This window comes from Eleutherodactylus coqui, chromosome 8 (genome assembly GCF_035609145.1).
Source record: "Eleutherodactylus coqui strain aEleCoq1 chromosome 8, aEleCoq1.hap1, whole genome shotgun sequence".
NCBI classification, from domain to species: domain Eukaryota; kingdom Metazoa; phylum Chordata; class Amphibia; order Anura; family Eleutherodactylidae; genus Eleutherodactylus; species Eleutherodactylus coqui.
In genome coordinates, this window is record NC_089844.1 from 204,933,288 (window position 1) to 204,995,111 (window position 61,824).

A 61,824-nucleotide genomic window follows, 5' to 3' on the forward strand; every position below is an offset into this window, starting at 1 on the left:
TCATAATGTAAAATTCCATTATGATGTCATAATGTAACATTCCATTATGATGTCATAATGCAAAATTCCATTACGATGTCATAATGCAACATTCCATTATGATGTCATAATGCAACATTCCATTATGATGTCATAATGCAAAATTCCATTATGATGTCATAATGTAAAATTCCATTATGATGTCATAATGCAAAATTCCATTATGATGTCATAATGCAAAATTCCATTATGATGTCATAATGTAAAATTCCACTATGATGTCATAATGCCGACTGGTAGAGCAATGGTGGCTTCCAACTTCTTGGTACTGCTTAGTCCAAAGATAAGCATACAGCTGAGGTCGGAATACAGGTGACTATAGAACACAGCATCCCTGCAGGGCAAGGGACAGAGTAGCAGCAGGCACCGATCCTTGGTGGAAGCAGGCCAGCTGAGAACCACATACTCCCTGAATGATTTTGGACTGACTGATGTTGAGGCCTTTACCTGTGATCATCTTTGGTAATTCCTAAGAAAGATGCGTGGTAGTAGCCGTAAACTTGGATTGATTTTTGCTAACACTTTACTGTTACTACTGAAATGTAACTGATACTGGGCTCTGCCTATACTGCAGCTACTGAAATGTTACTGGGGTCCATTTAGACTGTTACTACAGAAGTGTTAATAGGGTCTCCCTGGACTTCTGCAACATAACTGTTAGTGGGGTCAGCTTATACCTTTGCTTCAGGAGTATTACAGGGGTCTGTGCATACTATCGGTGCACTAAGTGTTCCCATTGTGGTGTTCAACGTACATGGCCCCCCAAAAAATTACCCAGACCCAGACTGACTAGGGCATGCAGTGTGGGCCGAAGCCTACCTGCATTTTATCTCACGTTACCTTAGCTATTCGGGGTACTGCTATGTTATTAATAATTCACAGAAAAAGCCAAAAATCCAATACCCCTTACTCTTCCAAGCGGACACAGTCGCCATAGGCAGTATCGCCACAAGGCAGGCACAATCGCCATCGGCAAAATCGCAGTAGGACAGGCGCAATCGCCATAAGCACTACAAATATGCCGGCAGCCAGACAATGCTGTGGAGGACAAACCTGTCCATGGCAGGTGAATATGCTGTCACTCACTCAACCCACCCCGTCGGTGGGTTCCCTGGAGCCACCCATACTGTGGGTGCACACAGACTTCCCATAGCGGAGTTCTACGTACCTGTGACAATGTAAATTACACATACTGACTGGAGCATGCAGTGTGGGCCGAAGCCAACCCGCATTTCTTTTTGCGTTACCTCAGCTTTAAGGGAGGCACTGCAATGGGATTAATTTATGTACCGCCGGTAGGTTCCAGGGAACCACCCATGCTGCGGGTGTACACGGAATTCCCATTGCGGAGCTGTACCTGCCTGTGTCTATTATTAAAAAAAAACAAAAAAAAAACAGTCTGACTGGGGCATGCAGTGTGGGCTGAAGCCCACCTGTATTTTACCTGACGTTAGCCCAGCCGTGCAGGGCACTGCAATGGGATTTATTTATGTACCGTTGGTGGGTTCCAGGGAGCCACTCATGCTGTGGGTCCACTCCACACAGACTTCCCATAGGGGAGTTGTACCTGCCTGTGACTATTAATAAAAAAAAAAACAGACTGACTAGGGCATGCAGTGTGGGCCGAAGCCCACCTGTATTTTATCTGACGTTAGCTCAGCTATCCAGGGCACTGCAATGAATTCATGAATGGGTGAGTGACAGCTGCCTCTCATCTGATGGGTCCCACTGAGCCAATGAGAGGCAGCAGTCACTCACCCATTCATAAATTCATAAATGGGTGTGTCAGTGAGATCTGCATCTGATTGGTCAGGCTGTGACCAATAAGAGGCAGCTCATTCAGCAGGCGGGGATTTTAAATCCCCAGCTGCTGGATACTACTCACAGCTGTTCAGAGCAGTTCAGGAGGACTGCTGCTGGACGCGCTGAACTCTGTCTGCCGGGACCAGGTGAGTGTGTATATATATATATATATATATATATATATATATATATATATATATATATATATATATATATATATATATATATATATATATATATATATATATATATATATATATATATATATATATATATATATATATATATATATATATATATATATATATATATATATATATATATATATATATATATATATATATATATATATATATATATATATATATATATATATATATATATATATATATATATATATATATATATATATATATATATATATATATATATATATATATATATATATACATTTCTGGATGAATTGCAGGGAAGGGCTTATATATTTAAGCCCTTCCCGACAATTTATCCCGCGATCGCCGGCAGCCCATTGCTTTCAATGGAGTCGGCTGTATTGCCAGTTCCATTGAATTCAATGGGCTAACATCGTTCTTCTCTGCCACAGCTGTTACAGCTGTGACAGAGGAGAAGGATCTTTATGCTGACAGTGTGTGTGGGGGGGGGGGGGGTGTCTCACTCTTGCCACTATTGTGCTTAATAGTGGGACCTGGGAACTTGAGATGCAGCCCAACAGTTAGCCCCTTGCCTGCCCTATCCGTTTCTGTGTCGTTCCCATCACTTTCTTGAATTTCCCAGGTTTTCGCAAATGAAAACCTTAGCGAGCATCGGCGATATACAAAAATGCTCGAGTCGCCCATTGACTTCAATGGGGTTCGTTACTCGAAACGAACTCTCGAGCATCACTGAAAGTTCGACTCGAGTAACGAGCACCCGAGCATTTTGGTGCTCGCTCATCTCTATTGCCAACTCTTATACAGGAAGAAGAGGGCGTATCCAAATGTTGCTTGATACAAAGATTAGTGTTACGTAGCTTACTGTTACAAAGGTGAAAATACTTATTGATCTTAAGACTTATTAACATCTACCAAATATTCTCAAAGCTCTTAAGGCCCGTCTCAGACATAGAAATTACCTAAGTCAGGATATTGCTGTTGCATTAGACAACATTTCTGCAATAGTTGTGTGTCTTCTCTGTTAACATAGCTTAGCCTTATTTAATTTGTCTGTTGACCTATCTTAAAATCCTAGTTCCCGGCACTACAAAGCATAGGTTTCAGTCTTCTCATCACGGGCTTCCGTATCTACCAATTTGGCACCTGGCAACGAGGTCATCAGATCGGTAGCGGTGTGGTCTGATAACACAGAGGATGGGTGCTGCTCTGGTGAAGTCCTGAAGGCGAGCATGTGAGGTTCGTATTAGAGGGGTGTTTAGTCTGAGTGTGTTAACGGATGGGAGTGAGAGGGCTGTGTGGTGTACGGAAAGGAGGGAGGTGATGCATGGTGGTGCGGCACCATGCAGAGCTTTGTGGGTGCGGTTGAGGAGTTTAAATTTAGTTCTGCAGCGGATGGGCAGCCAATGCAGCGACTGGCATAGTGCAGAGGTGCCTGAAAAATGGCTGGATAGAAAAATGAGCCTAGCTGCCATGGTTAGTATGGATTGGAGCGAGTCTGGTGCGGGGGAAGCTGATGAGAAGCAAGTTGCAGCAGTCGAGTCAGGAGTGGTTGAGTGCAACCACCAGTGTTTTTAGGGTGTCCGTGGTGAGGAACGGACATAATTTGGCAATATGTCTGAGGTGTAGGTTGAATATTTGGGCAAGAGATTGGATGTGCGGGTGTCTATCAGACCAAAACCAAACCACTCAGGGTATTTAAAGCAAACTCGGATGCTAGTACTTCTGTGAAAGTCTCATGAAATCAGTTACAGATCCTTTCATCGCTCCAAAGACAGCATGAAACATGAAGAAATTTTAATGGGCAAAGCAGGACAATTCATTCTGTGTATGTGTCAGATAGCTGAACACCGCGCTGGGAAACCGTTGTGTACCAAGAGTATAGACAAACCCCTGAAGCATTTCTGTACCAAGAGTACAAGCGAACACCTGAAAAATCGGTGTACCAAGAGTACAGGTGTACCCCTGGAAAAAAATTGGTTTACCCAGAGTGCAGGTGAAACCCAGAAACGTTTTTTTTTTTTTTTTTTCTCTTTAAGATAGAGCTCGTAGTTGCTTAATTTGTAACAGAGCCTGGATGCAGCCCTCCACAAAATTTAGTTTTAACAGAGCCTTTTGGCCCTCTGAAAACTTGGCTGTTCAGCGTGATGAGGAGGAAGGAGGAGGGGGAGGAAGATCAGAGAGGCATAGGCCAAGCTACTTTCCCCCTTTTTGGGGGTGATAGAGGGTGCATGGTTCTCTAGTTCAGTGCAAGTTTGTGCCACGTCTCCAGCTTTGACACCAAATAGTTGTGTAGAGCTGCTACTTGGCCCACTGAAGAACGTCCTCTACCACTAGCGTTGTCAGATGGGAAGTTTAGCATCAGCTTTTCCACCAGGTCCTTGTGGTATTGCATCACTCTCGTACTCCTTTCCTCTTCGGGAATGAGAGTGGAAAGCTTCTCATTATACCGTGGGTTGAGAAGGGTGAACGGCCAGTGATCCTGGTTGGCAATAATGCATCTTATGTGAGGGTCACGGGAAAGGCAGCTTAACATGGAGTCAGCCATGTATGCCAGAGTCCCAGTATGCAACACATCGCTGTCCTCACTAAGAGTATGACTTTCATGATCCTCATCCTCCTCCTTCGCTTCAGCCCATACACGCTGAGCAGATGTGAGGAAAGTAGCATGGGTACCCTATGAAGTGTGGGCGGCAGTGTCATCCCTCCCCTCCTCCTCCAATATGCATTGAGAAACAGGCATGAGGGTGGTCTGGCTATCAAGCAACATACTGCAATCCCCCATCTCTTGTCATAACCGCCAAGCGTCGGCCTTTATGCTTAGCAGCAAACTTCTCAGCAGGCAATGCAGCGGGATGGTTATACTAATAATGGCCACATCACCGTTCACCGTTTGTGTAGACTCCTCAAAGTTTTCTAGAACCTGACAGATGTCTGCCATCCAAGCCCACTCCTCTGTGAAGAACTGCGAAGGCTGATTACCACTCCGCCGGCCATGTTGCAGCTGGTATTTTACAATGGTTCTATGCTGCTCGTACAGCCTGGCCAACATGTGCAACATAGAATTCCAGCGTGTGGGCATGTCGCACAGCAGTCGGTGCTCTGGCAGCTGGAACTGATGTTTCAGCGTCTTGACGGTGGCGGCATCTGTGGTGGACTTCCTTAAATGGGTGCACACGCGACACACCTTGCTGAACAGGTCAGACAAATGGGGGTAGTTTTTCAGAAAGCGCTGGACCACCAGATTTAGCACGTGGGCCCGGCATGGCTCGTGTGTTAGTCTGCCAAGCTACTGAGCCGCCACCAGGTTACGCCCATTATCACACACGACCATGCCTGGTTGGAGGTTTAGCGCAAAAGCCACTGATCTGTCTGCTCTGTCAAACCCTGCAACAGCTCTTGGGCAGTGTGCCTCTTCTATCCCAAGCCAGAGAAACCTTCACGGACGTAGGACCAGGAATTCTCGGTGTGAGTAGCACGTGAGTAGACCCAAGGTCAGACTCGGTCTCTGCCTCCATGAAGTTCACCCAATGTGCAGTGAGGGGGATGTAGTGTCCCTGCCCACCAACACTTGTCCATGTGTCGGTGGTTAACTTGACCTTTCCAGTAACCACGTTTGTGAGGGCACGGTTTATGTTGAGTGAGACGTGCTGGTGTAGGGCGGGCATGCACACAGGGGAAAATAGTGGCGACTAGGGACCGAGTACCGAGGGACCGCCACCGCCATCATGTTGCGGAAAGCCTCAATTTCTACTAGCCTGCATGGCAGCATTCCCAAGCTAAGTAGCTGTGTGATAGGCACATTTAAAGATTGTGCATGTGGGTGGGTGGCCACGTATTTCCGCTTTCATTCCAACGATTGGGTTAGCGACAGCTGAACGCTGTGCTGGTGCGCTGGGACACATTGGTGGAGGACCGTGGAGGTGAGGGTGTGGGTCCAGGCCGGGAAACACTTGTGCCTGCGTCCTGGGAGGGGGGTTGCATCTCAGTGCCAGGATGTAACACTGGGGAAGAGGCAGTGGTGTGACCCGCAGGCGGTGAATGGCTTGCGTTCCACCTTGTGGGGGTGCTTAGCCATCATATGCCTGTGCATGCTGGTCGTGGTCAGGATGGTAGCGGTGGCTCCCCGGCTGATCTTGGTGCAACACAGGTTCGCACCACTGTTCGTCGGCCGTCTGTGCTCTCAATAAAAACACCTCCAGACCTTCGAACACCTATCCCTCTGCTTGGAGGCTTGCCGTGAGGGGGTGCTGTGGGGAACAGTTGGTGGATTATTTGCTGTGGAGCTGGTTCTCCCCCTGGCCACCACACTGCCTCTTCCTACCTGCTCTGCTGCTTGTTCTTGCCCCCCCCTCCCTCTGAAGCCCTGTCTTCAGTAGGGTTTGCAAGCCTGGTTGGGTCAGTCACCTCATCGTCCATCAGCCATCAGCTCTTCCTCTTACTCCTCAGTCTGCTCCTCCCTCAGACCTATTGCCCTAACAACCACTTTGCTGACAGACAACTGCCTCATCCTCATCATCCACAAATAGCTCTTGAGACAGTTATTCAAAGTCTCCACCCTCATCACCCTGAGTCTGTGAAAGTTCCACATTTTCGGCATCGGTCACGACAAACTCCTCACAATGCTGTGGAACCAGTTTTTTTTAGACTCAGGGCAGGGACGCAGGAAGAATTCTTGAGTGTATGCCTGTTCAACACAAACTCCCCTTTTCCTGGAGTGACCAGGCTGGGAGGAAGGAAGAGCAGCCTGAGGATTTAGAGGTGCAGTCCATTGGGTGGCGTGAGTGGACTGTGTGGAAGACTGCGTATTGGATAAAGTACTGGAGGTGTTATTCGCTATCCATGTCAGCACCTGATCGCACTGCTGTGCTTTAAATAATGGTCTACCATGCGGACCTGCAAAATATGACATGAAGCTGGGGAGTGGAGACAAGCGGCGCTCTACCAATCCCTCAGCAGCAGGCACTGTTTCACCCTGCCAAGGACCTCGGCCTGTGCCCACACCCTCATTCTAACGCCCGCGTCCACGTCCTCGACCCTTACCCCTAATCCTCGTCCTGTAGGGTAAAGGACAGAGCAGGGCCAGAAAAAAAAAAAAAAATCAATGTATACCGCTGATACCTAGGGCTAATTCACTACCTACAGAGACAAAGACTGGTAAATATGAGAGGCTCAATGCAGTGCTAGAAAAAATTTAAGAAGTGTAAAGCACTGAAAACTATTCCTAATACACCGCACACAGAGACTTGTAGATTTGAGAGGCTTTGGGCAGGGCCAGAAAAAAAAAACAAAAAAAAAAAACTAGTGTATAGCGCTGAGAAGCAGGGCTTATTCACCACCCACAGAGACTTGTAGACTTGAGAGGCTTTGAGCAGGGCCAAAAAAAATTGAACCAGTGTAAAGCAAAGATACCTAGTAGTAATTTACCGTACACAGAGACTTGGAGATTTGAGAGACTCTGTTCAGGGCCAGAAAATCAGTTACGGTTAGTTCCATCACTCCAAAGACTGAATGAACCACAAATAAATTCCACAGACCAAGCTTGGCACAGTTGCCATCACCCAGGACCTTGGCCTCTCCACCCACCCTCAACAAACGCGGGCATAAAGTGGACTCAAATGCTAGTACTTCTGTGAAAGTCTCATTAAATCAGTTACGGTTCCTTTCATCGCTCCAAAGACAACATGAAACATGAAGAAATTTTAATGGGCAAAGCAGGACAATTCAATCTGTGTATGTGTCAGATTGCTGAACACCGTGCTGGGAAACCGTTGTGTAACAAGAGTTTAGACGAACCACTGGAAAACTGGTGGACCAAGACTACAGGCGATCACCTGGAAACATTTGTTTAGCAAAGGTATAGGCGAAGCCCGAAAAAAGAAAATAGTTTGCTAAGAGTAAAGGTGTAGGCCTGAAAAAAATAGTGTACCAAGAGTACAGGTGTACCCTCCGAAAAAAACAAAAAACAAAACAAAAAAAAAAAAAAACAATAGTTTTTACAGAGCCGTTTGGCCTGCAGAAAAATTGGCTGCTCAGTGTGATGGCATGCTAGCTTAGGAGAAGGTGGAAGAGGAGGAAGATCAGAGAAGGATAGACCAAGCTACTTCCCTCCATTTTTGGGGGTGATATAGGATGCATGGTTCTTTAGTTCCAGCTCAAATAATCGTTATGCTCGGCTGCTCCCCATCAGTGGATAAGAGAAGTCAGGGGAAATCCAGCCTTTGTTCATCTTAATGAGTGTAAGCCTGTTGGCGCTCTCAGTCGACAGGCGGGTACGCTTATCCGTGATAATCCCTCCAACAGCACTAAACACCCTCTCTGATAATATGCTAGCGGCAGGGTAGGCCAGCACCTCCAGGGCGTACAGCGCCAGTTTGTGCCACGTGTCTATTGAACCAGTGTAAAGCACTGCCATCTAGGCCTAATTCACCGCCCACAGAGAGTGGTAGATATGAGAGGCTCAATGCAGTGCTAGAAAAAAAAATTAAAGCAGTGTAAAGCACTGAAATCTATTCCTAATACACCGCCCACAGAGACTCGTAAATTTGAGAGGCCTTGAGCTGGGCCAGAAAAAAAATAACCCACTGTATAGCGCTGAGAACTAGGGCTAATTCAAAGCACGCATAGACTGGTAGATACAGTATGCTCCAATACAGCAACAGCACTTGGAGCCTCCCAAAAACTAAATATAAAACCCTAGTAGTACACAGCATAAAACCTCTAACAGTGGTCAGAATACAGCTGGGATGCCTGGGGAAAAAAATGGTGCACTACTGGTCCCAGCCAGCCAAAATGCTAAAGCACACAATAAGAGTAGTCCTAGAAAGGACTGTTGAGTTCATGTAGTCAGGATCCCTGCTTAACTGCTACCTAATCCCTACAGTAACACTTTCCCTATCTGCTGTAGATGTGCACGGGGTTGGAACGTCTCAGCAGGAAGTCGTAATGCCTCCCCTGCGTGTTTAGTGGCTAAAATAAAAATGGCACTAAACATGCAGGAGGGGACATTAACGTTTTTCGAGGAAAGGAAGGGAAGGGAAATCTTTGTGTGGTGGAAAGTGGTCCAGGTTCCACAATTAAGCCACAATGGGGACAAGAGCCTGGACCCCCCCCCCCTCCCCTCCCCCCCCCACGCACGACCCAGTGTCCACAGCGCACACCGAAGTTTCCTTGTGCAGCCTTCAGCTCCCCTCATGCCACACGCTGGCCTCATAACCACACCACCCTCATGTCTATTTATAAGTGCGTCTGCCATGAGGAGGAACCGCAGGCACACGCTGCAGAGGGTTGGCACGGCCAGGCAGCGACCCTCTTTACAAGGGGCGGGGCGATAGCCCACAATGCTGTACAGAAGCAATGAGAAATCCAATCCTGTGCCACCTCCATCAGGAGCTGCACACGTGGGCATAGCAATGGGGAACCTATGTGCCACACACTATTCATTCTGTCAAGGTGTCTGCATGCCCAAGTCAGACCGGGGTTTTTTATAAATAGTCACAGGCAGGCACAACTCCGCAATGGGAATTCCGTGTGCACCCACAGCATGGGTGGCTCCCTGGAACCCACCCGCTGTACATAAATGTATCCCATTGCAGTGCCCTGGACAGCAGAGCTAACGTCAGATTAAATGCAGGTGGGCTTCGGCCCACACTGCATGCCCCAGTCAGACTGGGTTTTTTTATAAGTAGACACAGACAGGTACAACTCCCTATTGTGAAGTACGTGTGGACCGACAGCATGGGTGGCTCCCTGGAACCCAGCGGCGGTACAGAAATATATCCCATTGCAGTGCCCAACACAGCTGAGGTAACGTCAGGTTTAATGCAGGTGGGCTTCGGCCCACACTGCATGCCCCAGTCTGACCAGGGTTTTTAATACATAGACACTGGCAGGTACAAATCACTAATGTGAAGTCCCTGTGGACCCACAGCATGGGTGGCTCCCTGGAACCCATCGGCGGTACATAAATGTATCCCATTGCAGTGCCCTGCTCAGCAGAGCTAACGTCACATACAATACAGGTGTGCTTCGGCCCACAGTGCATGCCCCAGTCAGAGTGGTAATATGTACCTTAACAGTAACCACGTTGGTGGGAATGTGGTGGCGACTGCGGGCCTAGTAGCGCAGTTTTATTTAGTTGGTTTTTTGAATGTGGCTAGGATCAAGTGGGCCGTGGCGGGGGGGAGGGGGGGGGGGGCGGGAGCCTCTGTTTCCACACCCCAGTGGCATAGCATTTCACTATAAGCACCCCTGTAAAGTAAGTAATACGTATTACTATACAAACCATAATCTCTAACACAAACCTCTGCATCTTCTGATTGTCATCTTCCGATACACCGGAGCGCTGGTTTATTTTTTTATCTTCTATTGATTAGCATTAGCAGCGGTATAGGCAGAGCCCAGAATTTGTAACATTTCAGCAGTAGCATTAGGGACAGGCCCCAGTAACATATCACTAGCAGCATTATAGGGGGAGCACAGTATTAGTTCCATTTCAGTAGTAGTAGCAGTCCAGACAGGCCCCAGTAATAATTCCAAAGCAGCAGTATAGGGGGAGCACAGTCTTAGTTCCATTTCAGTAGTAGTAGCAGTCTAGACAGGCCCCAGTAACATATTACTAGCAGCAGTATAGGGGGAGCACAGTCTTAGTTCCATTTCAGTAGTAGTAGCACTCAAGACAGGCCCCAGGAACAATTCTGAAGCAGCAGTATAGGGGGAGCACAGTATTAGTTCCATTTCAGTAGTAGTAGTAGCAGTCAAGTTAGGCCACAGTAACATTCCCGTTGCAGCTGTTTAGGGAGATAACAGTATCTTTCACATTTCAGTAGTTGCAGTATAGACAAGGCTCCAGTTACATTTATGTAGCAAAAGTGTAGGCCAACCCCACACACCTTGCTGTACCATGAGTGCAGGCGAAGCCCATAAAAATTACTAGGATTACACTGTAGGCGAGGGCCCAAAAATATTGGTGTACCAACAGTACTAATGTACCTCAGAAAAATTGCCCATGCCCAACCAAAAGGGCAGGTGAAACCCATTAATCGCTTTGGTTAATGTGGCTTAATTTGTAACTAGGCCTGGAGGCAGCCCAGTTAAAATAAAAATTGGTTGAGGTGCAAATTTCAACACCTTAATGAGCATTGAAACGTATAAACATTGTTTACAAAAGTTATATGACTGAGCCTTGTGGGCCTAAGAAAAATTGCCCGTTCGGCGTGATTACGTGAGGTTTCAGGAAGAGGAGCAGAAGGAGGAGGAGGAATATTATACACAGATTGATGAAGCTAAAAGGTCCCCGTTTTTGATGGTGATAGAGAACGATGCTTCCATCCGCGGGTGCAGCCTACGTATTGTTTAGGTACCGCTGCTTTCCGCTGGTGGAGAAGAGAAGTCTGGGGAAATCCAGGATTTGTTCATCTTGATGAGTGTAAGCCTGTCGGCACTGTCGGTTGACAGGCGGGTACGCTTATCTGTGATGATTCCCCCAGCCTCACTAAACACCCTCTCTGACAAGACGCTAGCCGCAGGACAAGCAAGCACCTCTAGGGCATACAGTGTGAGTTCAGGCCACGTGTCCAGCTTCGACACCCAGTAGTTGTAAGGGGCAGAGGCTTCACGGAGGACGGTCGTGCGAACGGCTACATACTCCCTCACCATCCTTTTACAGTGCTCCCGCCGACGCAGCCTTGACTGGGGAGCGGTGACACAGTCTTGCTGGGGAGCCATAAAGCTGGCAAAGGCCTTGGAGAGTGTTCCCCTGCCTGCGCTGTACATGCTGCCTGATCTCCGCGCCTCCCCTGCTACCTGGCCCTCGGAACTGCGCCTTCTTCCACTAGCGCTGTCGGATGAGAATTTTACCATCAGTTTGTCCGCCAGGGTCCTGTGGTATAGCAACACTCTCGACCCCCTTTCCTTTTCGGGTATGAGAGTGGAAAGGTTCTCCTTATACCGTGGGTCGAGCAGTGTGTACACCCAGTAATCCGTAGTAGCCAGAATGCGTGTAACGCGAGGGTCATGAGAAAGGCATCCTAACATGAAGTCAGCCATGTGTGCCAGGGTACCTGTACGCAACACTCGGCTGTCCTCACTAGGAAGATCACTTTCAGGATCCTCCTCCTCCTCAGGCCATACACGCTGAAAGGATGACAGGCAAGCAGCATGGGTACCCTCAGCAGTGGGCCGAGCTGTCTCTTCCCCCTCCTCCTCATGCCCCCCTCCTCCTCCTCCTCAACGCGCTGAGATATAGACATGAGGGTGCTCTGACTATCCAGCGACATACTGTCTTCCCCCGGCTCCGTTTCCGAGCGCAAAGCGTCTGCCTTTATGCCTTGCAGGGAACTTCTCAAGAGGCATAGCAGAGGAATGGCGACACTAATGATTACAACATCGCCGCTCACCATCTGGGTAGACTCCTCAAAGTTTCCAAGGACCTGGCAGATGTCTGCCAACCAGGCCCACTCTTCTCTAAAGAATTGAGGAGGCTGACTCCCACCATGTTGGAGTTTGTATTCCACTATAGCTCTACGCTGCCCATAGAGCCTGGCCAACATGTGGAGCGTAGAGTTCCACCGTGTGGGCACGTCACACAGCAGTCGGTGCACTGGCAGATTAAACCGATGTTGCAGGGTGCGCAGGGTGGCAGCGTCCGTCTTGGACTTGCGGAAATGTGCGCTGAGCCGGCACACCTTGCCGAGCAGGTCAGGCAAGTGAGGGTAGTTTTTAAGAAACCGCTGAACCACCAGATTGAAGACGTGGGCCAGGCATGGCACGTGTGTGAGGCTGCCGAGCTGCAGAGCCTCCACCAGGTTACGGCCGTTGTCATACACGACCATGCCCGGTTGGAGGCTCAGCGGCAAAAGCCAGAGGTCGGTCTGCTCTGTCAGACCCTGTAACAGTTCGTGGGCCGTGTGCCTCTTGTCACCTAGGCTGAGTAGTTTCAGCACGGCCTGCTGACGCTTTCCCACCACTGTACTGCCGCGCCACACCGACTGCTGGTGACGTGCTGCTCACACTTCTTAAATGAGAGGTAGAGGTTGCGTAGGAGGAGGAGGGGGAGGGTTTAGAGTAGGTGGCATAGTGCGATGCAGATACCAGCACCGAGGTAGGACCCGCTGTAGCACACCACTGTTCACCGGTCGTCCACGCTCTCACTGAAAAACATCCACACTAGAGATGAGCGAACGTACTCGTCCGAGCTTGATATTCGTGCGAATATTAGGGTGTTCGGGATGCTCATTACTCGTAACGAGTACCACGCGATGTTCCGGTTACTTTTAGTTTCCTCTCTGTGACGTTAGCGCGCTTTTCTGGCCAATTGAAAGACAGGGAAGGCATTACAACTTCCCCCTGTGACGTTCAAGCCCTATACCACCCCCTGCTGTGAGTGGCTGGGGCGATCAGATGTCACCCGAGTAAAAAAGTCAACCCCTCCCGCGGCTCGCCTCACATGCCTTGTGAGTTAGCTGAGGGAAAGTGCTGTTCTATTGGAGTTGCTGTAGGGAGAGTGTTTGTAGTGAGTGTAGGCTTCAAGTACCCCAACGGTCCTGCTTAGGGCCACATCTACGTGTGTGCAGGCTGCTGTTAGCAGTGGAGAATTTTTTTTTTTTTTCTCAAAATCGGCAGTGCAGAGCATTGCACCCGGTATTAGGGACAGAAGTGGTGCTTAGGCAGGGAGAGTGTTAGGAGTGAGTGTAGCCTTCAAGAACCTCAACGGTCCTTTCTAGGGCCACATTTAACTGTGTGGAGTACTGTGCAGGCTGCTGTTAGCTGTGTTGCTTTTTGTTTTTTTTTTCTCAAAATCGGCGGTGCAGAGCATTGCACCCTGCATTGATACTACAGGCACAGAATTGTGTAGGCAGGGCCACAACACAGTTATATTAGTCATTGAATAGACGCAGTGGGCCTTTTCTTTTTTAACAAAAGGGAAAAAAGTATATTTGCCCTGCCTCTGTCAGTCCTAAGGGCTCTGGGTACGTGTGTGCTGCGTGGAGAACCTAAAAAAATCAGACGCAACCAGCTAGGTTGAGTGCAGCCTTGCGCCAATTTCTTTCCTGCCTGGGAAATACCTGCTCTGCCACAGTTAATAACTCTGCAACAGTAAAGTTCTGTGACACTTTTGCAGGGCCGCAACACAGTTCTTAAACTTATTATTCATTCACTAGAGGCAGTGGGCCTTTCTTTTTTAAAAAAAGTTAAAAAATTATATTTGGCCTGCAGGCTTGCGCCAATTTCTTTCCTGCCTGTGAAATCAAATCACTGGTAATACAGCATGCTGAGGGGTAGGGGTAGGCCTAGAGGACGTGGACGCGGCCGAGGACGCGGAGGGCCAAGTGAGGGTGTGGGCACAGGCCGAGCTCCTGATCCAGGTGTGTCGCAGCCGACTGCTGCGCGATTAGGAGAGAGGCACGTTTCTGGCGTCCCCACATTCATCGCCCAATTAATGGGTCCACGCGGGAGACCTTTATTAGAAAATGAGCAGTGTGAGCAGGTCCTGTCCTGGATGGCAGAAAGTGCTTCGAGCAACCTATCGTCCAGCCACAGTTCTGCGCCGTCCACTGCTGCAAATCCGAATCCTCTGTCTGCTGCTCCTCCTTCCTCCCAGCCTCCTCACTCTACTACAATGACACATGCTCAGGAGCGGGAAGACTCCCAGGAACTGTTCTCGGGCCCCTGCTCAGATTGGGCAGCAGTGGTTCCTCTCCCACCAGAGGAGTTTATCGTCACTGATGCACAACCATTGGAAAGTTCCCGGGGTCCGGGGGATGAGGCTGGGGACTTCCGCCAACTGTCTCAAGAACTTTCTGTGGGTGAGGAGGACGATGACGATGAGACACAGTTGTCTTGCAGTGAGGTAGTAGTAAGGGCAGTAAGTCCGAGGGAGGAGTGCACAGAGGATTCGGAGGAAGAGCAGCAGGACGATGAGGTGACTGACCCCACCTGGTGTGCAACGCCTACACAGGACAGGTCTTCAGAGGGGGAGGCACGGGCAGCAGCAGGGCAGGTTGCAAGAGGCAGTGCGGTGGCCAGGGGTAGAGGCAGGGCCAGACCGAATAATCCACCAACTGTTTCCCAAAGCGCACCCTCGCGCCATGCCACCCTGCAGAGGCCGAGGTGCTCTATGGTCTGGCAGTTTTTCACCGAGACGCCTGACGACCGACGAACAGTGGTGTGCAACCTTTGTCGCGCCAAGATCAGCCGGGGAGCCACCACCAACAGCCTCACCACCACCAGCATGCGCAGACATATGATGGCCAAGCACCCCACAAGGTGGGACGAAGGCCGTTCACCGCCTCCGGTTTGCACCGTTGCCTCTCCCCCTGTGCCCCAACCTGCCACTGAGATCCAACCCCCCTCTCAGGACACAGGCACTACCGTCTCCTGGCCTGCACCCACACCCTCACCTCCGCTGTCCTCGGCCCCATCCACCAATGTCTCGCACCGCACAGTCCAGCCGTCGCTAGCGCAAGTGTTGGAGCGCAAGCGCAAGTACGCCGCCACGCACCCGCACGCTCAATCGTTAACCGTCCACATAGCCAAATTTATCAGCCTTGAGATGCTGCCGTATAGGGTTGTGGAAACGGAGGCTTTCAAAGCTATGATGGCGGCGGCGGCCCCGCGCTACTCAGTTCCCAGTCGCCACTACTTTTCCCGATGTGCCGTCCCAGCCCTGCACGACCACGTCTCCCGCAACATTGTACGCGCCCTCACCAATGCGGTTAGTGGCAAGGTCCACTTAACTACGGACACGTGGACAAGCACAGGCGGGCAGGGCCACTACATCTCCCTGACGGCACATTGGGTGAATTTAGTGGAGGCTGGGACAGAGTCAGAGCCTGGGACCGCTCACGTCCTACCCATCCCCAGAATTGCGGGCCCCAGCTCGGTGGTGGTATGTTCGGCGGTGTATGCTTCTTCCACTAAAGCAACCCTCCTCCTCCTCCTCAACCTCTGTCTCGCAATCTAGATGTGTCGGCAGCAGCAGGACGTCGCCAGCAGTCGGTGTCGCGCGGCGTGGCAGCACAGCGGTGGGCAAGCGTCAGCAGGCCGTGCTGAAACTACTCAGCTTAGGAGATAGGAGGCCCACGGCCCACGAACTGCTGCAGGGTCTGACAGAGCAGACCGACCGTTGGCTTGCACCGCTGAGCCTCCAACCGGGCATGGTCGTGTGTGACAACGGCCGTAACCTGGTGGCGGCTCTGCAGCTCGGCAGCCTCACGCACGTGCCATGCCTGGCCCACGTCTTTAATTTGGTGGTTCAGCGCTTTCTGAAAAGCTACCCACGCTTGTCAGACCTGCTCGTAAAGGTGCGCCGGCTCTGCGCACATTTCCGCAAGTCCCACACGGACGCTGCCACCCTGCGCACCCTGCAACATCGGTTTAATCTGCCAGTGCACCGACTGCTGTGCGACGTGCCCACACGGTGGAACTCTACGCTCCACATGTTGGCTAGGCTGTATGAGCAGCGTAGAGCTATAGTGGAATACCAACTCCAACATGGGCGGCGCAGTGGGAGTCAGCCTCCTCAATTCTTTTCAGAAGAGTGGGCCTGGTTGGCAGACATCTGCCAGGTCCTTCGAAACTTTGAGAAGTCTACCCAGGTGGTGAGCGGCGATGCTGCAATCATTAGCGTCACCATTCCTCTGCTATGCATCTTGAGAAGTTCCCTGCAAACCATAAAGGCAGCCGCTTTGCGCTCGGAAACAGAGCCGGGGGAAGACAGTATGTCGCTGGATAGTCAGAGCACCCTCCTGTCCATATCTCAGCGCGTTCAGGAGGAGGAGGAGGAGCATGAGGGGATGAGGAGGAGGGGGAAGAGACAGCTTGGCCCACTGCTGACGGTACCCATGCTGCTTGCCTGTCATCATTTCAGCGTGTATGGCCTGAGGAGGAGGAGGAGGAGGAGGATCCTGAAAGTGATCTTCCTAGTGCGGACAGCAATGTGTTGCGTACAGGTACCCTGGCACACATGGCTGACTTCATGTTAGGATGCCTTTCTCGTGACCCTCACGTTACACGCATTCTGGCTACTACGGATTACTGGGTGTACACACTGCTCGACCCACGCTATAAGGAGAACCTCCCCACTCTCATTCCCGAAAAGGAAAGGGGTTCGAGAGTGTTGCTATACCACAGGACCCTGGCGGACAAGCTGATGGTAAAATTCCCATCCGACAGCGCTAGTGGCAGAAGGCGCAGTTCCGAGGGCCAGGTAGCAGGGGAGGTGCGGAGATCGAGCAGCATGTACAGCCCAGGCAGTGCAAGAGTCTTTAAGGGCCTGGACAGCTTTATGGCTCCCCACCAAGACTGTGTCACCGCTCCCCAGTCAAGGCTGAGTCGGCGGGAGCACTGTACAAGGATGGTGAGGGAGTACATAGCCGATCGCACGACCGTCCTCCGTGACGCCTCTGCCCCCTACAACTACTGGGTGTCGAAGCTGGACACATGGCCTGAACTCGCGCTGTATGCCCTGGAGGTGCTTGCTTGTCCTGCGGCTAGCGTCTTGTCAGAGAGGGTGTTTAGTGCGGCTGGGGGAATCATCACAGATAAGCGTACCCGCCTGTCAACCGACAGTGCCGACAGGCTAACACTCATCAAGATCAACAAAGCCTGGATTTCCCCAGACTTCTCTTCTCCACCAGCGGACAGCAGCGATACCTAAGCAATACGTAGGCTGCACCCGCGGATGGAAGCTACGTTCTCTCTCACCATCCAAAACGGGGACATTTCTGCTTCATCAATCTGTGTATAATATTCCTCCTCCTCCTCCTCCTGCTCCTCCTCCTGAAACCTCACGTAATCACGCTGAACGGGCAATTTTTCTTAGGGCCACAAGGCTCACTCATCTAATTTTTCTAAACAATTTTTATATGTTTCAATGCTCTTAAAAGCGTTGAAACTTTAACTTGAACGAATTTTTTGTTAAACTGGGCTGCCTCCAGGCCTAGTTACCACTTAAGCCACATTAACCAAAGCGATTAATGGGTTTCACCTGCCATCTTGGTTGGGCATGGCCAATTTTTACTGAGGTACATTAGTACTGTTGGTACACCAATGTTTTGGGGCCCTCGCCTACAGTGTAATCAAATGAATTTTTAGCCCACCTGCATTACAGCTGACGTTACATCCGCTGTGTTGGCCAATGCAATGGGATATTTTTATGTACCGCCAGTGGCTTCCTGGCACCCACCCATGCTGTGGGTCCACAGGGAATTAAAAATGCATCTGTTTCCACTTGTAAAGAACCCCAGTCTGACTGGGGCATGCAGTGTGGGCCGAAGCCCACCTGCATTAAGCACGACATTACTACCTCAGCTGTGTTGGGCAATGCAATGGGATATTTTTATGTACCGCCGGTGGGTTCCAGGGAGCCACCCATGCAGTCGGTCAACAGGGACTTCACAATAGGGAGTTGTACCTGCCTGTGTCTATGAATTAAAAAGCCCGGTCTGACTGGGGCATGCAGAGACACCTTGACAGAATGAATAGTGTGTGGCACATAGGTTCCCCATTGCTATGCCCACGTGTGCAGCTCCTGATGGCGGTGGCACAGGATTCTATTTCTCATTGCTTCTGTACAGCATTGTGGGCTATCGCCCCGCCCCTTTTAAAGAGGGTCGCTGCCTAGCCGTGCCAACCCTCTGCAGTGTGTGCCTGCGGTTCCTCCTCATGGCAGACGCACTTCTAAATAGACATGAGGGTTGTGTGGCATTAGGGCAGCTGAAGGCTGCGCAGGGACACTTTGGTGTGCACTGTGGGGGGGGGAGGGGGGCGGTTGGGCAGCATGTAAGCCAGGAGAAGTGGCAGTGGAGTGTCATGCAGGCAGTGATTGTGCTTTGTTGGAGGTAGTGTGGTGCTTAGCTAAGGTATGCCATGCTAATGAGGGCTTTTCAGAAGTAAAAGTTTTTGGGAGGGGGGGGGCACTCTTGCCGCTATTGTGGCTTAATAGTGTTAGGGAATTCAATGTTCCGTCAGTATGCTGTGAGGCTTCTAATCAGAGGTGGTTATGGCGGCCGCCGTGAGAAAGCAATGAAACACAGAGATCAGGCCTGTGTCTAGAAGCAATCTGTGTTTATTCTGTACATTGTCATTTCTTATACAAAAAATAGAAGGAGTATCAGTAGGCGTATCAGTAGGCGTATCAGTGCAAAGGCTAGTGTTCCAAAGTTCAATCTGTTATACTGAGGTCAAAGTACTAAGGTGGTGAATAATTGTGTTTTCTCAATAAACATGGCTTCTTTTGTTGGAATGTAGACTGACTGTCTAGTACCTTGATTCTTTATCACAATCTACATTTTAATCACATGCCCTAGACAGCAGTTAATGATCGAAGCATTCCATTATCATTTGATCATTGTAACGAGATTAACCCCTTAACGAGATTAACCCCCGCACGGCCCCCCCCCCGCGGTGAGATCGGGAGAGCCGTGCATGTGTCATGGCAGCCGGGGGCCTAATGAAAGGCCCCAGGGCTGCCTTAGCAGACTGCCTATCAAGCCGTCCCCGTGGGGTGGCTTCATAGGCTGCCTGTCAAAAACCAATATGACGTAATGCTATAGCATTACGTCAGACTGCAGGAGCGATCAAAGCATCGCATCTTAAAGTCCCCCAGGGGGACTTCAAAGTAAAGTAAAAAAAAAAAATCAATAAAGTTTTTTTTTAATTGAAAAAAAAAAAAGTTGTAAAAGTTTAAATCACCCCCCTTTTGCCATATCTATTATTAAAAAATCTAAATAATAAATTAAAAATATGTATTTGGTATCACCGCGTCCGAACTATCAAAGTACCACATAATTTTTCCCGCACGGTGAACGTCGTTCGAAAAAAGAAATGAAGAATGCCAAAAACGCATTTTTTTAGTTACCCTGTCTCCCAGAAAAAACACAATAAAAAGCGATCAAAAAATCGTATGTATTCCAAAACGGTACTATCAGAAACTACAGGACATCCCGCAAAAAATGAAACCTTGCTCAACTACGTGGACGGAAAAATAAAAAAGTTATTGCGTGCACAAAATGACCGCAGAAAATAATTGAAAAAATTTGTATGTCTTTAAAAAAAAAAGAAGAGGAGTATAGTAAAAAAAACCTTTACAAGTTTGGCATCGTAGTAATCGTACCGACCCATAGAATAAAGTTATCATGTCGTTTTTGTTGCCATTTGTGCGCCGTAGAAGCAAGACGCATAAAAGATGGCAAAATGTCGTTTTTTTTTCATTTTACTCCACTTAGAATTTTTTAAAAGTTTTTCAGTACATTATATGGTACTTTAAATAGCGCCATTGAAAAATACAACTCGTCCCGCAAAAAACAAGCCCTCATACAGCGACGTGGATGGATAAATAAAGGAGTTATGATTTTTTTAAAGGGGGGAGGAAAAAACGAAAATGGAAAAAGAAAAATGCCCGCGTCATTAAGGGGTTAACAAGATCTTGGAGACATGATGGACATTTAAGATTACACCTCTACTTAATGTAATTAAGTACTAACCTAAATGTACAAGCATTTATCAGAGCTTTTCATAGGACACAGAATAGAGTGTACAATTTAGGCCTAAAGCCTCCGGAAACGTATATCAAAGATACATACATATATAAATTAATATGTTCATAACCCTCACAATCCCCCATTTGAAACAGTCCATCTTGAAAAGAGCCTTTGTTGTGGTACTATCAAGGGTGCTAAGCCACCCCTGCCGGTCTTTCTATCCTCTTCGCCGGATCCCCACTGTTGTTGCTCTTTTACTCTTTTGACTGTTTTAACGATATCATAGAGGGAGCGATTCCAGATAATTTGCTTGTCTCCGTATCCCACAGAATGTCCATAAGTTGCAAACACTCAAAAGAATGAACAAAAGAAACAGTATTAGTAATGGGTGAAACATAAAATCCATCATCTTTCCTGCTGTAGGTGACCATCCAGTAAAAATATCATACCAGTTATATTCTGTGTCTATCTGGATCTTATTACCTATGCTGGCCAACTTATCTCCTACCCATATAGTTTGTTTTTCTAATTCCATAAGGGAGAGGTTAGTAACATCCAAATGCTTTTGAAGGTGTTCAGTGTCTTTCATTAGTCTTACAATTCTACCCAAGGATATAGTCAGATTTGACATAGGGATAGCATCTGGGTGCCAGTAATACTTTATTGCAGCTTCAGCATCTGGCAGAAAGGTGTAAGTTTCTGTAAACCAATGTATCACCGATATGTTCTGTAAACATCCAGAAAATGGAGTGGTGAGATTATACATACTGGTGGTTTTAGTTTGGTTGGTAACAAAGCATATATATTGGGGGCCAACTTCTATCAGCATATGGAAAGACGCAGGTAGCACCGTCCAATCACATATGCTGACTGAAGGCTGCAGGAAACATGGCTCATATGCGGCTGTACTCCGTCCGCATACTAGGCCATCCAGTGTTTCTTCACAGTTCACCATGCCATGGGTTTTATTTTCACTATCAATCATAGTACCTGTGAACTTGGGCAACCAATATGGGAAATACCCAGGGCAGACATAATGTGTTGCATTATTTCACCTGTGAAATGTGTACCCCTGTCTGACTCGATTACCTCTGGTACCCCATACCTGCAGACTACCTCATTCATGAGCTTCTTTGCTGTTGCCTGAGCAGTTGCCTTGGTGATGGTGTAGGCCTCAACCCAACCTGAGAAGATATCAACAACAACAAGCACATATTCATATTTCCCCACACGTGGGAGCTGAATATAGTCAATTTGCAATCTCTGAAATGGGTAGAGTGGCCTAGGCAAGTGTTTTTGCGGGACCTTTACTTTCTGTCCGGGGTTGCTCACGGCACAGATCATACAAGATTGGACAAATGATGCAGCAGTTACAGAGAACCCAGGGGCCACCCATTCTCTCTCAAGCGTCAGTAGCATAGCTGCCTTCGATAGGTGAGTCTTTCCATGGATCAGCTGGGCCATCATGGGGTACAGGGATCGTGGTAGGCAAGTTCTACTGACTGTTTGCCATACGCCACCCTGTTCTACTGCTCCCATATTAGTCCATTTATCTTTTTCTTCTTTGCTGGCTTGTGACTGTAATGTCTTTAGTACATCAATGTCCATATTTTTATCAAAGTCCAAATCATAGTCTCTGACTTGTGCGGTCAGTATCTTCTTTTCTTCTTTCTTCCATGGTTTGACGGCCGCTGCCTTTGCTGTGAAGTCTGCGAGGGCGTTGCCTTTTGCTTCTGCAGTGTCGGCTTTAGTATGAGCTTTCACCTTTAGGATTGCTACTTTATCTGGTAGGAGTAGGGCTTTCATAAGGTTCTGTACTGCTGCACCATTCTTAATGGGTTGTCCTACAGAAGTTAAAAATTGTCTGGCCTTCCATATTGGGCCGTAATCATGAGCTATGCCAAATGCATACCTGGAATCAGTGTAAACGTTTGCTGTTTTACCTTCTGCCACTCTACACGCCTCAGTGAGGGCCTTCAATTCCGCTTCTTGTGCTGAGACATGCGGAGGCAGAGCTTCTGCTTTTAGGACATCATGTTGTGTGACTACTGCATACCCGGTATGGAATCGTCCATCCTCACCTTGGTACCGTGAACCATCTACAAAAAGCTCAAAATGTGCATTGTCAATAGGCGTTTCAGTAACTGATTCAAAACCTGCAGTTTCTTGCTGCATCAATTCTAGACAATCATGCTGGTGTTTTGAATCAAATAAATCAGAATCATGCTGTACAGAATTTAAAAATAACTGATCTGCAGTACCCAAATCCCCCACCCCCCCATTTGAATCGGGATACTCGATTGGAAGAAGAGTAGCCGGGTTCAAGGTAGTGCACCGTTGGAAGGAGATGTTAGGAGGCATGAGCAAGGCACATTGTAACCTTATTTGACGAGCTAGAGACAGGTGTTTAGGTTGTACTTGAGTGAGTATACTCTGGATGTCATGAGGGGTGAGAACCACTAGGGGGTAGTCCAGGACCAACTCAGAAGATTTGTCAACCATTGCTTGTACTGCTGCTACCGCACGGACACAGGAGGGGGCTCCTCGGGCCACCGGATCCAATCTCATGGAGTAATACCCAAGTGGCCGTGGACGTCCTCCATGTTTTTGTGTCAACACTGCCGTCGCATGACCAGAAAGTTCAGTGCAGAAGAGAGTGAAAGGTAGAGTGTAATTAGGAAACCCCAGTGCTGGAGAAATGAGAATAGAGAGTTTTAGTGTATGGAAATTGTCAGTTGCTTCAGGAGTGAGAGAGAAAGGAACACTTGGAAGACAATCATAGAGTGGTTGCATCAGGGATGAGGCAGAACGGATCCAAGGACGGCAGTATGAGACAAGCCCCAAAAAGGTGCAGAGTTTGGCAGCAGAAGAAGGTACAGAAATAGCTTGAATTGCAGCTTTTCGTTCTTCTGTGAGATGTTTGGTTCCTTGAGCTAGGCAATGGCCTAGAAACACAACCTTTTGTTTACAAAGCTGTAATTTTTCCTTTGAAGCCTTGCAGCCATTTTCTGCTAAAAATTTTAGAAGAGAAATGGATGCAGATTGACATGTTTTCAGATCCTCAGCACAAAGCAGAAGGTCATCAACATATTGCAACAGCACAGTTCCATCAGGCGGAGTCCAGGCCTGCAAAACAGACTGGAGTGCCTGGGTGTACATGTTTGGAGAATTCTGCGCACCTTGTGGCAGGACGGTCCAAGCGTATTGTTTACCCTTGAAGGTAAAAGCAAAAAGGTACTGGCAATCCGGATGGATCGGTACACTGAAAAACGCATTTGCAAGATCTATCACTGTAAAAAAAATGTCGCAGTGGGCGGGACTTGTGCTAAAAGCGTATGTGGATTTGGCACTACTGGGGTGTCGAGTACAGTTACTTTATTAATTTCCCGAAGATCATGTACCATGCGATAAACATCTGGTTGTCCCTTTTGTGTTTTCTTTTTAACTGGGAAGAGGGGAGTATTGGCTGGTGATGTTATTTCCCGTAGTGCCCCCATTTGAATTAAGTCTGTAATTTGTGGGCCTATAGAATCCTCTTGGGCCCTATCCAATGGATATTGTTTTACTTGGGGGGCTACGCATCCTGGTTTTAGTGTGACTACCATGGGTGTCACATTCATATGACCAATATCTGTTTTGGACTTGGCCCAGAGTTCCTGTGGAACTTCCTGTAATATTATTTCCTCTTCTGTAGTTAAGAGGAAAATTGGCTGTGGATCATCTAGAGAAGCCACCATCTGGCAAAATTGTTCTGCGTTTGTTTTTGCAAAATCAATCTGCACTGTTCCTTCTTCAGTAAACTGAATGGAAGCTGACAGGGCAGAGAGTATGTCTGTGCCCATAACTGACAGTGGGATATCATCACTCACCAATAGTTTTGTTAAAACTGTCTGGTCTCTGAATTTTATGGGGAGAGGGTCTGTTTCCTGAAGTTTCTTAGGAACTCCTTCAAGACCTACAACAGTTTGAGCTGTATTTTGCCGGTATGCTGGAGGAATTAGGTGGCTTTGGATGACTGAGGTTGCTGCCCCTGTATCAACAAGGAAAGGAATTTCCTTATTGAGTACTTCCCCTTTAAGAAAAATGGCCACACCCTCTTTTACATTGCTCATGGGGAAGAAGGGCAGAGGGTCGCCGACTATTCAATCTTGGTTTTCTATTTCTCCCTTGGCGACTCGTGCTTTTGTGGGTTGTTCACTACCCCTCTGCTGGAGGAATTTTCTACACTCCCGTTTAAAGTGCCCAGGCTTACCACAGAAATGGCACTTAAGGTTATGTTTGGGATGGGTGCCCCGTTTTATTTTGTTCTCTCCTGTGCTGTATTGTGCTATCATAACAGAGCTATGTCCTTTTTTGATTTTTAAATTTAGTTCAATGCCCTTGGCTGCTTGCACCAGGCCTGCTGCTTCATATTGTCTCCACTCAGGCTTGTTATCCATGAGTTTAGACCTCAAGGGTTCTCGCAACCCCTCTACAAAGGCCATGCTAAGTACATGGTCACCCAATTCTTGTATGCCCCTATACCCCAGATCTGACCAACGTTGTTGAAGGCGGGCATAAAATTGCTCTACACTTTCATCCTTCTCTTGTGTGACATTAGAAAGAGACAGGGAGGATTCTTTTATTTTTTCTTTTGCCCAACGTTCTAGACCAATTAAAAAATATCTTACGACTTTTTAATTCTCTATGTTTAATTTTATCCCAATCTGTGCCACAATAGTCTTTCACATAATTTAAAATTATAGTTCCCACTGCCTCCCCTGTTTTTAACATAATCAAAGGACCCAGATCAGCTGATGTTGCAGAGTATGTGTCTTGTATTTGTGCTATCTGTCTAAAGAAAGGCATAGGTCTGGTCATGGGGTCTGGTAATTGCTGTATAAGTGACATATGCTCTTGAGGTGTCCATGGTCTATATTTAACTTTTTGTGAGGACATATCATATTGGCTCCTTCTACCTTCCCCCTGTGTTACATCAGCTCCTATACCACTCTCCGCTCCCTGCATCTCCTCCTTGTCCTCTTCTCCATGCTTCCACTCACTAGCCTTGGATCTAGTGAGCATAGGCATAACCGGTTTGTGCCGAGGAGCTCCGCAAGCAGGGCAGCTCTCTCTCCAATCCGGGTTTTGTTGTCCACAATGCCAGCAGGTCCATCCCTCCTGTCGAGTGTTTGACCTTGGAGTGGATGGCTTGGCATAGGGTGGGGGAGACTGTTGGAATTGAGATGAAAGAGGGGGTGGAGGTGGAAGAGGGAACTGACCTGGCAATGGGGGAGCATAATATATCTGTCCTTTGAATTCTTTTCTCTGATATCCTGCATCTTCTATATCTCTACTTGCCTTTTTCCAACTATTCAACATTTCCTGTAATCCATTATCTTTTGCCCACCCAGCATGACTGTCTGAAAACCTTTTCCACTGCTGGAGATCTAATACTCCTGTCCCTTTATATCCTATGTGCTTAAACAATTTATCACATCCTCTACCAACTGCAGCTCTGCCTTCTCTTTCTTGTACAATTTCTTTAGCTGTCTTCCATACCTTATCCTCTTTACCAGCAGTATTGCCCATGGCTGGCGGTTTATGTACACCAAGAGGCTTATTATTTTATCCTTTCACACACATAAAACAATCCCCTGACCGTTGAAATATACAAACGGAACTGCAGGGGGCCCTGTCCAGAATCGTGGCCTTGTTAGGGACTCCTTTCAGCGTCACTGATCAGGTTCCTGTTAACACGGGACACAGAGATTTATATTTGCACCCCGGAGGTCAGGTTCCGTCGATCAGGTCAACTCATCAATCACTCACTCGTGCATAAACAGGCACACATAAAGACAAAAACATTTGAATGTCAGTTACTACTTTTTTTTTAAGTGTCAGTACTTCCTCACTTGTCTGTAAGTGTCGGTACCTCCCAACCCTGCTTATTTTTCCCCCGTCTCAACTACTTCTCTTATACCTATAAGAGGCTCCCATCAGGGATTTTATCCCCTGAAAATTTTAGGCTTCCCTGGTACAATTTATACCATGCCTTCCAGAGATCGGCAAGAGGGTTTCATATTCTGTACACTGACCATGCAAAGTAACAAATAAAGACAATAACAGTTAAAGAACACCTGCACAGCATATTCAGCCCACCATATGAATTCTTAAAAAGCTTGAAGATTTATAAGAGGCATGCACTTCTTACCCCTCGGACAGGAAAGGAGCAGCCAAGAAGCACAGATAGATTGTGTCAAGATAAAGCCTTACCTTACTGTGCAGTTTTTGTAAATCCGTGGTTCCGAGTGGCTCCTTATCCCATCTGGGTCCGGGGGGGGGGGGTATGAGGTGCAGGTGGTCCTCTTGTTCCTTCAAGCCCCACGTTCTGGGCACCAATTACTGTTAGGGAATTCAATGTTCCGTCAATATGCTGTGAGGCTCCAAATCAGAGGTGGTTATGGCGGCCGCCGTGAGAAAGCAATGAAACACAGAGATCAGGCCTGTGTCTCGAAGCAATCTGTGTTTATTCTGTACATTGTCATTTCTTATACAAAAAATAGAAGGAGTATCAGTAGGCGTATCAGTAGACGTATCAGTGCAAAGGCTAGTGTTACAAAGTTCAATCTGTTATACTGAGGTCAAAGTACTAAGGTGGTGAATAATTGTGTTTTCTCAATAAACATGGCTTCTTTTGTTGGAATGTAGACTGACTGCCTAGTACCTTGATTCTTTATCACAATCTACATTTTAATCACATGCCCTAGACAGCAGTTAATGATCGAAGCATTCCATTATCCTTTGATCATTGTAACGAGATTAACAAGATCTTGGAGACATGATGGACATTTAAGATTACACCTCTACTTAATGTAATTAAGTACTAACCTAAATGTACAAGCATTTATCAGAGCTTTTCATAGGACACAGAATAGAGTGTACAATTTAGGCCTAAAGCCTCCGGAAACATATATCAAAGATACATACATATATAAATTAATATGTTCATAACCCTCACAATAGTGGGACCTGTGAACTTGAGATGCAGCCCAACATGTAGCCCCTCGCCTGCCCTATCCGTTGCTGTGTCGTTCCCATCACTTTCTTGAATTGCCCAGATTTTCACACAAGGAAACCTTAGCGAGCATCGGCGAAATACAAAAATGCTCGGGTCGCCCATTGACTTCAATGGGGTTCGTTACTCGAAACGAACCCTCGAGCATCGCGAAAAGTTCGTCCCGAGTAACGAGCACCCGAGCATTTTGGTGCTCGCTCATCTCTAATCCACACCTTTGAACACCTAGCCCTCTGCTTGGAGGCTTGGCACGAGGGGTGCTTTGGTAAACGGTTGGGGGATTCTTGGCTCTGGCCCTGCCTCTACCCCTGGCCACTCCACTGCCTCGTCCAAGCTGTCCTGCTGGTACACTGCCTCCCCCTCTGAATCCCTGTCCTCAGTAGGCTTAGCAAACCAGGTAGTGTCAGTCACCTCATCGTCCAGCTGCTCTTCCTCTTAATCCTCTGTGCGCTCCTCCCTCGGACTTACTGCCCTTACTACTACCTCACTGATAGACAACTCTGTCTCATCATCATCATCCTCCTCACTCACTGAAAACTCTTGAGACAGTTGCCGGAAGTGCCCAGCCTCATCATCCAGACCCCGGGGACTTTCCAAAGGTTGGGCATCGGTCACAACAAACTCCTCAGGTGAGGGAGGAACCATTTTTTTTCCCACTCATGGCAGGGGCCCGAGAACAGTTCCTGGGAGTCTGTCTGCTCAGAATATGTCATTTTCATGGAGTGAGGAGGCTGGGAGGAAGGAGGAGTTGCAGCCAGAGGATTCAGAGTTGCAGCAGTGGACGGCGCGGAACTCTGGGTGGTCGATAGATTGCTGGATGCACTTTCTGCCATTTACAACAGGACCTGCTCACACTGCTCTGTTTGTAATAAAGGTCTACCACGTGGGCCCATAAATTGTGATATGAAGCTGGGGACCCCAGAAACTTGCCTCTCTCCTAATCCCGCAGCAGCCGGCTGTGATTCACCTGGACCAGGAACTCGGCCTGTGCCCACACCCTCACTTGGACGTCCGCGTCCACCTCCTCGACCCTTACACCTACTCCTCATCATGGCGGATTACAAATAAAGCAGGGTCTAAATAAATTACCCCACTGTACAGCACTGACGACTTGGCCTTAATTCACCGCACACAGAGACTTGTAGGTAGCGGAGACACTATGCTGTGGCTTGAAAAAAGTAACCTGCTGTCTTGGCAAAGACTTGTAGATAAGAGAGGCTGTGTGGAGTGGGAGAAGACTGTAAAGCCAGTGGATAGGTGCCGGTAACTGCGGCGATCTCAACCCCACCAAGGAAAGGGTATTGTGAGACGCTCTGCACAGCGGCTGAGCTGAAGTACTTCGCAATAGCCCGGTGATATTACACTACTGTTTATCGTGAGAGTGGTATTTTACTGCACACTCCAGCCAGAAAAAAATAACACGGCAGGCTGCAAACAGGCCTAGCTGCGTAATACTAAAATGGAAGCACTACAACTCCCATCAGCCACCCAGTAAAATGCACACGGTCAGATGTAGCCCAACAAGGAGCTTTTGGTTTTTTTGCGCAGAAGATACAGGCCGTATATTGTATATCACTTTCCCTCTAGAAGTGGCTGTGGCCCTACGCTGTGCGTCTAATTTACTGCAGACACAGACCGGTATAAATAAGCAAGGAATTATTTGCGTACACTTTCACGATGAGAGCGGTATTTTTACGCACACTCCAGCCAGAAAAAAAAAAAAAAAAACATTACGGAGGGCTGCAAACAGGCCTAGCTGCATAATACTAAAATGGAAGCACTACAACTCCCAGTAGCCACCCGGTAAAATCCACACGGTCAGATGTAGCCCTAAGAAGGACCGTTGGGGTTATTGAAGACAGGATCCTACACGAACACTCTCCCTATAGTAGCAGCAGCACTTTCCCTATACACTCCCAGTGTGTGTCTGAGGCGAGCCGCGAGCGGGCCCGCTTTAAATATTCTAACTAATAGAGATGAGCGAGCGTACTCGTCCGAGCTTGATACTCGTTCGAGCATTAGGGTACTTGAGATGCTCGTTACTCGAGACGAGCACCACGCGGTACTCGAGTCAATTCAATGTCCTTCCCTGAAATGTTAGCACAATTTTCTGGCCAATAGACACGCAGGGAAGGCATTACAACTTCCTCCTGTGACGTTCCAGCCCTATCCCACCCCCCTGCAGTGAGTGGCGGGCAAGATCAAGTGACCCCAGAGTATTTAAAGTGGGTCCGCTTGCGGCTCGCCACAGTCACACACTGAGAGAGATCAGGGACAGTGCTGGTGCTGCTATAGGGAAAGTGTTAGTGTAGGAACCTGTGTACAAGAACCCCAACGGTCCTTCTTAGGGCCACATATGACCGTCTGCATTACTGTTGTGGCTGCTGGTAGCAGTTTTGCATTTATTTTTTTTTTGTATATCGGGCGTGCAGCCCCCTTACAGCTATAGCGTTCTCAGGCTGCAGTCTGTACTGCATAGTATAGGGACAGCGTTGCTGAGATAGGGAGAGTGGTAGTATAGAATCCTGTATACAAGAACCCCAACAGTCCTTCTTAGGGCTACCTGTGACCGTGTGCATTTTACAGGTTGTCGGATGGGAGTTGTAGTCCATCACTATTGCACAGCTAGGCCTGTTTGCAGCCTTCCGTATATACAGTATATATATATATATATATTTTTTTTTTTCTGGCTGCAGTTGGTGTTAGAATACCGCTGTCAGCCTCCAACTGTACGCCAATAATTCCAATTTGCTTACACCACTCTGTGTCTGTGGTCAACTTCACGCAACGTACGGCGACAGCCCCCCTGATAGAGGGGAAGTCATATACACGCTATATAACTGGTATTTTTTTTTTTAAATAAATAAATAAATAAAAGCTCCTTCTTAGGGCTACCTGTGACCGTGTGCATTTTACAGGTTGTCTGATGGGAGTTGTAGTCCCACACTATTGCACTTAGGCCTGTTTGCGGCCTTCCTGACTATTTTTTTCTGCCTGTAGTTTGCCTTACTAGACCGCTCTCAGTGACAAAGTCTACACACATAATCCCAAGATCATTTACACCGGGCTGTGTCTGCAGTGAATTAGAGACGCACAACATACGGCCACAGCGACTGATAGAGGGAAAGTGATATACACACTATATAGCCTGTATTCTTTGACCAAAAAAAAAAACCCCAACAAGCTCCTACTTAGGGCTACCGCTGAGCGTCTGCATTTTACTGGGTGCCTGGTGGGAGTTCTGGTGCATCACTATTGCATTGCTTCCATTTTTTTCTGCCTGGAGTTAGCGTTACGATTCCGCTCCCTGCCTGAAAGTGTACACATATGATTCCATAATTATTTACAGCGGTCGGTGTCTGCTCTATTTGTAATCCACCATGCTGAGGGGTAGGGGTCGAGGATGTGGACGTGGGCGATTATGCGGAGTTCCAAGTGAGGGTGTGGGCACAGGCCAAGTTCCTGGTCCAGGTGTATCCCAGCCGGCTGCTGCGGTATTAGGAGAGAGGCAAGTTTCTGGGGTCCCCAGCTTCATATCACAATTTGTGGGTCCACGTGGTAGACCTTTATTGCAAACAGAGCAGTGTGAGCAGGTCCTGTCGTGGATGGCAGAAAATGCATCCAGCAATGTATCAGGCACCCAGTCTTCTACGCCATCCACTGCTGAAACTCTGAATCCTCTGGCTGCTGCTCCTCCTTCCTCACAGCCTATACTGCTGCTACAAAAATGGTACTGGGGTCTGCGTATATTGCTGCTAGAGAAATGTTATAGGGGTCTGCCTATACTTCCACTACAGAAATGGTACTGGGGTCTGCGTATATTGCTGCTAGAGAAATGTTACTGGGGTCTGCCTATACTTCCACTACATAAATGGTACTGGGGTCTGCCTATACTGCTGCTACAAAAATGGTACTGGGGTCGGTCTATACTTCTGCTACACAAATGTTACAGGGGTTTGCCTATACTGCTGCTACAGAAATGTTCCTAGGGTGTGTATATACCTTTGCTACAGGAATGTTACAGCGGTCTGTCTATACTATGGGTGCACTAAGTCTTCCCATCGCGGTGTTTTACCTATGTGGCACAATTAGTACAGTGGCTGACTAGGCCTGAATTGCTGCCCGAGGCCAAGTTGCTTGGCGGGGCAAAACTCTCCCATGGTTGGGCACTCCGATTTCTTCCTGTGTAATACCATCTTCGTGCACTTACAGCATAGGCTAGGCCAAGGAACGCAAAGACTGCCCCTTCCAGTGTTGAGCTATCTATGTTGCGACACATGGATTTCTTGTTGCTATGTAACTCAGGGCACCTTGGGTCACAAAGGTGGAGGCTTGGAACCGAGCCTGACCCTGGCCCCGCTAACGTGCTTCCCACACAGACTATAGCGGGTCCTGGTGTCTTGGCCTTGTAATGCCACCTCCTCCCGCTTGGGGTCAGGCGATCAGCAATGCGCATCATGTGCTTTCTCTAGTGTTACCACAGTTATCAGAGAAACTTGTTTGGGCCAAAGGAGAGGAGCGTAACTGCATTAACGTTACAGGGGCCTGCCTATACTTCAGCTGCAGAAATGTTACAGGGATCTGCCAATACTGCTGCTACATAAATGTTTCTGGGGTCTGTGTATACTTCTGCAACTAAAATGTTACTGTGGTCTGTCTATACTGTTACTACTGAAATGTACCTAATACTCGGCTCTACCTATACTGCTGCTACGGAAATGTTACAGGGGTCTGTCTATACTGTTACTACTGAAATGTTACTAATATTAGGCTCTGCCTATACTGCTGCTACGGAAATGTCACTGGGGTCTGTCTATACTGTTACTACTGAAATGTTACTAATATTGGGCTCTGCCTATACTGCCGCTACGGAAATGTTACTATTGTCTGTCTATAATGCTGCTACTGAAATGTTACTAATACTGGGCTCTGCCTATACTGCTGTTACGGAAATGTTACTGGGCTCCATGTGACCCAGGAGAAGAGGCAGCGGTGTGTCCCGCAGACAGTGCTTGTGTTGGTTGGAGGTAGTGTGGTGCTTAGCTAAAGTGTGCCTTGCTACTGAGGGTTTGGCCGCAGTTTGTCCGGAGCTACACAATGCTGCAACATCAGCAGCGAGGGGCATTTTCTGCTCAGCCATCGTGGTAACTTCCCGGAAAACCTTGGTGCCCTCAGCCATGAGCAAGGTGGACGATCCCACCAAGATGTGAAGGTCATGGAGGCAGGTTATCAGGGTAGACGGGGTGCATATATCAGGGCCGACTATTATTGGGGCATCAGTCCGGATTGCCAAAGATTGAACAACACTCCGTGACAAGATATCAGCCTAAAGGTTGCCCTTTGCCGCTACTACTTGCACACAATGTGACACAAGAACACTAGAACCTTTGTACGGACACGGTGACCTTTACATAAACATTACACTCAGAACTCATTTATTGTATTGTTCTCCATTGTATGTCCATGTTGTTCATTGTGAGCAGATTATTGACCCACCGGCCGCACTGTGTACTGCGGCTACTGCCTTTACATGTATGACTGCAGGTAGGTACAGTGACCGGAGACTAGTGGGTTAAGGGTTAAATGTACATAGCTAGGCCGGTGTCCCGTGGGAAGTCACGCATGGGGCAGCCCGGACAGGAAGCTGTCTTCCGTGAAGCTTCTTGATGGCACCCGATGGTATTTATTATCCTCTCCTCCCCACGGAGGCATCACATAGACATAGAACAAGAGCAGCGTCCGAGGCAGCTAGGAGAGCCCGTCCTAGAGAGCGCTGCCCCCTCCCCTCACACCTGCCCGGAGGAAGGTTCATGGGAGGGCATGAGGTGCAGCAAAGCCGGAGTGACCCTACTGCACTGAGAAGGAAGCTGGAGGCCGGCCGGGAGACGGAGCTCAGCTACAGTTGTACTGCTGCCGTACCATCTGCGTTGCTCCTATTCACTTACAGTTGAGCGGCCCTGGTGCATTATGTCTCCAGCGGATGTAAGGGTGGAAACATGGGTTGGGAGCCCCGAGTTAGATGGTACGTCTAGGCGAGGGGCACAGCGGTGGACCGGCTGCCGCACACACACCTCCCCACATGTACCGCCCATTCCCCTGGCACGCTCACATATCTCCCAGGCGGATTCCCATCTCTGGTCCTGTCTCACACATCTCCCCGCCGGATTGACATCTACGCTCCCCCCCCGGGCGCCCGCTGGACAGCTTTGTCTGCTCCCAGCTCCTGTCCCCGTCGGCCGCAGCAGCCGGCGCCGCTGTCACCCTACGCGCTGTCCTCCGCTCCCGTACACCGATGGCATTGTCGCCGCTGCCACGGCGAACCCCGCTCTCGCTGTCCATGGCGCCGCTGGTGGCCAGCTCTGCCGATGACTGTGAGCTGCTGTTCGGCCGGAGCAGCGGCTTGCCTACAAGAGCTCCACTAGCTGCCCCTGCACTGCTCTCTTTCTGGGTAGCCTCCTTGGGCGCTAAATAGAAGAGCTGATTAGCGATTTGGAGGGGTATATGGGACCGGGTTGTGGGGGAAGCGGGGGGTCTCACAGTAGCGGTGGTCCTTCAGGGTCTGTGAAAGCTTTCTGGACCAACACGCTCTGCCATAGGAATCCCAGCGGACACTGTACAACATCTGCTGCCCCGGGGATCTACAGTGCAACCCTCCCTGCGGGTTCTGTACGATGTCACCGACTGCGGCACTGGATCTGGCGCTGAGAGTCCCGCTGTATCACTGCTCCTCTCGGACATCAGTGACTGACAGGCCATCGCCGGCTGCAGGAGAACCGCGGGTAGAAGGCTTTGTTCAGGCGTCATTTCTTGGCGATCTACATCCCGATTAGAGCGTTGTTAGATGCCACCGCTCTGCAGCAGAATCCCAAGTTCCATCTTCACCGTCAACGATTGATGGGAACTACAGAGCCGATGCAATGACCGTCACGTCCAGCACATCGTATCCCTGGGATGATATAGAACGGGCAGCAGCCCGCGGGAGGAGATGAACCTGCAGAGAAGAAGAATCGCTTCTTCTTGTGGACAACCACACCCATCATGTCCGGGGTATTAAAGGGACGATAACGTGTGGCATTCCCGATCGTCTGAGTGTACAGGGGGGTACTGGGTTTCCTCATCTTACATTGCGCCGCAGTATAGAGCAGTCTGCAGTATATACAGTATACATTCAGCACCCGGGAGCTGGCAGTGAGCGGAGGCGCAGCCTGTGCTACACCTCTGGGCTCTCGGCAGCTCCAGGTCGTCCTCGCATTGTGCAATCAGCTTCTGCACGATGGAGATTGTGGAGTAGATCCCGGGGATGGTGACAAGGGCCGGGAATAGAGGGAAGGCGCTCCCGCAGCGGTTTTATCTCCGCAGATACGCGGTGATGTGGAGATCGGGAGAACTATGGCGAAGATCTCGTGGCCTCCTCTCCGCTCCTCCCCGGAACCTCCGCCAGCGGCGGCTATAAACGGTTGCATGAGATGTCAGAGAGTGAGGAGTCACGTTGAAAGCGAGCTCTCCTGTCCGGTTCTGACCGGTAACGGACTCTTATCCCGGGCAGGGAAGCACAAGAGGAGAACGGAGCGGAGAGGAGGCACGGATGGGATAAGGCACTAGCTGTGCTCAGTGTCAGCCAATAGCAGCTCAGGACGGGCCTGCTCACGAGCCAATCAGAGCGCGGCCGCTGTACATATAAGAGGCGCCACCAGCGCCGCTCTCAGAATTTCTCTTCCAGGAGAGTTTTACTATTTGATTTCCGCAGCACACAATGGCAGAAACCGCGCCAGCCGCCGCTCCTCCTGCCGCCGAGCCGGCTGCCAAATCCAAGAAGCAGCCGAAGAAATCCGCCGCAGGGGGCGCCAAGAAAAGCAAGAAGTCCTCCGGTCCCGGCGTGTCGGAGCTGATCGTCAGAGCCGTGTCCGCCTCTAAAGAGCGCAGCGGGGTGTCTCTAGCCGCCCTGAAGAAGGCTCTGGCTGCCGGAGGGTACGATGTAGAGAAGAATAACAGCCGCCTGAAGCTGGCCGTCAAGTCTCTGGTCACCAAGGGCAGCCTGCTCCAGGTGAAAGGCAGCGGCGCCTCCGGCTCCTTCAAGCTGAACAAGAAGCAGGAGCCTAAGGACAAGCCGGCCAAAAAGAAGCCAGCGTCTGCGGCCAAGCCCAAGAAGCCCGCTGGAGCCAAGAAAGCGGCGAAATCTCCTAAGAAGCCCAAGAAGGCTCCGGCCAAAAGCCCGAAAAAAGCAAAGAAACCTGCAGCGGCCGCCGCCAAGAAAGTGGCCAAGAGCCCGAAGAAAGCCTCAAAGCCGAAGGCCGCCCCAAAGCCCAAGAAGGTGACGAAGAGTCCGGCTAAGAAGGCGGCCAAACCCAAAGCTGCCAAGAGTCCGGCTAAGAAGGCTGTTAAAGCCAAGAAGAGTGCGGCTAAGAAATAAGCTGAAGCCGCCCATGCATTTACCCCACAAAGGCTCTTTTCAGAGCCGCCACCTTCTCACCGCAGAGCTGTATTATCACTGCCTCGAATTCTGTTCTAGATAGCAGCGCCCCCATAGCGGCTACAGGGGACTTCATATCAGTTGGGAGTCTAGGGAGCGAGGGGGAGTAATACGAGACATTGTCGCTGCATCATCCCCGTTCCTGTGGGGCACTGTGACCTATACAATGCGTGTATGGATGCCGGGCTGAGTGTGAAGAGGGAGGGGACTCGCCGACCTAATGCATTTCCCATAAAAGCAGCGCAGCTTCTAATGGGGGAGACTGCCGTGCAGCGTGGAGTGTGTGTTTCTGCGGACATATCAATGCAGGGAAGCAGCTGAGAACATGATTTCACAGACACCCGTACGTATCATGCAGTGGCCTGATAGGGTGAGGTGGGGCCAGCCTCTGCCGAACGCTGATTGGTCGCGGGCATCAAGCGTTTTGGCGGGCTAGTGGTTTGTTCGAAAAAGCCAATGAGATGTAGGGGGCGTTGTTTCTAAGAGCAAGTAGGGTATAAAGGCTCTGCTCTTTCTACGGCTCCCATCATATCACATCCGTGTGCATCTCTACAGTAGAGCTATGGCCAGAACCAAGCAGACCGCTCGTAAGTCCACCGGAGGGAAAGCTCCCCGCAAGCAGCTGGCTACGAAGGCCGCCAGGAAGAGCGCTCCTGCCACCGGCGGAGTGAAGAAGCCTCACCGCTACCGTCCAGGTACAGTGGCTCTCCGTGAAATCCGTCGCTACCAGAAGTCCACCGAGCTGCTGATCCGTAAGCTTCCCTTTCAGCGCCTGGTGAGAGAGATCGCCCAGGACTTCAAGACTGACCTGCGCTTCCAGAGCTCAGCGGTCATGGCCCTGCAGGAGGCCAGCGAGGCTTACCTGGTAGGACTGTTCGAGGACACCAATCTGTGCGCCATCCACGCCAAGCGGGTCACCATCATGCCCAAAGACATCCAGCTGGCCCGCAGGATTCGCGGAGAGAGGGCTTAGATCTGCTCTGGGCACCGCGTGGGACACAAAGGCTCTTTTCAGAGCCACCAAATCCTCCTCAAACGAGCTGCATCCTGTCCTCCGCTGTCATTCTTCCGATTCCCCCACTCGGGTTCACAGCCAGCCTGTGCGCGGTGTACCCTGGTGCCGCTTCTCCCCAATAATCTTCTGTCGTCAGCAGGAGGTGGTCTGTTAACCCCTTCAGTGACCTAGTCAGTTCCTCAATTAATTAATGCCATTCTCCCATCTTTCAAATGTAGTAGAAAGAGATTTGAATCCCCGGCAGACTGTTATGAACGTGGTTGATCAAACGTGTCCGTATGATGCATCTATCTGTGCCTGTGGGCCGGGAAGGGATTAGTGTTGATGATGTATTTATGTGGATATTATCTCATTGTACGAAGAAGAAAGACCGCAATACACAAAACTATACTAATTAATACCGCATAATGGGATTGGGAACCGGCCGGGAAACTGTTAAGAATTGTAAGAATACGCGGCAAATTCAAAATTCCAAACGGTTCCGTGTTAAACCAATCAGCAAGGAGAGGGGAGCGGCCAACATGTAATTGCCCCAATAGGAACGCCTAAACTTGCGTCATGTGTTAATGTTTTCAATCTGGTCCGCTCGTCGCGTAGATAAGGGAGGACGCTTGAACTAGTTGGCAATTGTTTTCTGCTTACAACGTGGAAGATGTCTGGTCGCGGTAAGGGAGGGAAAGGTCTTGGGAAGGGCGGTGCCAAGCGGCACAGGAAGGTGCTCCGTGATAACATCCAGGGCATCACCAAGCCTGCCATCCGCCGTCTAGCTCGCAGGGGAGGCGTCAAGCGTATCTCCGGCCTCATCTATGAAGAGACTCGCGGCGTCCTGAAAGTCTTCCTGGAGAACGTGATCCGCGACGCCGTCACCTACACCGAGCACGCCAAGAGGAAGACCGTCACCGCTATGGACGTGGTGTACGCGCTCAAGCGCCAGGGCCGCACTCTCTACGGCTTCGGAGGTTAATTCTGCTCTTTTACCATAACACAAAGGCTCTTCTCAGAGCCGCCCACCTCTTCCAAGGAAAGGCTGTAATACAACTTTTTGTGGGGGGTCGCCGCTGATGTCTGAGTGCCCATCTGTTCTGATACGTGTAATCCGCCCTATATCTGATGCCTGCCATCACCCCTTATGCGTTGGCATTGTTAGTGGCTCAAAGCATTTAACCCTTTGAATCACACTTTTGGGTGCCCACCTTTATGCCCATTTTTGTTCTTTGCGTATGCTATAGTCAGCCGTGTTCCCCTCATGACGTCTTCCCGCAAGGTCTTTGTATCATTAAAATGAGTTGTCTTTACTAATACTCGAGAGAGGGGGCGGGGACAAAGTGAATAAATGCCTAGATGCGCACATACATACTTCAGTTATTGCGAATAACAGAGATGTAAGCGTTCTATTAAAGATGACTCCCCTAATGTCAGCGAATCGTCTCTTCTACCAGGAAGCAGGCTGCGGCGTTCTGATTGTATGTCCTCCTTGGACTAAAGCATACGGCCTGCCAGCTAATCCGTGTAGTGCTACCATATTGGAGGCGTCCGGCACGGCCGTCCTCTCTCATATAGAAGTGCTGCAATTGCACCAAGCTCTCCTAGGGACCCGCGGAGACTTTTTTTTGTTTACATAGAATTGCCGTCATAGCAGCCAGCTCTCCCAGAGTGCTGCACTGATTTCCCATTGCGGGACTCTGGGGGATATAGCCGGAGCACTAAATTAATCTAGGGAAGAGGGTGGCCCTGCACGTCTCTGAGAAATACAGTCTGCGCCTCTTTGTGAGGGGATGCCCGCTGTTCTCCACGCCAGACTGCCATCTCCGCTCATCTGCGGCCGCTGCCACGATGGTCTCTGCTTCCGCGGCCACTCTGCTCTCCGCTCCCGTTCCCCATGCGGCTGTTGTAGCCGGTGCACTGCCCCTCTGGTTCCCGGTACTCTTCTGTTCCACATGCGGCCTCTGTCACTCTGGTCAATGCTCCCAGTCCCCCTGCGGCGGCTTTATCCGGGCACTGCCACTCTGGTTCTCGCTCCCCACGGTCCCTGCACCCGGGAAGGCTGCCACTTTGGTGACTGCCGGACTGCCATCCCCTCTCCGGTTCCGCTGTCACTGTGGTCCCCTCAGGTTTCTACACCAACATAGAAGGGGGTTCTTCATTGTAAGAGCAGTGAGTGTGTGGAACTGTCAGCCCGAGGACGTGGCTGATGGCAACTTCGATAAAAGGGTTCAAAAGGGGCATGGGCGTCTCTACATAAGCAGCTGGTGAAGGTGAGGCTATTCTCCTCTTGGCCCCCTTCACCTTTCCTAGCACCCCCAGTGCTTCAAGCCTCTTATTTTCAGGCATCCCCGATTGCCTCCGCTACCCACTACAATGTACTACAGCCCCCAGCATGTCGTCTGCCTACTACCCCTTTCCCTTTGTGCACCCCACTGCTTTAGGGCGCAGACCCGCATATCCCCTGTAGTCTTCTGCCTTCCGAGCACTCCAGTACAGCTGCTACTTGCTGTCGGCATCCCCCTCCGACGTCGACCGCCTCGTGTAGCCACCACGCCGACCCCACAGCATAATCCAGTCATGGGCGCACTGTGCTCCGGGTACCTCGGTGGCAAAAACGCTGCCGCTTCTCTAATGGCTAATTGTCCGCAGCCGCATCACCGAATCCACGTAGCGCCCACCTCTATGGAGGCGTCCGCATAGCGCGGCTTCGGTCACCGCACGTATCCCTAATCTGCAGCGCAATCAACATCGCGACCCCCGACAGAGATACAGTTGTGTAGCGCTGCAGGGAAGATCTCCTCAAATCCAGTACATAGACAGAGAACAACTCCGGTACACAGAGACAAAGACGAGTTGTGCAACGCAGGGGACTAAGTAACCGAGCCGATGTGTACACAACCTTTGCTACAGAGGAGCAAACGATGATGCTCCCTACACAACCGGGAGGTGACAGCTCTGCTGTAGACGGGGTGGGGGGCTCTTAGAAGAGCCTTTAGGGTGATCGCGGGCCACGGAACAGATTACTTGGCGCTGGTGTACTTGGTGACGGCCTTGGTGCCCTCGGACACGGCGTGCTTGGCCAGCTCTCCGGGCAGCAGCAGGCGCACGGCGGTCTGGATCTCCCGGGAGGTAATGGTGGAGCGCTTGTTGTAGTGAGCCAGGCGGGAGGCTTCCCCTGCGATGCGCTCGAAGATGTCGTTGACGAAGGAGTTCATGATGCCCATGGCCTTGGAGGAGATGCCGGTGTCGGGGTGGACCTGCTTCAGCACCTTGTACACGTAGATGGCATAGCTCTCCTTCCTGGTCTTCTTACGCTTCTTGCCGTCCTTCTTCTGAGTCTTGGTCACGGCTTTCTTGGAGCCCTTCTTGGGCGCTGGAGCAGACTTGGCGGGATCAGGCATGATAACGTAGAGATAATTTCCCAACTGGTGAGAACAGTGTTCCTGCACCTCCCAGCGCTGCGGTATTTATAGCGGGGCCATGCAAATGAGTACCGCCGTCTGCTTGCTGTTCTACTGGAGCAGCAAAGCATGTGACCCCTGTGAGCGTCATTAGCCACGCCCAGTGCCGCTCATTGGTTCTTCCTCAAGTCTGGCCTCTATTGCGTGGATTGAAATCTACCCAATTAGAAGAGAGGAGGGCGGAGCAGCAGGTTATAAAAATCAACAGAAGGGCTCTTCTCCTTATCACTACTTCCGAAGTGTTTTTTTTCCCTTGTTCTGCTTTCCTGTGCTAGAAGATGTCTGGACGCGGCAAACAAGGAGGCAAAGTCCGTGCTAAGGCCAAGACTCGCTCATCCCGGGCAGGGCTGCAGTTCCCTGTCGGCCGTGTACACAGGCTTCTCCGCAAGGGCAACTACGCTGAGAGGGTGGGCGCCGGCGCTCCGGTCTACATGGCAGCAGTGCTAGAGTATCTGACCGCTGAGATCCTGGAATTGGCTGGCAATGCAGCCCGGGACAACAAGAAGACCCGCATCATCCCCCGTCACCTCCAGCTGGCTGTGCGCAACGACGAGGAGCTGAACAAGCTGCTCGGTGGGGTGACCATCGCCCAGGGAGGCGTCCTGCCCAACATCCAGGCCGTGCTGCTGCCCAAGAAGACCGAGAGCAGCAAGACGAGCAAGAGCAAGTGATCGCGCCGATCCCTCCATAGAACCAAAGGCTCTTCTAAGAGCCACCCACATGCTCCTTACAACAGAGCTGCGCCGCTTCTATGCTGTGATACTCGGCGGCCGGTACGCCGGCTGCACCGGGAAACTAACTGTACAGGACTTTCCACAAGGAGGCAGAGATTGGGGCGGATGCCAATGTGGCCATCCCTGTCACCGGCAGAAGCGCACAATCGTCCTGCTCTAGGTGACCTCATGTCCAGAGGACGGGCGGCTGTAGGACTCGCTCACCAGTCCTTGCGATAACGGGTTAACAGAGTCCTCTGTTAGGTCACGTATATACAAGAATCAGAACGCTTCAGTTGTGTTTCGGATAGAACACCCAGCTTTCTCAGGATCCTGCGTGGGTCGTATGCTTACAAAGCCTTGCAGCCGCATCATCCAGCTCTCTCAGAGCTCTGCACGGTCGCCCCCTTAGAAGTGCGCTCATCATGTCACCCAGTTCTTCACGGCCATGCCCTTTTTATGGAGGTGTAGCTATATCACACAGCTTTCCCAGAGCCCTGCACGGCACAGGCTGGTTTTGGATTATAGTAAACCTACAGGGATTAGACGTCCTCTTGCGTTACTGGTGGAGCAGGTAGAGGATTCCACCGCCCGTCGTAGGGCTGGGATTAGGGGGTGTATCTGAGGGTTCTTTACCTCCAGCCCCGAGCGCCTCTATATCAGACGGCCTGGTCACTGATTACACGTGTTACATGGATGGAGGACAGGAAGAGCGGGAGACGCGATCAACTGAGCGGGAAGTTCAAAATCTCCGGTGATCAGCCAATGAGCGGGAAGAATCTGACTATAGCCCCGCCCATAGGCGGCACTAAAACCACCCGACCTCCAACGGCAGGTCTGTTAACCCTTCACCGCACTCATTAATTCAGGCCCAGCTCCTCGCGTATTATAAACATAACCTGCCTGCCCTAAATAGGTTAAGGGGTTTAAAAGCGTGCCGTGACCGCAGCCTGAAGCGCACCCTGACGGGGAGGCTGCTACACCCCCGCTGTATCATGTCAGAGCGCATAGACCATCACCGCTGCTGACGACCCCACAAGGAGTTGGATTACAGCCTTTCCTTGGAAGAGGTGGGCGGCTCTGAGAAGAGCCTTTGTGGTATGGTGAAAGAGCAGAATTATTAACCTCCGAAGCCGTAGAGAGTGCGGCCCTGGCGCTTGAGCGCGTACACCACGTCCATAGCGGTGACGGTCTTGCGCTTGGCGTGCTCGGTGTAGGTGACGGCGTCGCGGATCACATTTTCCAGGAAGACTTTCAGGACGCCGCGAGTCTCTTCATAGATGAGACCGGAGATACGCTTGACGCCTCCCCTGCGAGCTAGACGGCGGATGGCAGGCTTGGTGATGCCCTGGATGTTATCACGGAGCACCTTCCTGTGCCGCTTGGCGCCGCCCTTCCCAAGACCTTTCCCTCCTTTACCGCGACCAGACATCTTCTACGTTGTAAGCAGAAAGCGATAGCTGCTCAGCGCAGAGCCCTACTCTATATAGACAGGGAGCGGACCAGAGAGGGAACTACTGATCAGGGCCGTCATTGCGGGGCGTTTCTTTCAGTTGTCTAGAGTTAAGGCCCATCCCCTCTCCCTGCTGATTGGCTGAATACAAGAGCCCTTGCCATCTTGTGCAGCCGATTGGCCTGTCAGCTCCTGAAGCAGTGGGAGAGAAGACGGAGGAGGGGTGAAGGAGACAAGGGCCATGCAGCAAAGAGCCGCTGGAGCGTGAATCCTTCCTGAAAAGCGAGGAGTGCAGCTGCTGCCACAAACACGTGGGGGCGAGGAGAGAGCGCGCAGGGAGGCTTCGGTGAAGGGGAGTACTAGAGCTCTGCTGCATCAGCGCTCCCCTGCCGGAGCAGAGAGCCACTCAGAAGCCACAACAGACAGCTGTGGGCGGCAGGAACATCAGGGCACCGTGTATAACAAGGAGGCCCCATAACCTGTGACAGTCCCCGGCACATGGCATACAGTGGCACTTCTACTGCCACCCCAAGAAGCACCAGCATTACTCCTCCTCTGCTGTGGCCACCATGCTGTGCAACACTCTGCAGATTCTCAAGACCCGGAGTCCCTCATTACAGTCATCAATGAAGTGCAAACCGAACGACTTCCCTGTGTGACTGCTGCCAGAGACTGCTGTATACTCCTTATGTCTTAGGGGCCTTTACAGGTCTACTTAAGGAGCTTTAAGCAACTGGCAAAATCCCCTACAAAGGCAGGAAATGCAGAAGTGGTTCTGCTATGGGACCCACTAGACAGAACTCTCCCAGTGATACACTAAAGATGTTTGCGAGGGGGGGAACCCCCCGACACGGAGCCTACGACATCATCTGCATCAGGAGACGTGGCCTCTGCACCAACCGCCTGTTTGAGTTCGCTTGCTGGGTTGGTTCAGACTTTGCAATGACTGTCCGATCGGCTCTTATCAGCGATGCAGACAGCTACTGCTGCCCTTACGGGTAAAATCCTCGAGATCTGAATGGATGTGAGCCTGTTGAGACAAGCCACCCAGAATCTAAGAGACCGGCCGGGTCACTAGTACAGAGGACAGGATCTCTGTGCTGGATGATACCGTATCCCTGACGGCAGCGACTGTGCAAGAGCTTACGCCAAAAGCAGAAATCTGGAAACAAAAGGCGGGCGGCTTGGGAAATGGCTCACAGCGGAATAATCTCTGTGTTGTGGGCCTGCCAGAACGCACTGAGAGGCAGAGACCGCAGGGGATCATGGAAGCATCCACGTAGTCACCGTTCCATGATCCCCTGCGGTCTCTGCCCCTCAGTGCGTTCTGGCAGGCCCACAATACAGAGATTATTCCGCCGTGAACCATTCCCCAAGCCGTCCGCCTTTTGTTTCCAGATTTCTGTCACACAGGTCTTTGTGGTGGAGCGCGCACACCGAGTACCCATGAAACCACCTATACCAGGCGGGCGCTCCTCCCGGACCCCTGTTGGCAAAGCTGCTCAACTTCTGGGATAGAGAGGTGATCCTACAAGCTGCCAGAACAGGAGGCCCTCTTAGATGCAACAATCCTGCAAAATCCATCTCCCCGGACTTCTCGGCAGATCTACAAAAGCAGAGAGCGCCCTTCTTTCGGATCAAAAGGCAACTCTGAGATCTCCAGCTGCCATACTCCATAGCATATGGATGGTGACCGCACACGTTTCTTCTCCTCTCCGTCTGAGGCTGAGGAATGGCTGTCTAACAGGCATCAACCAGAGTGACTGAAATGTACACTTATCCAAGAAAAAGAATCAGCTATACTAATAGATCATAGACTGAACATGCGTCAACCATGTGATGGAGCAGCCAAAAAGTCAAATGCAATTGTGGGATGTATTAAGAGAAGCACAGAGTCTAGATCACGTGAGGTCATTATCCCCTCTACTCTTCCTTAGTCAGACCTCATCTGGAATACTGGGTCCAGTTCTGGGCACCACACTTTAAAAAAGACATCGACAAACTGGAGCAAGTTCAGAGAAGAGTTACCAAGATGGTGAGCGGTCTGCAAATCATGTCCTATGAGGAACGGTTAAAGGATCTGGGAATGTTTAGCAGAAGAGAAGGCTGAGAGGAGACGTAATAGCAGTCTACAAATATCTGAAGGGCTGTCACAGTGCAGAGGGATCAGCCCTATTGTCATCTGTACAAGGAAAGACAAGAAGCAACGGGATGAAACTGAAAGGAAGGAGACACAGATTAGATATTAGACAGTGAGGGGATCAATGAGTGGAACAGGTTGCCACGGGAGGTGGGGAGTTCTCCTTCAATGGGAGTCTTCAGAGGCCGGACAACCATCTATCTGTGATGTTTTAGTGATCCTGCACTAAGCGGGGGGTTGGACCCGATGACCCTGGGGGTCCTTCTAACTCTACCATTCTATGAATCTATAACTATCTTCTTCTTTCAGGCAGAGAGCCTATTATCTGCTGAGTGGGCCCACTTCCAAATTACCCTGCTTCGCCTCAGAGGCTCTATGATTAGAATATATAATTTGCATTCAACTTCAGGTTAGCAGGCCCAGGATATATATGTGCATGTAAATGATAGGAGCCTGGAGGCATAGAGATAAAAGATTTCCTCTATGTATTCAGTATGTACCCATTATAACAATAAAAATACAAACATCTCAGGACGTACCGCCTAGGATCGAGCGGTATGGATGAGAAACTGCTTTCTTCATGCAGAAAAGAGGACACAGCAAGAAGTATAAGACGGGAGCTAACATAACCTGCTACATAGGTGAGATCATTACCATTGCCAGGATATATATGGTTGCCCATGGATCGCCGTGTTCCTGACTGCTGCGGGTGTGACGCCCCAATGGTTCACAAGCACTACGCTCAGCACCGGCGCAGGGTGATGTTCACAACTACTCTGGTAGATAGATATGCACCGAAGAGCAGTGTGCACCACAACTGAAATGCATAACCCTGATGAAAAGCCTGTGCAACACCAGGGTACCACACTCAGCACGGCGACAGGGAACGCATGCGCTGTATGAACGAGCCGCACACCATGCTATGCTGAATGGTAGCACCGCTCCAGGGAGGATGAAGCCTGGCCCTAACCTAGTAAGTGGGGTGAAGGGGCCCTGCCTTAAAGAAGAGTAGTAGCCTCTTCCTCCTGGGCCCTGTCTGTCCCTGAAAGGACCCCTGGAGAGATGAACCCGAACAGCAAAGCAACACAGAAATGAAAAACAGAAATGCAACTGAAACGGAACCCACAGCGACTTATCTGCAAGTAGCACAGAAGAGCTCCAAACTCCAGGGACTCCACTATGGACCAGAATAAGCAGCACTGAGCAAAGGGAGGCGTGAGAATATATAGCCACTATGCACATGGGAACTGGCAGAGTGAATGGGAAGCCACACAACATCTTCCTACTCCCAGGCATGACTAATCTAGCATGCATCAAAGACAGGCGGCACCAGCAGTCTCTGCACATGGTGCATTAACCCCTGTCCTCCATAACAAGGCAACAGGTCTTGACCTGCGTCCAGACCACCATGCCCCAACAGCGTCAAGGTACAACAGGACCCTTCACTCCTAACCGTTGAAGAGGATGGACTCCAACTACACCTCAATCACCCGTATTTATAGAAGGCAGACATCTTCTGACGGTGCATGTATTGGTACTTTTGCAGACATATCCCAGCCACTTTCAGACATTAGCCCCTTACATGCTGCAGCTGTGCAATGCATACAACAGAGTACTAGACCCTTACACGGGCACTGCCCCCCCCCCCCCCCCGCAAGCAGACATGTTTCAATGTTTCAATAAAGGCCCATTTAGCTAGCTGAAAGACAACGATGAGCCTTATCCATGCTGCATGCTGCATTCTTAGCGGGATACCGCTGATACTATTGTTTTAGCTGGTATCCTGCTTAGGGAACACAGCCGGAATATGAAGAAGACAATCGCTCCAGCTGTGTTCTGCATACCCCGCTAGGAGTGCTTAGCGGGATATCAGCTGAGCGCTCCGAGAAGACAACAGCTGAATGGAGGAGATAGTGGTCCCGCTTGTATTCTGCATACAGCGTGAGCCTTCATTTGCACGCTTATGCAAATCGGACGCTCAAAACTGTCCCATGAACTGCCGTGTGCGTGGATTTTGGGTGATAATCGTTGTGTCTAAATGGGCCTTTAGAATGATCTTCAGTAAACACTGGGAGATACTTAAAAGTGATATTTTCCTAATAGATACCATAACCCCCAGGCCCAATATAGTATTCTGTAAGGACGCATCAAAAACATAGGGGCAATTTATCTACCCAACCGGCAGGATCCTATAAGTGCCAGCATGGAAGATGCACACGCTGCAACAATATAGCACACCACATGCAGCAAGCGGAGATATGACCGGGCACATTTACGACAATACAATACTGTTTAAACTGTCCGAAGTGGAGACTGACTTCAGATGGCCACCAAGCTCCAGTATTCATCATTCTATACGGCCCGTGTCACACCAGATTGATGACATCACAATGCACAGTCAACTGCCAGACATGCGGGCTCATTAGCATGTACTCCAGTCAATTCCATGTCCTTCCCTGCATGTTTAGCGCCATTTTCTAGCCAATAGACATGCGGGGAAGGCATTACCACTTCCTGCTGTGACACGCCAGCCCTATCCCACCCCCCTGCAGTGAGTGGCTGGCAAGATCAGGTGACCGCCGAGTACCTAAAGCGGTCCCGCCCGTGCCTCGCCTCAGACACACGCTGGGAGAGTATAGGGACAGTGCTGCTGCTGATATAGGGTTAGCGTAGGTTCCTGTCTACAAGAACCCCAACTGTCCTTCTTAGGGCCACATCTGACCGTGTGCATTACTGTTGTGGCTGGCTGGGAGCAGTAGTGCCCCCCCCCCCCCCACCTCGGGCTGTGCACGCCATTACAGCTATAGCGTTCTAAGTCTGCAGTGTATTATACAGAGTATAGGGAAAGTGTTAGAGTAGGATCCTGTCTACAAAAACCCCAAAGCTCCTCCATTGGGCTGCATCTGACCGTGTACATTATACTTGTGGCCTGCTGGGAGTTGTAGTGCATCCATTTTTGTATTACGCATCTAGGCCTGTTCCCAGCCTTTCAGCAATAGACGTTCTCAGGCTGCAGTGCCGTACAACCGGCTCTCACCATGAAACTGCACTCAAATATTTCCTAGCCTACTGCAAACGACTTCAGTTATACCGTTTTGTGTCTGCAGTGTATTAGACAGAGGTCTCACCGCTAAACAGTACTGTAATATTACCGGGGCCACTGCATGGTATTTCAGCTCTGCCGCTGTGCAGAGCATCTCACAATACCCTTTCCTTTGTGGGGTTGAGATAGCCGCAGTTACCAGCACTCTCCACTGGCGTTAGACTCTTCTCCCCCTCCACACAGCCTCTATAATCTACAAGTCTCTGCGAGCGGTAAATTACCCCTCGGTATCAGCGCAAGACAGCGGGTAAATGTTTTCAAGTCACAGCATAGAGCCTCCGCTATCTACAAGTCTCTGTGTGCGGTGAATTAAGGCCCAGTTGTCAGTGCGGTACAGTGGGGTAATTTATTTGGGCCCTGCTCTATTCTTAATCCGCCATGATGAGGAGTAGGGGTAAGGGTCGAGGACGCGGAGGTTCAAGTGAGGGTGTGGGCACAGGCCGAGTTCCTGGTCCAGGTGAATTGCAGCCGGCTGCTGCGGGATTAGGAGAGAGGAAAGTTTCTGGGGTCCCCAGCTTCATATCACAATTTTTGGGTCTACTTAATAGACCTTTATTACAAACAGAGCAGTGTGAGCAGGTCATGTCGTGGATGGCAGAATATGCATCCAGCAATCTATCGACCACCCAGTCTTCTACGCAGTCCATTACTGCAACTCTGACTCCTCTCGCTGCTGCTCCTCCTTCCTCCCAGCCTCCTCACTCCATGAAAATGACACATTCTGAGGAGCAGGCAGACTCCAAGGAACTGTTCTGGGGCCCCTGCCTTGATTGGGAAATAATAGTTCCTCTCTCACCTCAGGAGTTTGTCGTGACCGATGCCCAATCTTTGAAAAGTTCCCGGGGTCCGGGTGATGAGGCCGGGGACTTCCGGCAACTATCTCAAGAGCTTTCAGTGGGTGAGGAGGTCGATGATGATGAGACACAGTTGTCTATCAGTGAGGTAGTAGTAAGAGCAGTAAGTCCGAGGGAGGAGCGCACAGAGGATTCAGAGGAAGAGCAGCAGGACGATGAGGTGACTGATCCCACCAGGTTCGCTAAGTTAACTGAGAAGAGTTCTTCAGAGGGGGAGGCAAGTGCAGCAGCAGGACAGGTTGGAAGAGGCAGTGGAGTGGCCAGGGGTAGAGGCAGGTGCCAGAGCGAAGACCCCCCCCCCCCCCCCAACTGTTTCCCAAAGCACCCCCTCACGTCAAGCCACCCTGCAGAGGCCTAGGTCGTCAAAGGTGTGGACGTTTTTCAGTGAGAGCACAGACGACCGACGGACAGTGATGTGCAACCTGTGTCGCGCCAAGATCAGCCGGGGAGCCACCACTACCAGCCTCCCCACCACCAGCATGCACAGGCATAAGATGGCCAAGCACCCCACAAGGTGGGACAAAGGCCGTTCACCGCCTCCAGCACACCACCTCCCCCTGTGCCCCAACCTGCCACTCAGATCCCCCCCCCCCCTCACACCCGCACACGACACAGGCACGTGCGCCTCCCAGCCTGCAACCACACACTCACCTCCACTGTCCTCCACTCCACCCAGCAATGTCTCCCAACGCAGCGTTCAGCTGTCGCTAGCACAAGCGTTGGAGCAAAAGCGCAAATATGCCTCCATGCACCCGTACGCACAAGCTGTAAATGTGCACATTGCAAAATTAATCAGCCTGGAGATGCTGCCGTACAGGCTTGTGGAAACGGAAGCTTTCAAAAACATGATGGCAGCAGCGGTCCCGCGCTACTCGGTCCCAGTCGCCACTATTTTTCCCGGTGTGCCGTCCCAGCCCTACACCAGCACGTCTCCCGCAACATCAATCGTGCCCTCACCAACGTGGTTACTGGGAAGGTACACTTAACCACGGACACGTGGACAAGTACTGGCGGGCAGGGCCACTATATCTCCCTGACGGCCCATTGGGTGAATTTGGTGGAGGCTGGGACCGAGTCAGAGCCTGGGACTGCCCACGTCCTACCCACACCCAGAATAGCGGGTCCTACCTCGGTGCTGGTATCTGCGGCGGTCTATGCCCCCCCCCCCCTCTCCTCATACGCAACCTGTACCTATGAATTAAGAAGTGTGAGCAGCACGTCGCCAGCAGTCGGTGTGGCATGACAGCACAGCGGTGGGCAAGCATCAGCAGGCCGTGCTGAAACTACTAAGCCTAGGTGACAAGAGGCAGACGGCCCCGAGCTGTTGCAGGGTCTGACAGAGCAGTCCGATTTCTGGCTTTCGCCGCTGAGCCTCCAAGTGGGCATGGTCGTGTATGACAACAGCCGTAACTTGGTGGCGGCTCTGCAGCTCAGCAGCCTCACACACGTGCCATGCCTGGCCAACGTCTTCAATCTGGTGGTTCAGCGGTTTCTTAAAAACTACCCTCACTTGCCTGACCTGCTCGGCAAGGTGCGCCGCGTTGTTACTGATGCTGGGCTATGCCAATACTGCTGCTACGGAAATGTTACAGTCGTCTGTCTATACTGTTACTAATACTACTCAAATGTTACTGGGTTTGGCTTTACTGCTGCAAATGAAATGTTACTGGGGTCTGTCTATGCTGTTACTACCGAAATGTTACTGGGCTCTGCCTACGCTGCTGCTACTAAAATGTTACAGGGGTCTGTCTATACTGTTACTAGTGAAATGTTACTTGGTCTGTCTATACTGCTGCCAATGGAATGTTACTGGGGTCTGTCTATACTGCTGCAAATGAAATGTTACTGGGGTTTGCCTATACTGCTGCAAATGAAATGTTACTGGGGTCTGTTTATACTGCTGCAAATTAAATGTTACTGGGGTCTGTCTATATTGCTGCAAATGAAATGTTACTGGGGTCTGCCTATGCTGTTACTACTCAAATGTTATGGGCTCTGCCTATACTGCTGTTACTGAAATGTTACTGGGGTCTGTCTATACTCTTACCACTGAAATGTTACTAATTCTGGGCTCTGCCTATACTGCTGCTACGGCGATGTTACAGGCTTGTGAAAACTGAGGCTTTCCTAAGACATGATCAGTGGCGAGGCCGAGCTAGTAGGTCCACAGTCACAGCAATTTTTATACCAACGCGGTTACTGGGAAGGTGCATATAACCACGGACACGTGTGCAGTACACGTACTGCCAACGACACAATAAGAAAGCCCCCAACACCCCCCCCCCCCCCGCCCACCCCCCGCCACGGCCCACTTCATCCTGGCCACATTTTGAAAACCAACTAAATACAACCGCGCTACTAGGTCGACACTCCACAACTTCATCCTGGCCACATTCCGAAAACCAACTAAACAAAACAGCGGTAGTAGTCCGTTATCCCTAGCTGAAGCTTTCAGCCGACTGGTAGAACAATGGTGGCTTCCAACTTGTTGGCACTGCTAAGTCCAAAGATAAGCGTACAGCTGAGATCGGAATATAGGTGACTATAGAACACAGCATCCCTGCAGGGCAAGGGACAGAGTAGCAGCAGGCACCGATCGTTGGTGGAAGCAGGCCAGCTGAGAACCACATACTCCCTGAATGATTTTGGACTGACCGATGATGAGGCCTTTACTTGTGATCATCTTTGGTAATTCCTAAGAAAGATGCGTGGTAGTCGCTGGAAACTTGGATTGCTTTTCGCTAACACTTTGAAATAGACAACAGAAAACATATGGATGAAGCCTTTCCATATTTCAGCTTGAGATGAGAAGGAGTGCAGACTTTCAGTACCTTGAATATCCTTTTCATTGCAATCAAATGCCCCTCTCTTGTCTCAGAAAATACAAACTTTTCCACATAGGTGTTGTCAACCTGTCTATACTGTTACTACTGAAATGTAACTGATACTGGGCTCTGCCTATACTGCAGCTACTGAAATGTTACTGGGGTACATTTATACTGTTACTACATAAGTGTTAATAGGGTCTCCCTGGACTTCTGCAACATAACTGTTAGTGGGGTCAGCTTATACCTTTGCTTCAGGAGTATTACAGGGGTCTGTGCATACTATGGGTGCACTAAGTGTTTCCATCGTGGTGTTCAACGTACATGGCCACCCAAAAAATTACCCAGACTGACTAGGGCATGCAGTGTGGGCCGAAGCCTACCTGCATTTTATCTCACGTTACCTTAGCTATTCGGGGCACTGCAATGTTATGAATAATTCACAGAAAAAGTCAAAAATCCAACACCCATTAGTCTTCCAAGCAGACACGGTCGCCAGAGGCAGTATCGCCACAAGGCAGGCACAATCGCCATCAGCAAAATCGCAGTAGGACAGGTGCAACCACCATAAGCACTACAAATATGCCGGCAGCCAGACAATGCTGTGGAGGACAAACTTGTCCATGGCAGGCTTATATGCTGTCACTCACTCAACCCACCCCGTCGGTGGGTTCCAGGGAGCCACCCATACTGTGGGTGCACACAGACTTCCCATAGCGGAGTTCTACGTACAAGTGACAATGTAAATTACACATACTGACTGGGGCATGCAGTGTGGACCGAAGCCAACCTGTGTTTTATCTCACGTTACCTCAGCTATCTGGGGCGCTGCATTGGGACAAACTAGAGGAGCGATACAGCGCTAATGAGACGTACACAGCTACGCTAGCATTGGAGTTCGCAGTAGGCCCGCGATTGCTGAGGGTTATTGCAGAGGCCTATGTCCTAGGTGCAGTGAAAGTCCGCTTCCTGCCTACGATGGCTGAGGCTTTGGGCCGAGGCCTATGTCGTTGGCGCGGTCCAAGTCTGCCACGTTTGGCCACTGTGATTTATTTATTGTTTATGTCTTGGGTTGCCTAGGAACCACCCAAGATGTTGGTGCAAACTTAGTTCCCATCACAGTATTTGACCTGTCTGGCACAAAGACACTGACTGACTTGGGTAGGGGGCAGAGTGCAGATGGCTTTCCCCTTGCGGTGTCGATTGAGCTATGCGACACCTAGACAAAATGAATACTGTGTGGGCACATGGATTCCCCATAGCTATGTAACTCAGGATTGGAACGTCAATTTCTCATCGATTCTCTACAGCATTGTGGGCTATCGCCCCGCCCCTTTTAAAGAGGGTCGCTGCCTGGCCCCGCCAACCCTCTGCAGTGTGTGCCTCTGGTTCCTCATCATGGCAGACACACTTATAAATAGACATGAGGGTGGTGTGGCTATGAGGCCAGCGTGTGGCATGAGGGCAGCTGAAGGCTGCGCAGGGACACTTTTGTGTGCGCTGCGGACGCAGGGTCGTACGGGGGGGGGGGGGGGGGCATTGGGCAGCATGCAACCCAGGAGAAGAGGCAGCGGTGTGTCTCGCAGGCGGTGCTTGTGCTTGGTTGGAGGTAGTGTGGTGCTTAGCTAAGGTGTGCCTTGCTGATGAGGGTTTGTCTGAAGTAAAAATTGTAAGGGGGGGGGGACTCTTGCCGCTATTGTGGCTTAATAGTGGGACCTGGTAACCTGAGATACAGCCCTGCATGTTTCCCCTTGCCTGCCCTATCCGTTTCTGTGTCGTTTCCATCACTTTCTTGGGTTTTCTAGATTTTCACTTAGAAAACCTTAGCGGAGCATAGGTTATATACAAAAATGCTCAAGTCGCCCATTGACATCAATGGGGTTGGTTACTCGAAACAAACTCTCGAGCATTGCGGAAAGTTCGACTCGAGCAACGAGCACCCGAGCATGTTGGTGCTCACTCATCTCTAGTCTTGACATAACATGAAGTGATTTCATGCTATTGTTATCGGACCACACCGGTACCGATCTGATGACCTCGTTGCCAGGTGCCAAATTGGTAGATATGGAAGCCCGTGATGAGCAATTATCTATCAATAGCATGAAATCACTCCATGTTATGTCAAGACACTTCTCCAGTGATAATCGCAATGAAATTCTACTTTCTTATGAACATTGCCAACTCTTATACAGGAAGAAGAGGGCGTATCCAAATGTTGCTTGGTACAAAGATTAGTGTTACGTAGCTTACTGTTACAAAGGTGAAAATACTTATTGATCATAAGACTTATTGACATCTACCAAATATTCTCAAAGCTCTTAAGGCCCGTCTCAGACACAGAATTACCTAAGTCAGGATATTGCTGTTGCATTAGACAACATTTCTGCAATAGTTGTGTGTCTTCTCCGTTAACATAGCTCAGCCTTATTTAATTTGTCTGTTGACTTCTTATCTTAAAGTCCTAGTTCCCAGCACTACAAAGCATAGGTTTCAGTCTTCTATTTAAGGGTCAATAGTCCAATAGAAGGTAAGAAACATAAACTTATTGCATTCTGAAACTTAACACTTTATATTCCATGACACTATTGATAGATAATTGCTAGCAAATAGAGATGAGCGAACGTACTCGTCCGAGCTTGATGCTCGTTCGAGTATTAGCGTGTTCGAGATACTCGTTACTCGTAACGAGTACCACGCGATGTTCAGGTTACTTTCACTTTCCTCTCTGAGACGTTAGCGCGCTTTTCTGGCCAATTGAAAGACAGGGAAGGCATTACAACTTCCCTCTGCGACGTTCAAGCCCTATACCACCCCCCTGCAGTGAGTGGCTGGGGAGATCAGGTGTCACCCGAGTATAAAAATCGGCCCCTCCCGCGGCTCGCCTCAGATGCGTTCTGACAGAGATCAGGGAAAGTGCTGCTGGTGCCGGAGCTGCTATAGGGAGAGTGTTAGGAGTTAGTGTAGGCTTCAAGAACCCCAACAGTCCTTCTTAGGGCCACATCTAACAGTGTGCAGTAGCGTGGAGGCTGCTTTTAGCAGTGTTGCACTTTTTTTTTTTGTTGGTATATAGGCCGTGCAGAGCATTGCGCCCTGCAGTAATACTCCAGGGATAGAACTGTGTAGGCAGGGCCAGAAGACATATATTATAGATTGAATATACGCAGTGGTCCTTTGGAAAAAAATCTTGAAAAAAAATCTATTTGGCCTGCCTGTCACTGTGCTCAGTGTTCTGGGTCTGTGTCTGCTGGGGGTAGTAGTTCTCCAAATAAATATGCAGCCAGCTAAGTGTTACAGCAGGCTTGCGCCAAATTATTTCCTGGCTCTGAAATCACCGGTCTGTTGCAGTTAATAACAGTGCAACACTGCAGTTCCGTCACACAGTCCAGGGACAGAATTGTGTAGGCAGGGCCAGAAGACATATATTATTGATTGAATATATGCAGTGGTCCTTTGGAAAAAAATCTTGAAAAAAAAAATCTATCTGGCCTGCCTGTGACTGTCCTCAGTGTTCTGGGTCTGTGTCTGCTGGGGGTAGTAGTTCTCCCAATAAATATGCAGTCAGCTAAGTGTTACAGCAGGCTTGCGCCAAATTATTTCCTGGGGTTCCGTAAACGAAGTCAGCCTCCAACCACAGGCCAATAAGCGGCACATTTAATTACAGCGTTCTGTTTCTGCACTACTGGTAATACACCATGCTGAGGGGTAGGGGTAGGCCTATAGGGCGTGGACGCGGGCGAGGACGCGGAGGCCCAAGTCAGGGTGTGGGCACAGGCTGAGCCACTGCGGTGGCCAGGGGTAGAGGCAGGGCCAGACCGAATAATCCACCAACTGGTTCCCAAAGCGCCCCCTCGCGCCATGCCACCCTGCAGAGGTCAAGGTGCTCTACGGTGTGGCAGTTTTTCACAGAGACGCCTGACGACCGACGGACAGTGGTGTGCAACCTTTGTCGCGCCAAGATCAGCTGGGGAGGCACCACCACCAGCATGCGCAGGCATATGATGGCCAAGCACCCCACAAGGTGGGACGATGCCCGTTCACCGCCTCCGGTTTGCACCACTGCCTCTCCCCCTGTGCCCCAACCTGCCACTGAGATCCAACCCCCCTCTGAGGACACAGGCAGTACCGTCTCCTGGCCTGCACCCACACCCTCACCTCCGCTGTCCTCGACCCCATCCAGCAATGTCTCTCAGCGTAGCGTCCAGACGTCGCTAGCGCCGCAGTTTGAGCGCAAGCGCAAGTACGACGCCACGCACCCGCACGCTCAAGCGTTAAACGTGCACATTGCAAAATTGATCAGCCTAGAGATGCTGCCGTATAGGCTTGTGGAAACGGAGGCTTTCAAAAGCATGATGGCGGCGGCGGCCCCGCGCTACTCGGTTCCCAGTCGCCACTACTTTTCCCGATGTGCCGTCCCAGCCCTGCACGACCACGTCTCCCGCAACATTGTACGCGCCCTCACCAACGCGGTTACTGCCAAGGTCCACTTAACAACAGACACGTGGACAAGCACAGGCGGGCAGGGCCACTATCTCTCCCTGACGGCACATTGGGTGAATTTAGTGGAGGCTGGGACAGAGTCAGAGCCTGGGACCGCTCACATCCTACCCACCCCCCGAATTGCGTGCCCCAGCTCGGTGGTGGTATCTGCGGGGGTGTATGCTTCCTCCACTAAACCACCTTCCTCCTCCTCCTACGCAACCTCTGTCTCGCAATCAAGATGTGTCAGCAGCAGCACGTTGCCAGCAGTCGGTGTCACGCGGCGTGGCAGCACAGTGGTGGGCAAGCGTCAGCAGGCCGTGCTGAAACTACTCAGCTTAGGAGAGAAGAGGCACACGGCCCACGAACTGCTGCAGGGTCTGACAGAGCAGACCGACCGCTGGCTTGCGCCGCTGAGCCTCCAACCGGGCATGGTCGTGTGTGACAACGGCCGTAACCTGGTGGCGGCTCTGCAGCTCGGCAGCCTCACACACGTGCCATGCCTGGCCCATGTCTTTAATTTGGTGGTTCAGCGCTTTCTGAAAAGCTACCCCCACTTGTCATACCTGGTCGGAAAGGTGCGCCAGCTCTGCGCACATTTCCGCAAATCCCACACGCACGCTGCCACCCTGCGGACCCTGCAACATCGGTTTAATCTGCCAGTGCACCGACTGCAGTGTGACGTGCCCACACAGTGGAACTCTACGCTCCACATGTTGGCCAGACTCTATGAGCAGCGTAGAGCTATAGTCGAATACCAACTCCAACTTGCGCGGCGCAGTGGGGGTCAGCCTCCTCAATTATTTAGAGAAGAGTGGGCCTGGTTGGCAGCCATCTGCCAGGTCCTTGGAAACTTTGAGGAGTCTACCCAGATGGTGAGCGGGGATGCTGCAATCATTAGCGTCACCATTCCTCTGCTATGCCTCTTGAGAAGTTCCCTGCAAAGCATAAAGGCAGATGCTTTGGAATCAGAAACGGAGGCGGGGGAAGACAGTATGTCGCTGGATAGTCAGAGCAACCTCATGTCTATATCTCAGCGCGTTGAGGATGAGGGGGAGGAGCATGAGGAGGAGGGGGAAGAGACAGCTTGGCCCACTGCTGAGGGTACAGATGCAGCTTGCCTGTCATCCTTTCAGCGTGTATGGCCAGAGGAGGAGGAGGAGGATCCTGAAAGTGATCTTCCGAGTGAGGACAGCCATGTGTTGCGTACAGGTACCCTGGCACACATGGCTGACTTCATGTTAGGATGCCTTTCTCGTGACCCTCGCGTTACACGCATTCTGGCCACTACGGATTACTGGGTGTACACACTGCTCGATCCACGGTATAAGGAGAGCCTTTGCACTCTCATTCCCGAAGAGGAAAGGGGTTCGAGAATGATGCTACACCACAGATCGCTGGTGGACATACTGATGGTAAAATTCCCATCCAACAGCGCTAGTGGCCGAAGGCGCATTGCCGCGGCCCAGGTAGCAGGGGAGGCGCAGAGATCAGGCAGCATGTACAGTGAATGCAGGGGAACACTCTCTAAGGCCTTTGACAGCTTTATGGCTCCCCAGCAAGACTGTGTCACCGGTCCCCAGTCAAGGCTGAGTTGGCGGGAGCACTGTAAAAGGATGGTGAGGGAGTACGTAGCCGATCGCACGACCGTCCTCCGTGACGCCTCTGCCCCCTACAACTACTGGGTGTTGAAGCTGGACACATGGCCTGAATTCGCGCTGTATGCCCTGAATTTGCTTGTCCTGTAGCTAGCGTCTTGTCAGAGAGTGTGTTTAGTGTGGCTAGGGGAATCATCACGGATAAGTGTACCCACCTGTCAACCGACAGTGCCGACAAGCTTACACTCATAAAGATGAACAAAGCCTGGATTTCCCCAGACTTCTCTTCTCCACCAGCGGACAGCAGCGATAGATAAACAATACGTAGGCTGCACCCACGGATGGAAGCATCGTTCTGTATCACCATCAAAAACGGGGACCTTTTTGCTTCATCAATCTGTGTATAATATTCCTCCTCCTCCTCCTGCTCCTCCTCCTGAAACCTCACGTAATCACGCCGAACGGGCAATTTTTCTTAGGGCCACAAGGCTCACTCATATAATTTGTCTAAACAATTTTTATACGTTTCAATGCTCATTAAAGCGTTGAAACTTTCACCTGAACCAATTTTTATTTTAACTGGGCTGCCTCCAGGCCTAGTTACAAATTAAGCCACATTAACCAAAGCGATTAATGGGTTTCACCTGCCCTCTTGCTTGGGCATGGGCAATTTTTCAGAGGTACATTAGTACTGTTGATACACCAATTTTTGTGGGCCCTCGCCTACAGTGTAATCCAATTAATTTTTAGCCCACCTGCATTAAAGCTGACATTACCTCAGCTGTGCTGGGCACTGCAATGGGATATATTTTTGAACCGCCAGTGGGTTCCAGGGAGCCACCCATGCTGTTGGTCCACACGGAGTTGTAACTGCATGTGTCCACTTCTAAAGAACCCCAGTCTGACTGGGGCATGCAGTGTGGGCCGAAGCCCACCTGCATTAAGCACGACATTACTACCTCAGCTGTGTTGGGCAATGCAATGGGATATTTTTATGTACCGCCGGTGGCTTCCTGGCACCCACCCATGTTGTGGGTCCACAGGGAGTTGTAAATGCATCTGTTTCCACTTCTAAAGAACCCCAGTCTGACTGGGGCATGCAGTGTGGGCCGAAGCCCACCTGCATTAAACATGACATTACTACCTCAGCTGTGCTGGGCACTGCAATGGGGTATATTTATGTACCGCCAGTGGGTTCCAGGGAGCCACCCATGCTGTCGGTCCACACGGAGTTGTAACTGCATGTGTCCACTTCTAAAGAACCCCAGTCTGACTGGGGCATGCAGTGTGGGCCGAAGCCCACCTGCATTAAACATGACAATACTACCTCAGCTGTGATGGGCAATGCAATGGGATATTTGTATGTACCGCCGGTGGGTTCCAGGGAGCCACCCATGCTGTGGGTGCACACGGAATTCCCATTGCGGAGTTGTACCTGCCTGTGACTATATATAAAAAACATTGACAGAATGAATAGTGCGTGGTACATAGGTTCCCCATTGCTATGCCCACGTGTGCAGCTCCAGATGGAGGTGGCACAGGATTGGATTTCTCATTGCTTCTGTACAGCATCGTGGGCTATCGCCCTGCCACTTTTAAAGAGGGTCGCTGCCTAGCCGTGCCAACCCTCTGCAGTGTGTGCCTGCTTTTCCTGTGGCAGACACACTTATAAATAGACATGAGGGTGGCGTGGCATGAGGGCAGCTGAAGGCTGGGCAGGGACAGTTTGGTGTGCGCTGTGGACACTGGGTCGTGGGGGGGGGGGTTGGGGAGCATGTAACCCAGGAGAAGTGGCAGCAGAGTGTCATGCAGGCAGTGATTGTGCTTTGTTGGAGGTAGTGTGGTGCTCAGCTAAGGTATGCATTGCTAATGAGGGCTTTTCAGATGTAAATGTTGTTGGGGGGGGCACTCTTGCTGCTATTGTGGCTTAATAGTGGGACCTGGGAACTTGAGATGCAGCCCAGCATGTAGCCCCTCGCCTGCCCTATCCGTTTCTGTGTCGTTCCCATCACTTTCTTGAATTGCCCCGATTTTCACAAATGAAAACCTTAGCGAGCATCAGCGATATACAAAAATGCTCGGGTCGCCCATTGACTTCAATGGGGTTCGTTACTCGAAACGAACCCTCGAGCATCGCGGAAAATTTGTCTCGAGTAACGAGCACCCGAGCATTTTGGTGCTCGCTCATCTCTACTAGCAAATCTTCTCATCACAGGCTTGCATATCTACCAATTTGGCACCTGGCAACGAGGTCATCAGCTCGGTGCCAGTGTGGTCTGAAAACACAGAGGATGGGTGCTGCTCTGGTGAAGTCCTGAAGGCGAGCATGTGAGGTTCGTATTAGAGGGGTGTTTAGTCTGAGTGTGTTAACAGATGGGAGTGAGAGGGCTGTGTGGTGTACGGAAAGGAGGGAGGTGATGCATTGTGGTGCGGCACAATGCAGAGCTTCGTGGGTGCGGTTGACGAGTTTAAATTTAGTTCTGCAGCGGATGGGCAGCCAATGCAGCGACTGACATAGTGCAGAGGTGCCTGAAAAATGGCTGGATAGAAAAATGAGCCTAGCTGCCATGGTTAGTATGGATTGGAGCGAGTCTGGTGCGGGGGAAGCTGATGAGAAGCAAGTTGCAGCAGTCGAGTCAGGAGTGGTTGAGTGCAACCACCAGTGTTTTTAGGGTGTCCGTGGTGAGGAACGGACATAATTTGGCAATATGTCTGAGGTGTAGGTTGAATATTTGGGCAAGAGATTGGATGTGCGGGTGTCTATCAGACCAAAACCAAACCACTCAGGGTATTTAAAGCAAACTCGGATGCTAGTACTACTGTGAAAGTCTCATGAAATCAGTTACAGATCCTTTCATCGCTCCAAAGACAGCATGAAACATGAAGAAATTTTAATGGGCAAAGCAGGACAATTCATTCTGTGTATGTGTCAGATAGCTGAACACCGCACTGGGAAAACGTTGTGTACCAAGAGTATAGACAAACCCCTGAAGCATTTCTGTACCAAGAGTACAAGCGAACACCTGAAAAATCGGTATACCAAGAGTACAGGTGTACCCCTGGAAAAAAATTGGTTTACCCAGAGTGCAGGTGAAATCCAGAAACTGTTTTTTTGTTGTTGTTGTTTTTTTTCTTTAAGATAGAGCTCGTAGTTGCTTAATTTGTAACAGAGCCTTGATGCAGCCCTCCACAAAATTTAGTTTTAACAGAGCCTTCTGGCCCTCTGAAAACTTGGCTGTTCAGCGTGATGAGGAGGAAGGAGGAGGGGGAGGAAGATCAGAGAGGCATAGAACAAGCTACTTTTCCCCTTTTTGGGGGTGATAGAGGGTGCATGGTTCTCTAGTTCAGTGCAAGTTTGTGCCACTTGTCCAGCTTTGACACCAAATAGTTGTGTAGAGCTGCTACTTGGCCCACTGAAGTACGTCCTCTACCACAAGCGTTGTCAGATGGGAAGTTTAGCATCAGCTTTTCCACCAGGTCCTTGTGGTATTGCATCACTCTGGTACTCCTTTCCTCCTCGGGAATGAGAGTGGACAGCTTCTCATTATACCGTGGGTCGAGAAGGGTGAACGGCCAGTGATCCTGGTTGGCAATAATGCATCTTATGTGAGGGTCACGGGAAAGGCAGCTTAACATGGAGTCAGCCATGTATGCCAGAGTCCCAGTACGCAACACATCGCTGTCCTCACTAAGAGTATGACTTTCATGATCCTCGTCCTCCTCCTTCGCTTCAGCCCATACACGCTGAGCAGATGTGAGGAAAGTAGCATGGGTACCCTATGAAGTGTGGGCGGCAGTGTCATCCCTCCCCTCCTCCTCCAATATGCATTGAGAAACAGGCATGAGGGTGGTCTGGCAATCAAGCAACATACTGCAATCCCCCCTCTCCTGTCATAACCACCAAGCGTCTGCCTTTATGCTTAGCAGCAAACTTCTCAGCAGGCAATGCAGCGGGATGGTTATACTGATAATGGCCACATCACCGTTCACCATTTGTGTAGTCTCCTCAAAGTTTTCTAGAACCTGACAGATGTCTGCCATCCAAGCCCACTCCTCTGTGAAGAACTGCGAAGGCTGACTACCACTCCGCCGGCCATGTTGCAGCTGGTATTCTACAATGGTTCTATGCTGCTCGTACAGCCTGGCCAACATGTGCAACATAGAATTCCAGCGTGTGGGC

General features: G+C 50.3%; 4 protein-coding genes across 4 annotated transcripts; 3 read left to right on the top strand and 1 right to left on the bottom strand.

The window, feature by feature from the left end:
- The first annotated feature begins 35,289 nt into the window (after nucleotides 1-35,289).
- On the top strand, nucleotides 35,290-35,979 carry LOC136577755 (histone H1B-like). Its single transcript, XM_066577677.1, has one exon. The coding sequence runs from the start codon at nucleotides 35,305-35,307 to the stop codon at nucleotides 35,959-35,961; it is 657 nt and encodes a 218-aa protein (XP_066433774.1). The 5' UTR covers nucleotides 35,290-35,304; the 3' UTR covers nucleotides 35,962-35,979.
- A 604-nt stretch (nucleotides 35,980-36,583) lies between these two features.
- On the top strand, nucleotides 36,584-37,046 carry LOC136577756 (histone H3). The gene has a single exon (XM_066577678.1). The coding sequence runs from the start codon at nucleotides 36,584-36,586 to the stop codon at nucleotides 36,992-36,994; it is 411 nt and encodes a 136-aa protein (XP_066433775.1). The 3' UTR covers nucleotides 36,995-37,046.
- Nucleotides 37,047-40,035: 2,989 nt separating this feature from the next.
- Nucleotides 40,036-40,422, bottom strand: LOC136577757 (histone H2B 1.1-like). The gene has a single exon (XM_066577680.1). It carries the CDS (start codon nucleotides 40,420-40,422, stop codon nucleotides 40,042-40,044), a length of 381 nt encoding a protein of 126 aa, XP_066433777.1. The 3' UTR covers nucleotides 40,036-40,041.
- Nucleotides 40,423-40,729: 307 nt separating this feature from the next.
- LOC136577758 (histone H2A type 1-like) lies at nucleotides 40,730-41,201 on the top strand. Its single transcript, XM_066577681.1, has one exon. The coding sequence runs from the start codon at nucleotides 40,761-40,763 to the stop codon at nucleotides 41,151-41,153; it is 393 nt and encodes a 130-aa protein (XP_066433778.1). The 5' UTR covers nucleotides 40,730-40,760; the 3' UTR covers nucleotides 41,154-41,201.
- Nucleotides 41,202-61,824: the final 20,623 nt, after the last annotated feature.

Excerpts from the sequence above, each read along its gene's own strand:
- LOC136577756 (XM_066577678.1), top strand. The coding sequence starts at position 36,584 with ATGGCCAGAACCAAGCAGACCGCTCGTAAGTCCACCGGAGGGAAAGCT.
- LOC136577758 (XM_066577681.1), top strand. The coding sequence starts at position 40,761 with ATGTCTGGACGCGGCAAACAAGGAGGCAAAGTCCGTGCTAAGGCCAAG.
- LOC136577757 (XM_066577680.1), bottom strand. The coding sequence starts at position 40,422 with ATGCCTGATCCCGCCAAGTCTGCTCCAGCGCCCAAGAAGGGCTCCAAG.
- LOC136577755 (XM_066577677.1), top strand. The coding sequence starts at position 35,305 with ATGGCAGAAACCGCGCCAGCCGCCGCTCCTCCTGCCGCCGAGCCGGCT.